Source organism: Lactuca serriola, chromosome 3 (genome assembly GCF_051521515.1).
Source record: "Lactuca serriola cultivar US96UC23 chromosome 3, Lser_US96UC23_V15, whole genome shotgun sequence".
Taxonomy (NCBI): domain Eukaryota; kingdom Viridiplantae; phylum Streptophyta; class Magnoliopsida; order Asterales; family Asteraceae; genus Lactuca; species Lactuca serriola.
In genome coordinates, this window is record NC_136410.1 from 302,034,413 (window position 1) to 302,106,501 (window position 72,089).

Genomic DNA, 72,089 nt, shown 5'->3' on the forward strand with positions numbered 1-72,089 from the left:
CCATAATCTTCTTACCATTACTGCCACTGACTGAAAATTCTACTGTCCCTTATCCGCCTTCTGGATGAATCGAGACCACCCCGGTCCCTACTAATCTATCAATCTCTAGATTACCGGACTCCTACTGGTCGTTATTCCCATCGTAATCTCTCAGTCGCTCCCAGCGACTTCCGGAGAAACTACGGCCACCTAATACTGCTCCATCTACCCTGCCACTCTAGCGCTACAAGTCTTGGGATCCTCAATCCCCAAACTTGACCCTAAGATCCTTACCAGGTCCCACCTGTGCTACTAAAACTCACGGGCCTCACACACGGGTCTCTCCCGACTATACTACCGAGCAACCCTGCTCTCAGGTCTCACCTATACTGCTACTCAAACACGGGCCTTGCCCACGGGTCTCACCCAACTACATCCTGGAGCGTCCTCTCCCAAGGTCTCACCTCTCTAGGGCTATGCAAGCAAGCTCCATGCTACTCTCGTCCACTACCCATCCTTGATCCCTACCTTGATCACTAGGAGGTAAGGGCCTCGCCCAAACTCCGCTAACTAAGAAATACGGGCCCCCACCCACTCTCCGCTAACTAAGGTGCTAGGGACTGCTACGGCTTACTCTTACTCTTACAACACCTTCCATGCTAACTGACCAATGGTGAATGCTACGGCTACCCTGTAGTCTTACAACACCTTCCACCACTGGCTTGCTGACAGAAAAAATGTTGCGGCTCTCCCGCCGCTTTACCATGCTCTACATGTTGTATCCGCCACTGACTATTAAGAGGTAAGCATCCCATGCTAAACGTTCTCAAAATCTTCATTCCGACTCACTCGAGTCCTACGGGCGATCCTCCATCCTGAAATTCCAACCAGTTACTAACTATCTTGATTACATGAACTCTCTGTAGGGAAGTTTCTCAAACTCCCAACCCTGAACTCATCAATCCATCCATCGCTGTGCTACTTCTTTTCCTTCTCAGAGATCGTGTACTCATTCTGGATCTGCGTGCTCTTACCCCTGTACTCTCGGAGGGTTCTCCCCCACTTTGATCCTGCCTACCTTACTGCTCAATGCTTGAGAAGAATTCCCAATCTTCTCTGCTATACCGCAATCAATCTGCTGAGGAACCGAGCTTGCCATAGCTAGGGATCTAACCGATCCATCACTCAATAACACCTTCCTGAACCCAGCAGACCACTACTGAGTTCCACACAAGCATGCTATAGTTACTACATCCTAAGTAACCTGCTTCCATTGGGCACAACCCCTAACTACCATTTTAATATCCAAGGTATGCAGATGGCATATAACTAAATCACAAGCAAGCCGCCCAATTCTAAAATACTTATACCAATAACAATGCAAAACCATAACAATATAATCATAAATAAAGAAAACAGAAAACGGAAGACACAGACCTGATACGTCCAGAGCTGCTCGCGTCTCCATGGTAGTCATCTGAAAAGCCCTGCCTCCTACCGCAGGCGCCTCTGCTCAGCCCTGACGGCCGTCTGTGATCCTCAGTGTTGTAGGGGCAGGTGCTATCACCCGTCCTGCCGGAAGCAAACTAGGACACTGGGCCTTCTTGTGGCCCCGCTGACTGTAGTGAAAACATATCAGGTCTGGTCCCTGTGTGGTGGTAGCAGTACAATCTCTGCTAAAATGACTAGTTCGGCCGCACTTGAAGCAGCCCGAATCTCCACCACTACCACTCCTACACGCTCCCTCGTGCGTCCTGTCGCACCTCCCGCATCGGCCGCGGCTCTGGTAATCTCTAGGTCTCGAATCTGACCCCTTGGGCCTTTTGCCCGAGCCTATGGCTACCTGAACCTCATCCGGCTTCCTCTTCCGGATCTGCTCCAAATCAATCTCCCTCTCTCTAGCTCGAGCGATCATATCCTCCAACGTTTTGCAGCTGGACCTGCACACAAATTGCCTGATGCCATCCCTTAACATCTCATGGTATCGGGTCTTTTTCATCTCCTCATCCGCGACATACTGCGGAACAAGAAGGGCCCTCTCCCTGAACTTGGCGGTGATCTCCACCACAGTCTCAGTAGTCTGCGTCAAATCCTGAAACTCCCGTGCCAACTGCAGCACCTCAATAATCAGTGAAAACTCAGCCCTGAACCTGGACGAGAAATCGCTCCATGTCATCGCGTCCAACGCAGCATCATCACCAATGGCATGACCAATCTATCGCTCTGTCCTTCAGAAAACAGGAGGCGAGTCTGACCTTGTCCCCCTCGGGACACCGACTCGTACGGAATGCGTTGGTGACATCGGCCAACCACATGCTGCTAGCGATGGGGTCCCTAGCCCCCATGATAATTTGGTGCTCCGCAAGCTCTAAACTCTCGAAATGTCAAAGTACGCGCTCCCATCAAATCCATCATCTCGGTACGGAAGGCTCCCAGCCTTTCATCCAAGATCTCCATTATACCCTCCTTGACCGTGCCAAATATCACAGGAGTCTGATCTAGGATACTGCGCGTAACCTCAGCTGATATCAACGCCCTCATCCGCTCCTTGAGCTGCTCGGCTCCTAAACCCGAGCCTGATCCCTCCATTAGTCTGTCACGCAATGTCACCATGCTCAAAACATATCATCATAACTATCAGGATACTCGTCACCGCTAAGGGATCATACACACACACTACAAGTTTCCCAGTCTCGTCTCGGCCTTTCCCGAATCGAGTACGGACCCTCTGCTTTCAATAGTACGGGCCCATACTACCTTCCACATCTATCCATACTTTCCTCAAGAATTGCTTCGACTCCACCAGGTCCCTTTTTCTACTACTACTGCTCCCAGCACTATCTCATCCTAGGCTTACCCTAGGGAACCTCTGACTCCACCCAAACCAGTTATCAGATGCTGAAGGCCTCTTTGTGATGCCAATTATCCATCACCTGAATACCATCACATGTGACGAGGCTCAAATAATCCTTCGAGTAAAAGACTCGTCCCTACAACGGTTAGACTCAAACAAGAGTTGCGCAATAGGGCCAAATCCAGCACTCTGAGATTATTCAACCCTGATCACATGTAACGTGACGTATTCACCTAATGGCTAACGCCCATCACTCAGAATCCCACAATGCACAAAGCAAGCAACATTCAGACAAGGGAAAATCTAACCATAACATACTCAAGCAATCATAATCTCATATCAAGAATCTGTACTAGCATGTAGCATAATCTCATAAACTCAAGCATAACCTAAACAGGCTATCCTACTATTGTCTAACCAGTACTATCATGTAGCTCAAAACCACATATAACAGGCACATAAGGCATCCTCCCTAGATCCTTAGTCCTAATCTAGCATGTTGTTCTACTAACTGATAGTCATAACATAAACTTGTATGGGTATTTTGGGGTACTTACTTGAGTTCGGCTGATTGCATCCACCACACCCTTTTCTCTTATCAAAGTTCTTTTCTTTTTGAATTCTTTTCACTTTTCTAAAACTATTTCATTTCTCAAAACTCTTTTTACAAAACTGACTTTCATTTTGAAAACTTTTATACCAATCCCTTAGTTTGAGTTCAGACACACCTGAAAGTATGTCTGAATCCCTCAAACCAAGGCTTTGATACCAACTTGTAACATCCCAAAATTCGTACCAAAAATTTTCTTGAAGTCATTACCAAAGCCATATTCATAAAAACATATCATACGTCATAACATAAATTCAGAGTGTTAATTCCAAAACTTATTTCATTATCAGAGTAAAACATCCCAGGATGACTAATCAATGGTGTGTGCCATGCGATCACCCCAAGCTCTTCCCTCCGCTACCGGAAGTACCTGAAACCAAAACCGAAAATCGTAAGCACGAAGCTTAGTGAGTTCCCCAACCTACCACATACTATGCATAAACACATACTGCACATACTAGGCCACGCCCGCTATTCCGGGCCTCGCCCGCTACAACGGCCCCGCCGCTCCAGGCCCCGCCTGGCTTCGATCCCCGCTCGGATACAGATCTATTTCTTTTAGGCCTCGCCTGTCTCTGGGCCCCGCCCGCTAACCACATAATACAAAATAGCATATAACACATAACTGAACATACCCTACTATATTCCTGTCTTGGGGCTCGCACCTATCCTGTTACTAGAGAGTCATGGAACCCCGTCCAAGCTCCTACTGAAAGTGAGATACGGGCCCCCGTCCACACTCACTCCATACCTATTTCGGGCCTTGCGCATGCTCTGCTACTAATGAGATATGGGACACTGTCCATACTCTACTATTGGTGAGATATGGGACCTCGCCCACACTCACCTCCCTACCAGGAACATACATGCATCACACAGACAACAAGTATACTCTATCATGCAAACCATCCCTTGGGCACCCGCTCGGCATTAGACCTTCGTCCTAAATATCATACAAGCAAACAGTGCCTTGGGCTAACCCTCGGGTCTTCCTACTCATAACTACATGGGCCGGCGTTGTGGTCGTAGACCCATTCACACAAAGGGAACTCACATGCACTATTGAACTTTTGCTGATAACCCTCTGACTGCTGACCGACAATTTTCTGAACCGCTGCTCCACTAGCTCCCCGAGCTACCAATATCAATATACATAACACTTAGATCCAAACAGAACTCTAGAAGCCAACTAAGTCCACTCTTGTCAAAGTCAAAGTCCTGGTTAAATTCAAACTTCTTGAAAGACTCCACTCGTCGAGTCAACCCGTTGACTCGCCAAGTCCTTATGCTCTGAAACTCTCAAAACACACCTCAACTCGCCGAGTCACCTCGTCGACTCGTCGAGTTCAACGATCTTTGAGTCCCATCCTGTCCGACTCACTGATTCACCACTCAAATCACCGATCTAAGTCTTAACCAGAAAAGGTTGAGGTTCTGCGATCTAACTCGTCGAGTCCAAGAACAGACTCGCCGAGTCCATAGTAATCTTCAACAGACTCGCCGAGTTGTTCTTCCAACTCGTCGAGTTCCTGCCTATCTTCATCCAACTCGCCGAGTCCACCCATGTGACTCGCCGAGTAGCTTCAGTTCTTAATCCATGCAGTGGCTTTTCGAGCCATGCAGGGGCTCCAACTCATAGATCCACTCTTCCAAAGTCTATTCCTCACGTAAAGTTGAAAACTTTACGTGAACCCAAGGAGCTATAGGCTTAAAACACTCTAGGGCTAGGGTTTGGGGCAAACATGCTTTACCAACACACCAAAAACTGATACTTTATGGGTCTCTGGCCAAGACACACCTAGATTTGAAGTAGCTACCTCAGATTTGGACTTCTAACTCAAAAAGGCTCCTTATCATACCAAAATGGCCCCAAAACATCATCCATGAGAAGATCTAGAAGCAACAAAGGCAAGGTGACAGATTGTTACCTTCAAATTGATGTTCACAACCAAAGAGTTGAATCCTCCAGCTCCTTAGTGGTCAAATCCTCCAATTATTCCTCTTGCAAAATCCCCAAACTCACTTTCTTCCTTCTCTCACTAAACTTAGGGTTTGGAATCGTGCATAGCAGCTTCTGGCCGACAAGGGGGACTAAGGAGAGGACATGAGGTCCTTTAAATAGGGTGCAAACCCTAAGATTAGGGATTTTCTCATCCAGACCAGACTCGCCGAGTCCACTCGCCGATTCGCCGAGTCGGTCACTTAACCTGTAACCCTGATCCCGCTCCAACTCGTCGAGTTCTTCCCTGGACTCGACGAGTTGACTCCTCGACTTATAGCTTTTGCTTTCTTTTCTTGTTCTTTCTGATTCTGGGTGTTACACAATCACTTCTACTAATATAGATTCCAAATATAGCATATCATCCAATTCTCCTAGGCTACAAGGCATCACATATCAGGCCGATCCATCATGCAAATCTTGTACGTATCCCTAGCCTCGTCCTAGCATTCAAGCATTCATATAATATATCATATCAACATGTATGGGTATTATGGATATCACTTACATGAGCTCGGACGATTACACGCATCACACCCCCTTTTCTTTATAAAAATCTTTTCAGAAACTTATTTTCTTTAGGAAAAATCTTTTAAGAAACTTATTTTCATTCAAAATATTACAAATTCCTCAGTTTGAGTTCAAACATACCCGAGAGTGTGCCCAAATCCCTCAAACCAAGGCTCTGATACCAACTTGTAGCGTCCTAAAAATTCATAGTAAAATTTTCATTTTTTTTAAAACAATAAGACATAAAAACGTGTTGTTCTAAAACTGATCAAAGTGAACATATTATTTAAGCATCATAGTAAATATTGAAAATTGCCAATGCGAAAAACTCTGGTGGATGCGGTGCAGTCACGCAGTGCCCTTCCTTTCCAAACCGGAAGTACCTGAAACCATAAACATAAACTGTAAGCACAAAGCTTAGTGAGTTCCCCAAAGTACCACATACCACATATAAATAAATATAACAACATTGGCTATGTCGGGTACGTATCAACCCTGAGTCCATAATGACTCTATATAACAGATTGTAGCTGTGTCGGGTTCGTATCAACCCCCAGGTCCATTTCACCCCTCATACATAAGCATACAAACATATAAGCATGAGTCACAAAGAAAAAAAAAGCACATACAGGAATATCAACAAGTGTCACAAAGACAACCATCGTCCTACAAACATAATCTAGTGGGCCGGCATTGGTGCCTTCAACCCATGAGTACAGTGAAGAGACTTACCTCACAGTCTGAAAGAATAGTTCCACCAATCACTGCTCTAAAAGCTATCTCTACGGCTCACCTATACAATTAACAGAAATCCAAATCTCTAAGTATAAATCAAATTACCTAAAATGCCCTTAGGTCAAACGTGGAAAAAATTCTAGACAAAGTCAAAAGTCAACTGAGCCGACCAAGTCAACTCAGTTGAGTGTGCTAGACATACTTAACACGTACGTGGGGCGTACTACGCCTTGACTAGAAGTTGAGGGGCTGACCATGTATGTGCAGCGTACCCTTTGGTACGCCCAACGTACGTGACCATCATCCTCCCAATCCATTAAGAGCTTAATCATGTTAATCTCTTTCATCCAAAATCTAGATCTAACCCTCAAATGATATCCTTAACCATAAAGTTTCCAACTTTAAGTCTTGCATGGCTATTATGTCTTCAACATCCAAAAACCCTAACTTTTTAACCCATTAAGATATCTAAGACCACGCATGGAGGAAAACTAGGGACCAAGGCCACATTTTTATGGTTCCTAATGACTCCATAAGGGATAAAGTTTCCAATTTTATCCATTAGAATGATCCAAACAACCAAGATCTAGTCTTTAAGTCTCAAAGGGACCAAAAGTGCATCTTTTTCAACTTAATCCAGTAAGTCCAAGTCTCCAACCTTTAGATCTGAATCAATATGATGTTTAGATGGATAAAGTTTCCAACTTTATCCATAACAAGTTCACAAACTTTCAAGATCTAAACTTTATGCACTAAAGTGACCAAAAGCTCATAACACCCAAAATTAGCTAGATCTAACAAATACATCATCAAGATTCGAGCTTTTTACCTCTAGAAAAAAGATAAAGGTGAACAAAGTTTTGATCTACAAGCTCCAATGTAACTAACACTACTCCAATGAGATCCTTCTTCTCCAATATGCACCAAAAACACTCCAAAGCACTTAATCACTTTCTTTTTTCTCACAAGGCTCGAACTAGGGTTAGGGTTTCAAGGGAGGGTGTTGGAGAGGTGGAGGCTGAGAATGGAATGGGTTTGGGGGAGTTAAGGAGCTTAAATGGGGCCCAAACTATGAAAATAGGGTTTGGGAATTGTTCGCGTATGCCTAGCATACTCCAGGAATTCCTAGTACGCCCAACGTACAAGTTGAGTACGCCCAGTGTATGTGGCTTAACCCAAAACCGCCATAACTTCAAACGGTCATAACTTCTTTGTTTCAACTCTGATTTCTACGATCCTTATATCCACAAAAAGGTAATGAGAAGCTCTACAGTCCTATCAACTCTTCTTTTTCTTAAAACTTTTCGAACTTAAATCCAAAATTCATAAAAGGCCCGAACTATCACTTTATGGTTATACCCTTAGGCTCCAAAGTACCAACCGAACTCTCAGATAACCTAATATACATTACCCACATCCAAATGGGCCTAAATCTCTCTTTACCCCAAGGCATGAAGCCTTATTATAACTAATCTTCGGACATGGCCCCGAATTATGAAATGTTCGAAACAAGGTGTTACATGAGAAGAAAGACTGGTGCAGAGTCCTAGTAGAGAATGAGATGACCTTATGTCATATAGAGATGATAAGTTATAAAAATTGGGAGTGTGATTTGCCAATGTAAGAAAAGAGTATGTATATGAAATGCATCTTTTAGATATATCAAGTATAGAGTAAGTAAGAAGAAATGAGAAAGTTATAGCAGCTGGCTTGCAAGCAGTTGAGGACTAAGGAAGATGAATACCCAAGAAATTTTCATGATTGAACATTTTGGGTCGTGGGAAAGAAGATAGAGTAATTGTAAATCAGGTGATGAAGTGGTAATATTAAAACGGGATTAGTATGTTGTGCATGTAGTGTATGGGCGCTGCAAACAAATGGTAATTATTGTGATTCAATGGAGCCATCAAGTTGTTTGAGGATCAAGTAGATTAGAGGATAAAGTGATAGCATGGTAAGTTAAGAATAATTTACCATGTAAGAGATAGAAAAGATACTTTTGAACAAGGGAGTATAATTGTAAGCTTAAAACTATTTAAGTATAGTGTGCATGTAGAAGTATGGGCTATGCATACACATTGCACTTATTGTGGTTCAATTGAATCATTAATGTAACATCCATAAAATTTGATCCAATTTGAAACTTTTTAACCAATTAAAAACCATTAATTATTACAAAGTGTTTTCAAAATAGATTCATGTCAGAGCTAATGCGTCCACATCTCTACAAACTAGATTACCCCTAAGCCCACAATATGAGTCTGGCTTGCCCTACAGGCTCACAGCTCATATCTGGATTGCTCCCTCAATCATTGGACTGTAATGAAATGACTAGCCCTCAGTGCGAGTCTGGTATGCTCTCCTGGCCCTCAGCTCGCATCTGGAATGCTTAGGACTCCTCAGTATGAGTCTGGCACACTCTCCCTAGCCCTCAGCTCATATGTGGCATACTCCAAGGTTTGTTGGTCACCGCACGGAGCAGTGCAACCTCAACCCTACCCACATAACATGTCGACATATAATACTAACTATGCATACAGATAATCAGGCCATATCACACGTAGTCCTATAGATCTACCAAACTATTATAACAACTAGCATGCATAACCACTCTCAGACTATCATAACAACTAGCATGCAATACTAACTCATACCCGACATATCAACAACTACTAGGATATCAAATCCAATGGGCCGTCCTTGGTGCCTTAGACCACTTAGTATAGTGAGGAGAACTCACCTTACAAATGTCGACCTGAAGTGATAAGCTCAAACTATCGAATCACAGCCACGAACTCCACTACCTATATTTACCATAAGACCACTTCCATAAATTTCCAATTTACTAAAATACCCCTCCAGAAGTCTAACTGGTCAACCCTTGGTCAAAGTCAAAGTCAACGGTCAAGGTCAACAGTACATGTTGACCCAACTCGTCTAGTGCAGCTTACTGACTTGTCGAGTCTTTCCAAAACTCAAGAAATCCTGAAAACGCTAGTTGACTCACCGAGTTTCCTGACAACTCATCGAGTCCATGCGCATCCACAAGTCGGGAAAACCCTAACTGACTCGTCGAGTCGTCTTGCTGACTCGCCGAGTCCACGCAGAAACTAACCACGGTCAATCTTTTTCATACTCGTCGAGTCGTCTATGCGACTCGTCGAGTTCATGCAGTCCATTTCTTATCCAAGCGTTTTAAGCCACCCCAAAGCTCCATATTGCAGATCTAACCTCCTAGGGCATGGTTTCCACGTAAATTTGCAAACTTTACATGCATCATGGTCCTAAATGCCAAACCAAGCTAAGGGAAAGGTTTAACCCAAGGAGAAAAACCCAAGCTTGCTAAATCAGATAACTTTATGGCTATAGGGACCAAGAGGAGTCCAGATCTGAAGTTAAAACTTCAGATCATGCCCAATACACGAAATGACTCCCAAAAATGTTAAAGATGGCCCTAAACCTAAACATGAAAAGATCTAGCTAAAGATGAGCCAAGGTAACAACTTGTTACCTTCAAAATGATGCCAAGATGAAGTAGAGTCAAATCCACAAGCTCCTTTTTGCTCTAAGATTCTTATACTTCACACCTTCTTCACAAAATGCACAAAAATCACTCTATAAGCCTCAAAAACACTCAAGAACAAGGTTAATATCGATTAGGGTTTCTTCTGGCCACCAAGAGGTGGTAAGGGACTGGAGGTAAGGACTTAAGGTCCTTTAAATAGGGTGCAAACCCTAAAAATAAGGGTTTCATCTTCCAGTTCCTACTCGTCGAGTACGGGTCCTACGACTCATCGAGTAGGTCCAACAATCTATGTGGGCTAACCCACCTCTACACGACGAGTTAGGGAAACCAACTCGTCGAGTAGGTCCATAAACGTGTACATAATGCTTTAAAAATTATACCTGGGAGTTAGGGTGTTACAATTAAGCTACTAGGAATCAAGTGGTTGAATAAGAAAATATATAGAATACTTATGAATCGGGGAATGTAATGGTGAGGTTGAATCTATATAAGTATAGTGTGTATGTAGTGTATGGGCACTACAGACACGTTGCACTTATGGCAATTTAATGGAACCATTAAGTTACTTGAGGATCGAGTGGTGGGACAAGAAGATGAAAATGGTACTTAGAAGAAATTCCCATGTATAGATTGAGACTCAGAAAGAAAGTGAAGTGATTATATGTAATACTTCACTAAGAGTTAGAAGAGAGTTAGAAAAATGGTGAGAGGTTACCTATATAGAGTGAGAATAGCACGGTAGATGCGGATGGGAAATGGTAACTTACCTAGGAGTAGAAGATTAAGAAGTGTGTTGTTACACTTATAAAAAAAATTATGAAAGATGATAAGTACAATGATAAGAGTAAAGAAATGAAAAGAGTTTGGCCATTGCATGAAAAATGCAAAGAATTCGAAAGTACAATGATAGTTTGGGTTAAGAGGTTAAAGAAGGGAATAACCTCAAAAATGAGTCATTAAGTGAGAAATTGACCAAGATAGTAAGAAAATACTTTGAGGATGAAATATCTTTAAGGAGGGTACATTGTAAGAACCCAAAAATTAGAGAGATTTGACTTTTAGTTAAATAATGAACAAAATGGCAAAATGGTCATTTATGAGAATTGTGTAGATTTAAGAAGTTGTGACTTCATGAAAACGGCCAAGATGAGTTTAATTCACTTAGATGAGCTTAGATGAGTAAGTTCAAGAGAAGAAATGCATGAAAACATTAATTTTGGTCAAAAATGTAAAATGGTTAATTTTATGCTTTTTGGGCCAACTTTGTGAATTAATAGATTAAGACCCGCATTAATTCAGTGAGAAGTGACATAATGCAATTGTAGAACTCATCCTCCCCATTTTTGGATATAAGATTTGTGGAAAATGGAGATAAGATGAAGAAAATATGTATATATGCATGAATATGCCTATGACTAAGAAGATGGATCAACAATGCATCAATTGAAGAAAGGAGCCAAGAAGGGTAGTTGGTCCTCGCTAACTAACAAGGTGAATTATTACTCTCTCTCTCTCTCATTCTCTCTCTAGATTATGTTACATATTTAATTATATATTTGTATGTACATTGAATTTGGGGTACTAAGTGAAGAGAAGAAGAAAGATTATGGATCCATAAGGGATCATAAGAGAGCGAGAGAAGTAAGACTGGGAGATAGTATTCGGTAATGATAGTAGGTTTTGTTACCCTTAGAGTATGGCGTGAGATGTGAACGTTGAGTCTAGATGAGAACATGATGTTGAGGCATTAGAGTAGAGAAGAGATAGAGTAGAGAAGAGACAGAGTAGAGAAGAGATGGAGTAGAGAAGATAAGAGACAAAGTAGAGAATGGATAAAGGTAGAGACAAAGATAGAGTATGTGTAGAGTATGAGAAGATCCTGAGAAAAGGATAAGGAGAGTATGAGAAACAGAGTAGATGACATAGAAAGAGATAGATGAGATGGGAAAGAGTAGAAAGGAAGATTAAAGAAAAGAAGAAGAGATAGATGAAAGAAGAAAGAATAGCATGGCATGTTATTCGAGAAAGATCTAGATGATAAAGTATAGGAAAGAGAAGGAAAAGAAATATAAGAAAAATAGAAAGAATAACCCACCAGACACATAGTGTATGATGTTGTAGATATGTTTTATTTTTCGTGGGTTCAGGTAGCAGCAATCGTGGTACCAGAGGAGAAGACAGAGGCACAAGGACATTACTTAGATAGTAGGATGTTATTTATTGTATTTCCTTGTTGTTCATGTAAATAGATAGATTTTTATTGTAAAACCGTGATTTGTCCTGGGAAGTAAAGTGTTTTAATTTTAGTAGAATTTCGCATTTGTTAGATAAATATCTGATATTTCCCTTAGATATTTGTATCGAAAATCTGGGTCATTACATATCGGTTCCAAGTTTCAAAGACAAGTGCAAAGTTCAACACAAAGGATCTAACAATCAAAATATCATAACATAGTTTAATAACCACACATGACGTGTTATTCTTAAAGTCCTTGCTACTCCTATCCTCGTTTCTAAAGTATTCTATCTAAGAAAAAGTAAAAATAAGTTAGGCAATGGAATGCCTAGTGAGAATATCCAAGGTTATTCATTTTGAGTAATAAGATAGCAATCTACTTGCTCAAATCAAACATCCAAAATCAAGAAAACCTCATAAATATATTTAGGGTTCTTATGATGCAAAACAACCGAAAAGGGGTAATATGAAACCAAATTTCTAAATATAATCAAGGTGTAACACTCAATTCCAGGTAAGCATTGCTTTCGAGTTATCAATTAAATTTACAGGATTTAAACCTTGGTCACAATTTGAGCAATTTGTGTCACGGCGTGACCTTGCTTGAGAAGATGCTTATCCCATTTGATTGTCATGACGTAACCACTTGTGGGTCATAACGCGACTGCCCCAACATGCCAAAACCTTAATTTTGGGGATCGTCCCCCTATTTAAGGGAAGTGATGGATAGGGTTTGCTCACCCTTAGCCTCCCTCGCCTCTCTTCGCCCTCTAAAAACTCTAATCTTCCATTATTGATCGTTGAGCTCCATTTTTGGTGATTTAAAGCCTTAAAGAAGATAGAATGCATTTGGTGCATCATTTCAGCTTGCTAGCCACTCCCTCGTCATCTTGAGTTGCATTAGGACTCTTGTAAGTCCTCAACTTCCTGCCTTTTTAGTTCAAGCTTATTAGATCTAGTGTTTGGTTCACTTTTCTCATTATTTATGGAGGTTTTAGTGTTGGGATATCATAAAGTTGGCAACTTTATGAGTTCTCAAACTTCTTTGATACAATTTGTCCTAGATTTGGAATATTAGTGAGTTTTGGGTTTCATGCATGGGAATAGAGCTCATTTTCCATTCATCTTGACCTAGCTTGTGTTTAGGACATGCATGTCTAAAAAGCTATGATGTTTATGATATTCTGATATGGATAAAGCCTTATCGAAGTTTTTGTTGTGTAGCTTAAAGGGTTAAGAGCTTAAGGTATTAGTCTGCCCAGAGCATTCATCACAACATGACACTTTGGTGTCATGACGCGACGAGGGCTAAGCCCGTAATTATTTTTTCTTCAGTATGCCACGACGTGACCAATGGGTGATCCCAACGTGGCAACCAGCTGAATGACTCTTGGATTGTTGACTTTGACTTGACCATTGACTTTTTTTCCAAGTTTGCGTTTAGGTCAAATTCAGGGTTTTAAGCTACAGTTTGACTTTGAGATTTGGTCTCTGTTTGTTGTATAGGTGACATGTAGTACTTGTTATTGGATCTGTGATCAATGTTGTTATATTCTAGACTGCGAGGTGAGTTTTCTCACTATACTTTGTATTGCAGTATGTGACCTTGTGTGTGGGATGTTGGTATACTGTAGTGATCTGTTAGATTTGGTAGATCTGTATGATTACCTGTACTTGCTGGTATTAATTATTATTTTCATATGTCGACATGGTATGGTTGGGTTGAGATGATACTGCTTTGTGTTATAGGCCAACAAACCCGAAAACGGTCCACCTTTATGTTACAGGCTCGGCAGCAGTCCAGCTTTATGATGTATGCTCGAGGGCAGTCCAGTCTTGGGATATAGGCCCAATGTCCATGCATTGTATATATATTGTTCTATGGGGTATTTTAGGGAAACTCACTATAGCACCTGGTTCCCAGTACGTACTCCTTGTAATTAACATTTTTTAAAATAATGCATTTTTGCCTTGGACTCGGCGAGTTGATGGACCAACTCGCCGAGTAGGAGCAGGATAAGACGCGGGGACTGAACTTTGGACTCGACGAGTCGGTTCTCGGACTCGGCGAGTAGACCCTGTTTGGGCAAAAACCCTAATCCGGGTGTTTGCACCCTATTTAAATGCTCTATCTTGGCCTCCTTTGTCCCTAACACTTCCAGAGAGCTGAAGAGCGAAACCCTAGCCCCCATTTTGTTCTTGAGTGTGATTTTTAGCTTTGTGAAGAAGGTTTAGAGCTTAGAAGAAGAAGAAGAAAGAGGTTGTAGTGTGCAAGGAGGGGAGGTAGATCCGGAATCTACACTGCAAGAGGCTTCCATTCAGGTAGAAAAGCCCCTACCTTGATCACTAGTTCTTTAGATTCCCTTTTGTCCCTAAAATGGTGGTTTTCAAGCCCTAAAACACCATACTCCTTGCGTTTGTGCTTAATGATTCGAAAGGACTTCAGATCTAGACATTATGGACGTATTAGAAGTATAAAGTTTCTGTGGTTGGAGTGATTGAGGTCCCCATTGGGTGTATGACCTCATAAAAAGCCTGGATTTGCCTTTTGGAGCTTGTAGGGCCATGCATGCACGTAAAGTTTGCAACTTTACGTGATAGGCATGCCCTAGGAACATAGATCTATGTTTTTGAAGCGTTGCATGTCTCAGATTTGGTCTATATGGGAAATGGGTCAAGGGACTCGGCGAGTCCCAAAGTGGAACACAGCGAGTTCTATGAAGATGGCCTTAGACTCGGTGAGTTGGATGAACAACTCGGCGAGTCCTATGAAGATTGCCTGGTACTCGACAAGTTGTTCTTCAAACTCGGTGAGTCCGATGAAATGTTACTAAGTGAGAGGGGTTTAAGTGTTGGAGGTCCAACCCTTCGTATCTGCACGCGAAATTATCAATTTAGCATGTAGCAATAGTCCCAGAAACCCAAATCCTCAAAAAAAAAAAAAAGATGCTCTGGTAAGGATTTGGAAGCGAGCACGAGATCTGCTTATGGGGACTCGGTGAGTTGTTCTTGGACTCGGCGAGTCAGGTCGCGAGTCGATTCAATCGTCCTAAGTAGTGAGTTAAGCATTACTCAATGAGTGGGAGTGAGAGGGAAGAAGGACTTGTCGATTAGGACCGGGTTAGTAGGAGAAGGACTCAGCGAGTCTACGCCATGACTCGACGAGTCCTGTCAACTGGAAGTTGACTTTGACCAAGGAGTTGACCTTGGACCAGGGGGGTCAGTCATTTGACCTAAGGGTATTTATGAGTGTCTAATCTATGTTCATGATTTATAGCCGGAGGATTACCGGTTCAGCAGTCAGGCGCTCAGCAAGCAGACTTTCAGCAGCTACTTTCGATGTGAGTTACCTTCCTGTAGCAGTGGGTCTACGGCCACAATGTCGACCCACCAGTAGGAGTTGTATGATTAGATGATTGTCTCTGTGATATTCATCTAGGCTTACTACTACCTGTGTTATGTTTATGTGCTAGTATGATATGATGCTATGTGCTAGTGATAGTAGGGGAGATAGTCCCCAGTTTACCGGTCGATATGGCCGAAGGGGTAGTCATGCCTAGCCATGCTAGATAGATTATGTGATATGTGTTATATGGTAGTAGTAGGGGGTGATATAGTCCCCAGCATCTGGTCGAGAGGACCGAAGGGGAGACCAACACCCAGATATGCTAGTTAGTATCCGGTCGAGAGGACCGAAGGGGAGGCCAGCACCCAGATATGCTAGCTAATATCCGGTCGAGAAGACCGAAGGGGTAGGTCGGGCACCCAGATATGCCTGACAATATATGTTTGATATGTGGTTATATGGTATGTGGAACAGTGGGGGAACTCACTAAGCTTCGTGCTTACGGTTTTTAGTTGTTGTTTCAGGTACCTCTTCAGCCAAGGGGAAGGAGCAGGCGCGGTAGTGGCATATCACACACACGCTCTTGTTTTCCCGCACTATGAGACATTCTGGGATTTGTACTCTGATATTATTATGATTTATGTTTTGGTTTACAGACACGAGACGTGTTTTATTAAATGATATGGTCGAATGATATTTTGCTACAAACGTTTGCAAATCACTTGATTAAAAATGAAATTTTTGGCCCGTATTTTGGGGCGTTACAAGTTGGTATCAGAGCCCTGGTTTGAGGGATTCAGACACACCATCGGGGGTGTATGAACTCAAATCGAGGGATTAAGGAATTTCGAAAAAGAAAAAGTTTTATAAAGGATTAAGTAAAGAGTTTTTAAGAAAGAACGAAGTGTGTGATGTGCGCGACCAGCCAAGCTCAAGTAAGTATTCCCCAAAGTACCCATACAAGTTTATGTTATGTTTAACAGTTTCAGTAGAACAGCATGCTAGAATAGGACTAAGGATCTAAGAGTGATGCCTTATGTGCCTGCTTTATGTGCTTCGGCTTATGAGAATTGCATGCTAGTAATGAGTAGACAGTAGTAGGACAGCCTATTTAGGTTATGTCTGGTAGTATGAGCGTAGCATTATATGCTAGTTCAGCTCCTCACAATGAGGACAGATTTGCTTGAGTAGTTTTCCTACGTCCGAATGTTGCTTGTTTTGTGCTTAGTAGGAGTCTAAGTGATGGGAGTTAGTCATTAGGTGAATACGTCACGTCACATATGATCAGGGTTGAATAATCTCAGAGTGATGGATTTGGCCCTATTGCGCAGCTCTTGTTTGAGTCTAACCGTTGTAGGGACGAGTATGTTACTCGAAGGATTATCTGAGCCTCATCACATGTGATGGTATTCAGATAATGGCTAATTGGAATCACAAGGAAGCCTTCAGCAGCTGAGGACCAGTTTGGGTGGAGTCAGAGATTTTCCCTAGGGCAAGCCTAGAATGGGAATAGCAGTGATTAGTAGTAGTGAAAGGGATCTGGTGGAGTCGAGGCAGTCCTTAAAGAAGGTACGGATAGATGTGAAAGGTAGTATGGGCCCATACTATTGAAAGCAGAGGATCCGTACTCGAAATAAGGAAGGCCGAGACAAGACCAGGGAACTTGAAACATATGTGATCCCTTTAGAGGTATCAGTATCACTAATGGTTGCCTGTGTGTATTGCATAATGGTGGTACTACGTCAGAGGCCAGCGGGTGGCAGTTCTAGAGAGGGATCGGGTTCGGGATCAGGATCCGAGCCAATAGATGAGAGGCTACGCGAGTTCATCGCGTCAGAGATTACCAGGGGCATCCTTGAGTCAACCCCCATCATTTTCAGGTCGATCAAGGAAGGGATAGTCGAGCTGATGGAGGACCGCCTCAGGGCATTCAGGAGTGACATGGCATCTGGCCAGTCAGGATCTCGCACACTGTCCTTTAAGGACTTCAAGGGCAGTGGTGCGCTGGATTTTCACAGGGCGAAGGACCCCATAGCTGCCAGGCGATGGATTACAGACATTGAGTATGCACAGTTGACTAGCTTCTTCCCTGAGGGGTCGAAGGTGAGATTTGCAGCATGATGTTTGAGAGACCGAGCTAGAGATTGGTAGGAGTCCGTCGGTGACTCGTTGGGAGCCTCAGCTGTTGAGGCTATGACCTGGTCGGACTTTGTGACCAGGTTCAGGGTAGAGTTTGCGCCGGCTGTCGAGCTTCAGCAGCTGGCCAGAGAGTTTTTAGATATGAGGCAGACGACATAGACTGTGGCGGAGATCACCGCCAAGTTGTGGGAGAGGGCGTTGTTGGTGCCCCAGTACGCGGGTGATGAGGGTATGAGGAGGACCCGCTATCATGACATGCTACGAGCTAATATTCAAGAGCATGTCAGTTTTTCAGCTTGCCCTACCCTAGACTCTATGATTGCCAAGGCAAGGGAGAGGGAGATAGATCTGGAGCACATCCGGAAGAGGAAGGCGGGAGAGGGGCATGTTATGGGGGCTTCGGGGAAGAAGCCCAAGGGACCAGATGTGGGGCCGAAAGGCCAACAGGGGCGGGGCCACTGCAAGAAATGCGGCAAGACGCACGAGGGCGCGTGCAAGTTGGGATCGTCAGGCTGCTATAAGTGCGGCAAGTCAAGGCACTTCAGCAGGGATTGTACCGCTCCTGCACCTGTGATACAGACGTCTGAGTTGCTATGTTTCCATTGCAACCAGATGGGCCACAAGAAGGCCAGTTGCCCCCAGTTGACAACAGCATCAGGGCCAGTGAAGGCACCAGCTCCAGTGGCCCTGCGGATCACTGATGGCCGGCAGGGCAAGGCAGAGGCTCCAGTGGTGAGGAGTCGGGCATTTCAGCTGACTACCGAGGAGGCACGCGCCGTACCCGATGTGGTGACGGGATTGTTCCATGTGAATGGTATCCCAGTTCAGGTGTTGTTTGACTCAGGTGCCACCCGATCGTTTGTTTCTCTTGCGCTTAGCAAGAAGTTTACTGAGTCTTCGGGCATGTTGGATTGCCCTCTAGAGGTAGAGATTGCCGATGATCGATCGGTGCGAGCATTAGCAGTGTTCAGGGATTGTGTTCTAAGGTTGTTTGAGGAGCGCTATTCGATGGATTTGGTTCCCATTCCGTTGCGTGGGAACAAGGTGATCATAGGAATGGATTGGTTGAGCCCTAATGGGGCGATGATAGATTGCGCACAGTAGCTGGTGCGGATTAGGACCCCAAGCGGGGAGAGTTGGTGATCCACGGCAATAGGCCGCAGCGTGGACCCACAGTATGTTCAGCAGCAAGAGCTAGGTGCTACCTTCAGCAGGGTTGCGCGGGATATGTCGCGTATGCTATGGATACCCGGGAAGCGGGTAAGGCGACGGTAAGCGAGGTTCCAGTGGTGCAAGACTACGCTGATGTGTTCCCGGAGGAGCTTCCTGGAATACCTCCGAAGCGACAGGTAGAGTTTAGGATCGACCTAGTCCCTGGTGCGGCTCCGATAGCCAAGGCACCGTACCGGTTGGGTCCTCCCGAGATCCAGGAGTTGTCTACGCAGCTGCAGGAGCTGCTAGACAAGGGATTCATTAGACCAAGCAGTTCACCCTGGGGAGCTCCGATTCTATTTGTGAAGAAGAAGGATGGGTCGCATCGGATGTGTATAGATTATTGGGAGCTGAACAAGGTAACGGTAAAGAACCGTTACCCACTCCCAAGGATTGATGACCTCTTTGACCAGTTATAGGGAGCATCTTGGTTCTCCAAGATCGATTTGCGTTCAGGTTACCACCAAATGAGGGTCAGAGAGGAGGATGTGCAGAGGACCGCGTTTCGGACACGTTATGGCCATGATGAGTTCGTGGTGATGCCGTTTGGGCTCACCAATGCTCCTGCCGCGTTCATGGACCTCATGAACCGCATGTGCAGACCGATGTTGGATCGGTCTGTGATAGTTTTCATTTATGACATCTTGGTTTATTCCAAGACACAGGAGGAGCACGAGGAGCATCTGAGAGAGGTTTTGGAGACCCTGAGGAGGGAGATCTTGTACGCCAAGTTCTCCAAGTGCGAGTTTTGGTTGCACGAGGTGCAATTCCTTGGGCACCTTGTCAACCAGAACGGTATACTGGTTGACCCGACCAAGATAGAGGCTGTGATGAGATGGGAGGTTCCGAAGTCTCCATCTGAGATTCGGAGTTTCCTGGGGTTAGCGGGCTACTATCGTAGATTCATTCAGGACTTCTCCAAGATAGTCGTACCCCTGACACGGTTGACTAAGAAAGTCGTGGTCTTTCGATGGGGGCCTGAGCAGCAGGCGGCGTTCGCGGTTCTGAGACAGAGATTGTGCGAGGCGCCAATATTAGCCCTGCCGGTGGGCGTAGAGGATGTTGTGGTATATTGTGACGTGTCCATTTCGGGGTTGCGCACGGTACTGATGCAGAGAGGGCACGTCATTACCTACGCTTCGAGGCAGCTGAAGCCTCGCGAGGCGAACTACCCGACGCATGATTTAGAGTTGGGGCGGTGGTCTTCTCCCTCAAGATTTGGCGACATTACCTCTACGGGGTTCGGTGTACCATTTACACGGACCACAAGAGTTTGAGGTACCTCATGGATCAGCCGAATTTGAACATGAGGCAGCGTCGGTGGCTTGATGTGGTGAAGGATTATGATTGTGAGATCCTTTACCACCCGGGGAAGGCCAATGTGGTGGCCGATGCGCTTAGCCGCAAGGCGACGCAAATCAGGGATATTTGCATGCGGATGACAATGGTGACTCCGCTTTTGGAGCGGATTCGGGAGACCCAGCAGGAGGCCCTGAAGGAGGAACATCGGAAGAGTGAGCGCATACTGGGTCAGGTTTCCTCCTTCAACTATGACAGCAGGGGATTATTGACATTACACCTCAGGGTGTGGGTGCCATACCTCGGAGGCATGTGCCAGATCTTGATGGAGGAGGCGCACAAATTCTGATTCTCCATTCATCCTGGGGCGACGAAGATGTATAGGGATCTTCGTCTGGACTATTGGTGGCCATGCATGAAGCGGGATGTGGCTTGGTATGTCAAGCGGTGCTTGACCTGCAGGAAGGTCAAGGCCGAGCATCAGAGACCGCACGGCAAGATGCAGCCGTTATATATCCCGTTGTGGAAATGGGAAGATATTACGATGGATTTTATCACGAAGCTTCCCAGGACCGTGCGAGGAGTGGATTCTATATGGGTCATCGTGGATCGATTGACCAAGAGCGCCCATTTTATCCCGATTCAGGAGAGCATCTCGGCCGAGAAGTTGGTCGACATCTATATCAGGGAGATAGTGGCGCGACACAGGGTGCCAGTATCAGTGATTTCAGACAGAGATGTGCGTTTTACTTCCAGGTTATGTAAGAAGTTTCATGATGAGTTGGCCACTCGTCTACATTTTAGCATTGCCTTTCACCCGCAGACGGATGGTTAGAGTGAGCGGACCATCCAGACTCTTGAGGATATGTTGCGGGCTTGCGTGCTAGATTTCGGTGGTAGTTGGGATACCTATCTTCCTTTAGCTGAGTTCTCATACAACAACAGCTACCACGCGAGTATTGACCGTCCTCCCTTCGAGATGTTGTACGGACGGAGATGTAGGACCCCGATATGTTGGGGAGAGGTTGGCCAGAGAGTCATGGAAAGCACCGAAGTGGTGCTCCAGACGACAGAGAAGATTCAGCAGGTCCGGAGCAGGCTTCAGACTGCTCAGAGTCGGCAGAAAAGTTATGCCGACAAGCGCCGTTCAGACTTGGAATTCCAAGTCGGGGATATGGTTCTTCTGAAGGTGTCTCCATGGAAAGGCGTCATCCGATTCAGAAAGCGAGGAAAGTTAGGCCCAAGGTACATCGGGCCATTCAGGGTTGTAGCCCGGGTAGGCAAGGTAGCGTATAGGTTGGACCTGCCAGCCGAACTCAGCCAGATCCACAGCACTCTCCACGTCTCTCAGTTGCGGAAGTGTTTGGTGGATGACTCGGCAGTGGTGCCTTTGGAGGATATTCAGGTCGATGACAGCCTGAATTACATCGAGCGGCCTGTGGCAATCCTTGACAGGAAGTCGAAGGGTCTGAGGAACAAAAGGTTGGAACTCGTGAAGGTGCAATGGCAGCACCGGAAGGGATCGGAGTGGACTTGGGAGCCGGTGGAAGAGATGATGGAGCACTACCCGAGCTGTTTCAGGATCAAGCAGCAGATTTCGAGGACGAAGTCTAAGATAAGTGGGGGAGATTTGTAGCACCTGGTTCTCGGTACGTACTCCTTGTAATTAACATTTTTTAAAATAATGCATTTTTGCCTTGGACTCGGCGAGTTGATGGACCAACTCGCCGAGTAGGAGCAGAATAAGACGCGGGGACTGAACTTTGGACTCGGCGAGTCGGTTCTCGGACTCGGTGAGTAGACCCTGTTTGGGCAAAAACCCTAATTCGGGTATTTGCACCCTATTTAAACGCTCTATCTTGGCCTCCTTTGTCCATAACACTTCCAGAGAGCTGAAGAGCGAAACCCTAGCCCCCATTTTGTTCTTGAGTGTGATTTTTGGCTTTGTGAAGAAGGTTTGGAGCTTAAAAGAAGAAGAAAGAGGTTGTAGTGTGCAAGGAGGGGAGGAAGATCCGGAATCTACACTGCAAGAGGCTTCCATTCAGGTAGAAAAGCCCCTACCTTGATCATTAGTTCTTTAGATTCCCTTTTGTCCCTAAAATGGTGGTTTTCAAGCCCTAAAACACCATACTCCTTGTGTTTGTGCTTAATGATCCGAAAGGACTTCAGATCTAGACATTATGGACGTATTAGAAGTATAAATTTTCTGTGGTTGGAGTGATTGAGGTCCCCATTGGGTGTATGACCTCATAAAAAGCCTGGATTTGCCTTTGGGAGCTTGTAGGGCCATGCATGCACGTAAAGTTTGCAACTTTACGTGATAAGCATGCCCTAGGAACATAGATCTATGGTTTTGAAGCGTTGCATGTCTCAGATTTGGTCTATATGGGAAATGGGTCAAGGGACTCGGCGAGTCCCAAAGTGGAACACGGCGAGTTCTATGAAGATGGCCTTAGACTCGGTGAGTTGGATGAACAACTCGGCGAGTCCTATGAAGATTGCCTGGTACTTGACGAGTTGTTCTTCAAACTCGGCGAGTCCGATGAACTATTACTAAGTGAGAGGGGTTCAAGTGTTGGAGGTCCAACCCTTCGTATCTGCACGCGAAATTATCAATTTAGCATGTAGCAATAGTCCCAGAAACCCAAATCCTCAAAAAAAAGATGCTCTGGTGAGGATTTGGAAGCGAGCACGAGATCTGCTTGTGGGGACTCAGTGAGTTGTTCTTGGACTCGGCGAGTCAGGTCGCGAGTCGGTTCAATCGTCCTAAGTAGTGAGTTAAGCGTGACTCAATGAGTGGGAGTGAGAGGGAAGAAGGACTTGTCGAGTAGGACCGGGTTAGTAGGAGAAGGACTCGGCGAGTCTACGCCATGACTCGACGAGTCCTGTCAACTGGAAGTTGACTTTGACCAAGGAGTTGACCTTGGACCAGGGGAGGGTCAGTCATTTGACCTAAGGGTATTTATGAGTGTCTAATCTATGTTCATGATTTATAGCCGGAGGATTACCGGTTCAGCAGTCAGGCGCTCAGCAAGCAGACTTTCAGCAGCTACTTTCTAGGTGAGTTACCTTCCAATAGCAGTGGGTCTACGGCCACAATGTCGGCCCACCAGTAGGAGTTGTATGATTAGATGATTGTCTCTGTGATATTCATCTAGGCTTACTACTACCTGTGTTATGTTTATGTGCTAGTATGATATGATGCTATGTGCTAGTGATAGTAGGGGAGATAGTCCCCGGTTTACCGATCGATAGGGCCGAAGGGGCATTCATGCCCAGCCATGCTAGATAGATTATGTGATATGTGTTATATGGTAGTAGTAGTAGTAGTAGGGGGTGAAATAGTCCCCAGCATCCGGTCGAGAGGACCGAAGGGGAGACCAGCACCCAGATATGCTAGTTAGTATCCGGTCGAGAGGACCGAAGGGGAGGCCAGCACCCAGATATGCTAGCTAATATCCGGTCGAGAGGACCGAAGGGGTAGGTCGGGCACCTAGATATGCCTGACAATATATGTTTGATATGTGGTTATATGGTATGTGGTACAGTGGGGGAACTCACTAAGCTTCGTGCTTACGGTTTTTAGTTATTGTTTCAGGTACCTCTTCAGCCAAGGGGAAGGAGCTGGCGCGGTAGCGGCATATCACACACACACTCTTGTTTTTCCGCACTATGAGACATTCTGGATTTGTACTCTGATATTATTATGATTTACGTTTTGGTTTACAGACACGAGACGTGTTTTATTAAATGATATGGCCGAATGATATTTTTCTACAAACGTTTGCAGATCACTTGATTAAAAATGAAATTTTTGGCCTGTATTTTAGGGCGTTACACTCACTAGGCTTTGGCTTATAGTTATTGATTTCAATGTTTTCAGGTACAATAGATGATCGAGGCAAGGCGAAGGCATGATCATACACATGAAAAGGTTTGGAAAAAAATGATCTTTTGGGGTCAGAGAAGTACATGGCTTGTGTTAATTACACTTTTAGATTCACACGGCATGTATGCATCCTACACACAACCCAAACATGCTAATTGTTTTCGTTAGCCTATTATTCTTTCGTATGGATGCTTTTGGTCCTTTGTTTATCAACTTGTACCAACTTTTATGGACAATTAACATGTCTACTATGCATTAAGGACTTAATCATTCCATTCTCTTTATCCATTAAGTCCATTTAAAACTAATCCAAATGTTTAATTTTTTACTCAAATCTCCATTAGAGAGTCATGAATCTTTTTGCACAAGTGTTCATATTTGGCTAAGTGAATCATTGTGAAATAAATTAGAACCATGTGAAGCACAATGAAATAGACTAGAAAACAAACCTAAACTGAAACTACTCAATAAAATCAGATTTAGGGTTTGTCACCCAAACACTAATTCAAATCTAAGCAGTTTTAGGGGAGAGAATTACCTTGAAATCACTAGAAAACTTCCAGTCTAATTTTGATTTGACCCAAAACTCCTTGAATCCAAGCTTAATGGATGAATTCCTTCAAAACCGCCATTATTCTCTCCTTTAGCTCCCAAATACGTGATGAAGAAGAAATAGGAAGGAGGATGGAGACTTGAGGTCTTAATACAAGTCTCTCTTATTCTAAATTAGCCACCAAGCTTCTAGTTTTTGCAATTTGGCCATAATTTTTCTTGCAACTAGACTTTTGTTATTTATACATTTTGTCCTTCTCCACCATTTTATGACATTACTAGTCCCAAGTTCCACTTAAGTGAGTCAACTCTTGGTTAAACTATAATTTTTCCACTTTATCAAATTTCAGCCTGATTTATTAGATATGTTAATTTTGACTTTTAACTTCTCTAATTTATATATTTACTAATGATATGATTTCAATTTTATTATTTATTTATTTATTAAAGTTTTGGTTATCTTTATTTACTTAATTAAAGTGAAATTTTCTAGCCATAAAAATAGGATATTACAGATTTTGGTCAATAGAACCCTAGAGAGAATATTGTTCTTTCTATTAATTTTGGAGCATTTGAAAGTGAATGTTTGGAAATTTGGGTTATCTAAACACCCTTTGAGTTGATTTGGGTCATCACTGCCACCCTAGACAGACAGGTTGCTACCTTCGTATGTCAAACTCAAGTATTTTGATGTGTACTCAGATTAAATACCTTAGCTTGGGTTAGAGGTTAGTTTGGACATTTAAAAGACCATAGATTTTGTGGATTTGGTGAACTCTGTTATGATATTTGAATTGTTACAACCTCGACGATTCTAAAACTACAGCTTTTAGAGTAGCAATTGGGACTATTATCTCCGCTTTTAAACTTTGAACTTTTTCATGGTAATTGAAAATTATGTTTAAAGCGTTAATCCAAATTACCTTGGCCATGGGTGATTCACAATAGGGGTGAAACTCCTTCCGTAGACCATAGACCATGAACAAGATAACGTCGAAGATGATTTTCACTCACCCAATCTTTAGGGTCTAATTCTGAAATTTCGGAGCACAAACTCTTGACTTTCAAAAAAAAATCTCCTATTGAATATTTTCATTAGGTAGTAGCAACAAGTTCATTTTCAAGGTACTATAGCCTAGGCCTGTCGAAAAAAACCGAAACTCATTCTACGCACCCGACCCGTTCCGAATTCGGGTAGAGCGGGTAACGGGTATGAACATCCGGGTAATAGGTTAACCTGATAATAGTATAGGTCGGGTTTAAGGTATGAATATTTATTTTCGGGTATACCCGAATACCCAAATTCGTTTTTTAAATAATACTAATATGTATATTATATACATGACTCGGGTGGTAGTAGGCACGCTTAAAAAAAACTTTCAATATCTTCTTATGATCGATGCATATGACGCAAAGCTAAACCTCAAAGACGCAAAGCTAAACAGACGACACAATCGTTAAACCCTCATAGACTCCAGTTTCTTATTCCGATCCTCAAACACGCAATTCTCAACCTCCATCTTCATTAATCGTTATACCAGTCTCCTTGATCGATCAAAATCCCAAGTCTCCTGCCTTTTTCAATTTTGTTTGAGTATGCAATCACAATCACAAGTTAAAAATTATGCATCCTCTTTGATTTCTTTGTTGTGTTTTTGTTAATCACAGGTTAAAATATGTTGGTTTTGATTCACACTTTGTTTAGCGTAGGCATAACTCTACAGAAAATTATGTTGGTTTTGATTTCTTTGTTGTCTAGCTTGTTGAATCTGTTTAGAAAAAACAAAAATATAAGTTGACTTGCTGCAAAAAAATCAAAAAAATAGATGTTTGATGTATAAAGTTGTCAAATGTTTGATGTATAAGTGTTTGATGTATAAAGTTGTCAAATGTTTGATGTATATGTTCTGGAATTAAGTTTACAAAAAATGGAATGGAATTGAATTCCTTTGTATAGATGTTTGTTGTATAAAGCTGTCAAATGATTTAGAATTTAGATATTGACAATGACAGAAGTGTTATTTGTTACTTTCTTGTCCATGAAGAGATTTAGAAATTGACATATTACATGTTTGTTTTTTTATAACTTTTTTTGTTGTTTTCTTTTTGTTAACTGTTTTTGTTTATATTTTCTTAACTTTTTTGTATATACTTTTAGATGTCTGAAACGAATGAGTATATTGAAGATGAGATGATTAACCTTGAAAGCCCAACCAGTGATTCAGTTTCGGTAGTAAATGAGACACAACCAAAAAAGTACAAACCAAGATCCAAAGCTTGGGATGAATTCGAAAGATTTATGGACAAAGAGGGTGTTGAAAGATCGAAATGTACGCATTGTGGTTCTGGGCGATACAAGTGTGGAGGGAAATGGTATGGTATCAAAAATCTTTGAACTCGTTTAAACAAATGTGTGCCTTACTTAGCTAAAGTAAATGTCGGTCAAACACAAATAGCTTTTGGTGATGAAAACAAATTAACATCTTGGAAATTTGATCAAAAAGAGAGTAGGAAGGCTTTGGCACACATGTTAGTAGTTGATGAACTTCCATTTAGTTTTGTGGAAGGTGCGATCTTTAAATATTACAATAGTGTTACTCAACCAATGTTTAAAATTCCATGTAGAAGTACAAGTACAACAGATACCTACCAATTGTTTCAAGAAGAAAAAGAAAAACTTCGAAGTTTTATTAAAAAAAACATTGGTAGGATTTGTTTGACCACCAATACTTGGACTTCTACACAGCAATCAAGTTATATGTGTCTCACCTCCCAAAAAAAAACAACAACAACAACAAGTGTTGAGTTTTTGTCCTCAAGAGAGTCATCGTGGGGTTGATATTGGATTAGTGGTTGAGAAATGTTTAATAAATTGGGGAATAAAAAAAATTTTCATAATTTCCGTTAACAACGCAAGTGTTAATGGTGTGGCAATTGAGTTTTAAAAAAAAATCTTTCAAGATGTCAACGAGTGTCTCTTAAATGGGAAATGGACACACATGAGATGTGTTGCCCACATTTTAAACTTGGTGGAGCAAGATGGTATTAAAAAGGTTGATAAGCCGGTTGAGATAATTAGATGGGTGGTAAAGTGGATTAGGCAATCACCTTCAAGAATTGACAAATTCACCAAGTTTGCTAAGCTTGTTAATTCGGGTACAACGAAACACTTGGTAAGAGATGTTCCAAAAAGATGGAACTCTACTTATCGTATGTTGAATATTGCTCAAGCTTATGAAAAAACTTTTGAGAGATACGATCTAGAGGAATATTAGTTTCGTTCCGACATTGAAAACGCGGGTTTATCGATTCCTTCACCGAGCAATTGGCAACATGTTAGGCATTTGTGTCATTTTTTAAAACCATTTTGTGATGTTACTGAAAGGATTTCCGGGACACTATACGTGACATCAAACACGTGTGCATTGAAGGTATTTATTCCATTCGTACACTTTTGGATGATGTTATTTCCGATGCTAGCCTTTGTGATATTGCATTGGCAATGAGAGTAAAGTTTGATAAGTATTTTGGCGACGTAGAATAAATGAATTTATTGCTCTACTTTGCTTTGATTTTTGACCCGATGAACGAAGTAAAGTATTTGGTTATACTACTTGAGGATCGTTATGGAAAAGAAAAGATGGAGGAGAAAAAAGAAATATATTATGGATTCTATGTATGAGTTATATAATGATTACATTAGAATTCATTCTCCAAGTACTGCCGGGTCTAGTAATTCATCGTCGAGTTTAGGGAAACGCCAAAATCCGGATGCTACGACACCAAAACCACCATTGAGAAATAAAATAAGAGAAAAGATGAAAACAAACATAGTTGAATCAATTGGCGAGTCAGAAAAGTATTTGAAAGAAAGTTTTGAAGAAGATTCGTCAATGTTTAACATTTTAGAGTGGTGGAAAGTGAATAGTCTAAGATTTCCGATTCTATCCTTGATGGCTAAAGATTTGTTTGCCATTCACGTCTCAATTGTGGCTTCAGAATCTGTTTTTAGCACTAGCGGGAGAGTTTTGGATCCGTATTGGAGTTCTTTGACTCCTAAGATTGGCTTCAGGATGGTATAAGTGACAACATCGATTTTCAACAAGATTGAGAAAACCTACAAGAAATTGATAAAGATAGCTGTTTATCTTAAATATTTTTTAATATTTTGGCATGTTATGTTTTGTCATTTTAATGCTTAGACTATTTGTATAGGATTGGGAGAAGTTGATACGTCTAATTAGAGTTCGAATTGGATATGGAAATGAATATGGCAACATGAAGATGCAAGACTTTTTTTTGTTATGTTTAGACTTTTATGTTTTGAGTTGGGTTATGACTTATTAATTTTATTCTTTTGTTATGATTAAACTTTTATTATTTCGTTGGGTTGTGTTTAGACTTTTTTTTGTTGTGTTTAGACTTTAATTATTTAGACTTTTTTTGTTGTGTTTAGACCTATTATTCCATGCTAATCATATTTATGGCTTTTTCTTTTCTTTTTTTATCAAAATTTGGAATGGAATTAAAAAATTACATAACATGTTATAATGACTTGTATTATTATTATTATATATGTACTTGTTAATTGTATGGAGTATTTTCCTACCCAATTCTTTATTAAACCAACCAACATGTAAAAAAATTATCAAGAAGTGACACTTAAGAAATTTCCGGGTATACCTGATAATTACCCGACCCGACCTCAAACCCGAATACCCGAAACCTGAAAACCCGAATTACAATATAGGTCGGGTATCAGGTATTATTTTCTTAAGGAAATACTCGTTCTATCCAACCTGTTCTACCCGAAACCTGAAAAATTTACCCGATCGACACCCCTAAGCCGAGGGGTATTCTTCTTAGTATATAGCCTTTCACCGGTTAGCTTGTCTACTGTGGCACAAGAAAAGGGCACCTCAATCGTTCATCTTTGTTTGGTAGTAAAATCAAACCTCGGTTTGATACCTTGCAACAATTTATGGTAAATGAAGAAGACAGGATATCAAGCAAAAGAGGATATTATTCGTCAGTAGAATGGCAAAAGAAACAAACGTGAATAAGTGTTGCTTAACAAGCTAATGGAAGCTACTATTTATAGTAAAGAAAAATTCTCTAAAAGTAATCAACTGAACTTGACTCTGAGAAGCTATCAAAGCTCCTACAGTAGTTTTTATGGATGGAACGAGAGTTAGGTTAAAAGGAAATGCGTGGAAGGGTTTAAACTTGCTCCAAGTATTAGTCAGCTGTTTACAATATGCTAAATCGTTATATTCAAAAAGAAAAATATATGCATGATTAGAGTAATAGTAACTTTTGTAAGGCAAACATTGTTATTAGCTAGAAACCATCGATGCATATGAAGGAAGGTTCAAGGGGTCGGTGTTTCCTGTACGGACTTTATATCTTTGAAGTACTCATGCTCCAGTGCAGCCTTTGCTGAAATTCTTCTGTTGGGGTCCATGTACAGCATTTTCTGAAACAAAATGCCAATAAAATAGAGCTTTTAATTATATGGAAAAAAAAAACAATACAAAATAGAGAATAAATAAAAATGAAAATATTGTGTACCTAACCTAACCCTAGCCCTAGTTAAACCAAATGAGAATTCATTGACTGACGAACATAGTAACTAGTGTGAACTTACACGCAGGAGATCCAGGCCTGATTTATCAAGATTCGGAACTATGGTTGCAAGGTCCTGAAAGTAATCAATGCTCGGTCAGTTCTTTTGCGGCTGATGTCAATTGTAATTTTTTGTTCTTATCCAAAAGATGGAACCAAGGACTTACTCTCGACCTCTAGTCTAGAAAAAAGACGTAAATGTCTCCCTCATCTTCATCATAAAAAATAGGCCTAGAATTCGTGTGGTCGTATATAGTCGTGTCCCATCGTAGGTAACGCAGTGCGTTTGTTATACAGGACAGGATTAGATCAGACTGCACAAGCTTTGTAAGGCTATTTTTTATGAGGAGGATCAGGAGGGCATTCACGTCTTTTGCACTGACGAAAGATCGAGAGCGAGGCTCGGTCCCACCTTGTTCCATCTTTTTTGGTGGGACAAAAAATTACAATTTTTGTCCGTTAGCGGTCCAAACACAGTACAACTCGTATTGTCATTTGTAAGAGAAACAAACAGTAAAAAGTAATTACCTTTGGTTGCCACTTTGGAAAAGTGGACTTAAAGTCAGGCAGAGAAGCGACTCCAGGCCATGTAAATTCTGTTGGAGTTCCCATTATTCTATATATATGAAGAAAAAAAAATATTACTATATATTATATGTTAATGGAAAAATTAATAAATATTAGGAATTTATTACTTGAAAATCTTGAACAACTGGTCAATCTCAGAGTCTCCACGAAAGAGAGGAAGTCGAGTCACCATCTCAGCAAATATACAACCAACAGCCCAAACATCAAGAGGAGTAGAATACTGCTCACATCCAAGAAGAAGTTCTGGTGCCCTATACCACAATGTCACCACCTAAAAAGAAAAAAAATATATTTTTTTTTTAGTTGATGCAAAATAAAACGAGTTAATAGTATAAATTATTGAGACAATTTAAGTTACCTCATGTGTCAATGTGGTGACAGGAACAGCAAAGGCCCTTGCCAATCCAAAGTCTGCAAGCTTGACAACATTTTTAGTGAGATCTATCAACAGGTTCTGAGGCTTTAAGTCTCTATGGAGAATTCGACGAGAATGACAATATGCAAGGCCACTTAGTATTTGATAAACGAACATCTGAAAGTATAAAAAGATAACAAAAAGTTATCAAATGCAAGAATATGAGGCTTTAAATATCTAATGTAGTCTGATGGAATCATAGCGGTTGGAATGGAATGTTTCATTCCTATGTGTTTGTTTTGCAATCTGACATGGAACAGACCATGATGATGATTCCTTTCATTTAGTTAATTTTCATTCCATTCCTACAAGCCAACCAAACATGATCATGGAATGTAATGACTCATTCCATTCCATTCCATCCAACCAAAGTACCAAACAGACTTGGGTCTCTTTGGTATGATGGAATGGAATCACAAAAAGATATTTACTCACTTTTACAAGATCCTTTGAGAACTCAGGACAAGATTCCATGTGTTTCATCAAGTCTAAGTCTAGATACTCAAAAACCATATACAAGCTTTTCTCAGTATGCACCACATCATATAACCTGTCACCAAACAGTTATCATTCAATATATAATCTAATTGAAGCACATATACCAAAACAATGCATGATGTATACTTGTATAGCATCTCCAAAAGATTGCTTAGTCCTCAATATAAACAAGTAAAATATTCAAAATGAGAACAGATGAAGAAAGGAACAAAAAGTAAGAGGTAAATAATGTACGAAAGACACAGATAGATAACAAACAACTCCAAATTACCTTGATCATAAGCCTCCACACTCTTTAAGATATTAGTGTTAAAGACAAAAAAATGGCAATGTGCTTCAATTGATTTGTTTATAATAGCATTTTATTTTTATTTCTACATAATATAGCATCCAAACATAATGCCCTAATAACAAAAAAGATGGGTTACAATGCTATAATCGGGTGGATTTTTTAAACTACAATATCTTAATAAGAAATAATTAACAGTACAATGTTGTAATTAAAAGAAACAAAAGTGCCATGCTAAATTACACAAATAAATGAAAGTATGTTGTTATTTCTTGCATTTAACCATATGTAATTAAGTAAAACTAACAGAAACATTGGTCCTCAATCTATATAATCAGGTAAACTATAATTAAATTCATAAAGAGTGTTGTAAAATTGAAATTTACCTGACAATATTTTCATGATTCATCTCTTTCAACAGGGAGATTTCTCTTATAGCTGTGCTAGGCACTCCCTCATCTGGTTTCTCCAAAGGAATCTTTTTCAAAGCAATAGTTTTATTGGTCATTTTGTCAAGAGCCTTGTAGACCACACCATATGTTCCTTCACCAATCTTTTCAATTTTTTCATACTGCAGGTGTAGAAAATAACAAATTTAGTAGAAGAAAATTTTACTTTAAAGATCCTGAAATGTATTTTACTCATACCTGCTCCATTATGTCAACTGGAAACGAACTCCTTGTTCATGAAATGGTCTGCATCAGTGCAACACACGCAAAGAAGACTAAATTCAGAGCTGAAATCATACATAGACGCAAGGAATATGATATAACTATGTCAGAGTGCCCTAATTAATCAAGGGATAAACACCTTAGACCCCAGAGCAATTTAATTTTAATAACTCTTTCTAACATTTGGTGTTGTTTTGGGGATTGGAATTGGAACTAACTAAACTTGTTGAGTTCATAAATTGGACTTGCTCTGCTGAATTCTGATTCCAATTTGTTGAATTAGTGTCAAAAAAAACCCTTACATAACAAACATGATAAATCTGTAAAATTAAGGACTCTTTTAACTAAAATTATCAATTAAATTGGTGGAATTATGTGAGTGTAGGAAACTACCTAGAATCTAATCACTTACATATATGACAATCAAGTTAAACCGAAGTCAAGCATCATAGACAACAATTTGCATATGTACATCGTACCTACAGCTTTTGCTGCTAGGATTATTGAAGCAAAGTAAAACGTAATGTGGTCTCTATTAGAAGAATCAGTTAAAACTAGATTGCAATTCATGATCATGCATGTTATTGAAGAAGCAAATCCCGAGCACCTACATACTATACTACAATCTCGAAAATCCAGCATCATAAAAGTTTCAAAAACCTCATCAATTACAGCATAAAGCTCTTCAGCAATGAAATCTAAGTGTATCACACGTCAATTGCAGTTCTAAAAGCAGTTCTCTATATTCATTAGCACAGCATTCAAAAAATGAAGCGATCCTTGTAGAAATAAAGTACTCGTACAAACATCTTCCTCAATCACTTGCTTCAATCAACAGTACCAGTAAAAAATCTCTCAATTAAACGATCTCGAAGTTACAGAAATAGAACACGTAAAATCAACATAACTAAAACTACTCTATAATCAAGTGAAACGCGTTATAAACTAACACTTTTGCTAGCATTTTGAACGTAAGATGAAACGAGATGTGAATTCGGTCAATGCAAGTTCTGTACCTAATGTTTTAGCTAAAAAATTATCTAGAAACAGAATGATGATGAACTTAGATTGAAGTAAAACATGGAAACCCTAATTTGCAGAAACTAAAGTGAGAATCGGTGTAGCATACTGACCTGTGGGGAAGAACGAAAGCTTTTTGCAGGGAGGGAAGAGAAGTTACATTTATAGAGGTGTGATATGATTATTAATCTAAGAAGAAGGGCAAAATGGTAAAATGGAAAAGTAAGTCAATTTGAGATGAATACCTATTGCCTATTGGTCATCAAGGAGCCTAGAAAGGTGCTCATGGTCCAAACCAGGTCAAAGACACCTAAAGAAATGCGTGATCCGAGCGTTCATTTTCGTACGAGAGAAAAAAAAATAAGGTAATTTATTTAGAGAAATAAGAAAAATTATTTTTTTTCTATTTATCTTTCTAATCCTATCAAATGGTGGAGAATACTATATTTTGATAAAATTTAATTATATTTTAAGACGTTCGTCTTCATTTCAATGGGTAGAAAGATAACATCTCATATCTCATAACTAATAAGGTTGAACGGTATCGTAGAGGGGACACCGGCGGTGTCCGACGTGATGTTCTTTCACCGCCGGTGAACACCATGTTGGATTAAGTGTCTAAGCTCATAACTATAATTAGTATGTATTTGACCCGATAGTAGCATGGTCTATTTAGGTTGTCTTCACCAGAGCAATTTAACAGGATGGATATTTGAGAAAGAGGTTATTTTTTATTTATTAATATATTATAAGTATAATATATTAATTGAGAAATCATATTATTTAACTGGTATTGATCAATAATTAATTTAGTGATCAAAATAGATTAATTAAATTAACGGAGACTAATTATGTAAATCAGTTTTGGCTAATGATCCATGATTGATTAGTAATGGACTAAGCTTATGTTAGAGTCCATGAAGTGTTAGTCCTAATGAGTTATTGGATTAAAAGCATAAGTGAATAAATTAAGGTTTACAAGTGACCCTTGAAATTCTACACTAAATAAGTAACCCCTAAGCCCTAAAATCGGATACAAGTGTATTCTAAGAAGAAACTATCCGATTTTGGTGCCTCCAAACCCTCTCTCATTGTCCTCCTTTGTTCTTGGTATTTGTGACTTATTTGAGGCATCACATTTGAGGCGTTAAGCTCTTGTAAGGCCAAGTTCTACAAGCTACAACAAAGAGGTAATAATCTTACTTGTTTTTATGTTTCAATTATCAAAGTTGTATGCTAGTTAAGCTTCATGCTTTGGGAAAATGAAAATTACATGTATAACTTGAGAAAACTTAGATCCAAAGTAGTTAGGGTTGTATGTGCATCATAGGGATGTTATAGTGCTCAAAACCCATCACACCACACCGTGAAGGGGATTTCATCGTCGGTGAAGCACCGTCGGTGGTCCTTTACCGATAGCAAATGAATGATTTTTGTGGCGATTTTAAGAATGGAACGTTGTCAAACGGTCGACAACGGCTAGTTTTGGCATATTTCATTTTTTTTTCTTTTTTAATCTACTATATATACAAATCATATTTTCAAAAAATCACCACACTATACACTCTCAACAACAATTTATTTTTGTGAAAATGTTTTCTTCCAACAATCCAAACTCTTCCAAACCAAAATGTTAACAATGCCTACGCACTTTTCGTCTACGATCCGTCATCACCACCACCTTACCGGCCACAAATGAATGGTGTTCCTAGCTATTATTCATAATCCCAAATGCCCCCAACAATTCCATTTCCAATCTCAAACTCAATTTTCATCCCAACCGTCACTCACACCTTCAACCGAACATGAAGAACACGAAGAACAGCATCAACAACAAAAGAAAGGGAAGGTTGGTCCAAGAAGATGGACATAAAAAGAAGAAGTTGAGTTAGCAAAGGCATGGGTTGACATATCTGAAGATGGTGGCACGGGAAAGGGTCAAAATTGTGATCAGTTTTGGTTACGTATCACGGAGCACTTGTGTAGGGGAATGGGTCGAAGTCCAGATTATCGAACCTCCAACCAATATAACTCCAAATGGAATCTTTTGAACAAATTCGTCACACATTGGAATGGAATTTACACAAACTTTGAGAAGCAATGGGCTAGCGGAGAAAGTGAAGCGAGTTTGTTGAAAAAAACACACGATACATTCCAAGATCATATGCAAAAGTCTTCTAAGTTTATTCATGTGTGGGAAGTTGTCAAAAGAAGCATTAGGTGGTGTAACGACCCAATTTTTCAAAGAATTTTTTTTCATTTTTGAATAGTCAAATACATTTCCATGATTTAAGAAATCTAATCATAATTGTTTCCAAAACATATGTCAAATACAACTTTTATTCCATACATCAAAGTGTCCATAAAAACGCCTGGGAGAGAGTGCACGTCGCGCCATCACGCCTTGCCTTTGCACTTGGGATCTGAAGTACCTGAAACAAATCCACAACCTGTAAACTAAATGCTTAGTGAGTTTCCCATAGCATACCACACACAATACACATATCACATATCCGGTTAGCTATAAAAGCTACATATAACACATAAGCCATGCATACATAAACCTGTAAGGATGCCATGGGCTCCCCCCAGGGTCTTACACCTTCGTGTCATGGGCTACCCCACATGGTCTTTACCTAGGAATGTCATGGGCTACCCCACATGATCTTACATCCAATGTCATGGGCTACCCCACAAGGTCTTTACCTAGGAATGCCATAGGCTACCCCCACATGGTCTTACATCCAATGCCACAGGCTCCCCCCCCTCGGGGTCTTCCATGCAATAACACACAATCACATAGCATATCAAATCACATAAATGACTAACACATATACCATAATCACATAATGAGCCGACCTTGGTACCTTAGACCCATGGGTATGGTGAGAAGACTCACCTCTGTCTACTGAATGCGAAAGCTGCTCTCATAACAGTCTGTAACCTTCCGTGTTGAATTATAATATTAATCAATGTTAGGACTTTACTTAATCAAAAGGGAACCCAACCCCAAGTCCTTCCACAAAGGCCCAGTTATCCTTTCTTTGTTAATGGGCCCAAAGTCCATGTCCAAAATCATTAATGGGCCTCTTGGCCCAATAAGACCCTACCATAACACCAATGGCCCAATACATATAAAATCACCCACTTTTCTCAGAATACAACCAAGTCCAATAACCAAATGAGGCCCAACAGTTTAAAGGCCCAAAACAGATCCAAGCCCATCTATGATGCGTACGCACAACGTATTGGGGCTCTGGGACTTACGCGCAGCGTACACTGGGTTACGCCCAGCGCACTAACAGATTAAGCACTTTTTCCATTAAGTGCTTAATACTCGATTCTTTTACGTCCAAAAGTCAGAGCTATGCTTATTAAGACGGCCTAGGGCATAAAGTTGGCAACTTTATGCCTTTACATGCCTGATCATATGCTCCCAACACCCCCATTAATACCTTTCTAAGGTTCTTAACCCATGCCTGAGGTCAAAACACCCACCAAGACTCCATTTTTATGATGCAAAAGGACCAAGGGACCTCAGATTTGTCATTTCCATCCTCTGGAGTTGCTTAACTCACAAGAGGAGGTCCAAAATCAACCAAAGGGACAAAACTAGAAAACCCTAGCTAGATCTAGTGATTAAGATGGAAATGTCCAAGCTTTATACCTCCAGAAGCTCCTCAAGGTCGACTATATGCATATTCTTGAAGCCAAATGACACTCCAAGCTTCCTTGACAACTTATCTTTCTTGAATGAACTCTAAAATGGCCATAAAAATCCACTCCTTGAGCTTAACAACCTCTCACACAATATCTCAGTTGTAGGTGGACGAAATGAGGCTAAAGAGACTGACAGGGTTTGGTCCAAGAGGCTAAAAGGTGTTTAAATAGGGTTCAAGTCCGAGATTTAGGGTTTTGGCCCTTTGTTGCGTACGCCCGATGTACCCTTACGTACGCCCCGCGTACGCAAGGCTCCTTCGCGATCCTTCTCCCATAGTACGCTAAGCGTACCCTTAGGTACGCCCAGCGTACAAGAGGGACCATTTTTGTCAATTAATTCATTTTTAAGGGTTTCAAAGGTGTACCTGATTTGGAGTGTTACAGGTGGAGGGAACTTGCGACACATGAAGAAATTGCAAATCCGCCAAAAAGAAGTCAGACATCTTCATATTCGAGCTCACAACAAGTCTCATCAGATGGTCACGTAGACATTAATCTTAAGGATGATAAGGACAACATTGAAGAAATACACCCGCCTCCTCGTCCAATGGGAAGGGACAAAACAAAAGCTCGAGCAAAAGGAAAAGGAAAAGCGACTTCTTCAGGTTCTTCAGTCGGAACCGAGCGGACAGTTAGATCGGAAGAAATGATGACACAAATGGCACAATTGTATTCAACTTTGGAGAGGCATACGCAAGGCTCCTTCGCGATCCTTCTCCCATAATATGCTAAGTCTACCCTTAGGTACGCCCAGCATACGAGAGGGACCATTTTTGCCAATGAACTCAATTTTAAGGGTTTCAAAGGTGTACCTGATTTGGAGTGTTACAGGTGGAGGGAACTTGCAACACATGAAGAAATTGCAAATCCGCCAAAAAGAAGTCATACATCTTCATATTCGAGCTCGCAACAAGTCTCATTAGATGGTCACGTAGGCATTAATCTTAAGGATGATAATGATGACGTTGAAGAAATACGCCCGCCTCCTCGTCCAATGGGAAGGGACAAAACAAAAGCTCGAGCAAAAGGAAAAAGGAAAGCGACTTCTTTAAATTCTTCAGTCAGAACCGAGCGGTCAGCCAGATCAGAAGAAATGATGACACAAATGGCACCATTTAATTCAACTTTGGAGAGGCATATGGCTGAAACCGTCCGACTCACCGAGTATACATTGTTAATGCAAGACGTGGGGCACCTCGACCCCGAAGATCAAGAAGCGACAAGAATTATAAAAGCACTGATTCGGGAAAAATATAATCTGAAACGCAAATAAAAATTCGATGCTTTGTATTTTTTTCTAGGTTTTCAAATTTTAACGTCATGTTTTATTTTTAATTTTTAGGTTTTCAATGTTTTTTTAATTTTCATGTTTTTTTTAATTTTTAGGATTTTTAAATTGTAATTTTTAAGTTTATGTTATTTTAAATTTTAGTATGGTTTTAAAAAAAATTAATCTTTTTTTTAAATGAAATTAAAAATAAAAAAATAAATAAATAAATAAATAAAACCCTCATAGGCACGTCACCACACTTCATTGGTAAAATGTGTGAAAATTGTAAAAGTCTACATGACGCCCTTTTACCATTGGTAAAAAAACATGACACCCTTTAGCCTAAAAGAATAGTTTTGCTTCTATACATGTCAATTGTCATTCTCCTAAAGTTCCGAATTTAATGTCTTTCAAGTGTTAATATATTAGAGATCTTCTAAAAGTTTATATTTAATGCAATTCTTTAATATTAAACCTTTTAATTTTATTGAATTACCATTATATCTTCCGTTCATACCATATCTACCTCGAGTTATATTTTACAATTTGTTTTATGATTTATATAATCCCTGCATATTATGCATATAATTAGTTCACATATAATATCAAATTTCAAATATTAAGCATATTTACGACATAAATATATGTTTATCTTCCTTTTTTAAATCATGGTTCTATTTTCTGTGTAATATATCATGTAAATGCGGATATTTTGATTTCCATTACATTTTTTATCCCGTTAAATAAAAAACTTTTATTTCTACGATAATGTAAATCAGCAAACACTGAATCTTTTAATTGATAATTTGTTGAAAATAATTATTTAATAATTATGAGCTTTTACTATAAATATTTAAATATTTTTGTAACTGGGTTATAGTTAGGAATAAAAGTGGGAGGATATTTAATTTCTCTTTTTTTTAATTATATATATAATAGTTATAAATTAATAAAATATCTAAAAGGTTCATACACAACAATTTTTTCATACAAAATAATTTGTGTTTTAAAATATTATCTTGTACAACTCTATAAAACATAAATGGTTATGTATGAAGAAAGATGGTTGTGTACGAATTACCTCCTTATCTAAAATAGCCACTGATTTTGTATATAGCAATGGTAAATTATATGCGGGATGGTGAAAGATGATTGCCAACTAACATTTTATATGCAAAGAATATTATTATTTATTTCTTTCATTTTTATTTATTTTTTTATTGTTGGAGGCCTTCCACATAAGTTGTCTCATATCCTATGGTGAGAGTTTGCCAACTTGTCAATCATTCTACCTCCTTCTTACCCCATTTGTATTGGACTAGGTATTGTTGTTGTTGATCGATAAATTAAATAAATTGACTGAAAAATTACCAATGCTATATAAAAAATTGTTAAAAGATTGTTGATCGATAAATTAATGACCCGGGTGCTCTTTGGGTTAAAATTGTTAAATTTTGTTATGACGATGGTGGTGGTTTTTTGGATGAGCAAAGATTAGGTAATGGAGGAGGGGTTTGGCAAAAATTTGTCGGCTCTGTTAACCAACTTCATGAGAGTGGTATTGTCCCTTTTAACTTTTTGCATAAGGTTGTTGGAGATGGGGTACATACTAGGTTTTGGAATGATGTTTGGTGCTCAAATATTCCTCTTATGGTGTGGTTCGGAAGACTTTTTGCTTTGTCTAATAATCAAGATGCTCGGGTTAGTGATTTTTGGTCTTCAGTGGGTTAGACTTTCCACTTGAGGCGGGGGATTAGAGGAGGGGTTGAATCAACTCAATTTGATGAACTTGTGGAGTTTTTGTCTCCTATTCGTTTAGGGGTGTTTCCTAATAAGTGGACTTGGGATTTAGATCCTTAGGGTATTTTACTGTTAATTCAACAAGGAAATGGGTTGATGATATGAGATTGCCTCTGGGTAGTTTTCCTGCTAGATGGAACCGATATGTTCCAGTTAAAATAAATATTTTTCTATTGCGGGTTATTTCGGATCGTATCCCGGTTAAAGTTAGACAGGTGGAAAGGAGGGTGGAGTTAGATTCCTTGTTGTGCTTGGTGTGTCATAATCCACAAGAAAGTGTGAATCATTTGTTCTTGTTTTGTTCGGTTGCAGTGCAGATCTGGAGACGGGTAATGCATTGGCTAGATTTGGATATTTTGGATTTTTCTTCTATCAGTGTTATGTTGGAGTGGATGGATGTTATACCTATTGTTTGTATGGACCAAGTGATTGTTGAGTCGGTGTTTATGGTCGTTATATGGGTGCTTTAGAAGTATCGTAATGTTTTACTTTTTAGTAGTTTTAAGCCTAGAAAATATAGACTTTTTGACTTTATTGTGGAAATTTCTTTTTGTTTGTTTACCTCTCAGAATTCTAAGGCTAGGATCAGTTACATGATGTGGATGTAAAATCCAATTCAGATGTAATTTGTTACTTTCTCTAGCTTCTTGCTAGAGGTTTTGATTTTTGTTTTTTATAAAATGTATTGTTCTAAAAAAATGTTATATAAAAAATAAAAATAAAAAAAAAAGAATATTTTGGGATGTGAACTGCAAACTAATCCTCTTTAATAAATGAATGTTTTTTTGCCACATGTCATCTTCTCCTTCATTTTGACACTTGTCATTTTGTGAGAATTTTAGAAATTTTATTTTCCACTTGTCATTTTTTAGGGATTTCTATTTTCTTAAAATAAAATCCTATAAAATTGTAATGAGTTTTATAAGGAAATAAAATCATCCTATTAATTTGGTAATAGATTTTCATAAATACTTCAAATGATTTAATTTCTTTTGCAAATTTTCAAAAGATTACGTTTTGTTATATAAAGTATTACATTATAAAATATTTCATATTTATATTAAATTTTTATTTTTAATAAACCCGTGTAATACACGGGTCTCACAACTAGTCCTTGTATATACATATTTTTCTTCATTTTAATATTATTTTTTTTGGTGAGAACTTTCCATTTTTACATCATTTAAAACTCATTTTGTTGTGGAAATGTTTTTTAAAGATTTTTACCATATTTTTTAAATTTTTTTTGCATATTAGATCTAAGAAATTAAATTTTTCGCATATATGATCCAAAGAAAATTTTTGAATTTTTTTTTCTATTTTTGCAGATTAAAATTACAATATAAAGCTCTTTTTGTTATGGAAATGGCCTTTGAAGATTTATCACAAAAAAAAGGTCTATTTTTTTTTTTGCAGGTAAAACCTGCATTTATCACTATATGATTCCAATGGACTTTATGGAAGTGATGAACATTAAATAGTGATTCTCATGGAATCTACTATCGAAATGGAATGAAATGGTTTTCTAATGGGGTGTTTGAGATTGTTTTGTGAGCTTTAAAAATGTTTATTGACTTATATTAGTGGTAAAAATGAGTTTTTTTAAAAAATGTTTAGCTTAGCTTTGTGATGACAAAAATCAATAAGTCCACAAGTTAAAAAGCCCTTTTTTTAGTTATTATGGTTAAAAATCTAAAAAGAGTTTCAAAAAGTCATGTTTTTCATATCTCACTTTTAAGGCTTTTTAAAGTGAATGAAAAAGTATTTTAGAAAGTATTTTTTTGAGATTGTCAAACATTTTTTTTTTATTATTTATTTATTGGCTTTCAAAAAGCTAATAAGACAATAAGGTGTTTTGAAAAACAATATCAAACAAGCATAAGTTGTCATATATGTGTTTTGGATCCAATCAAATGAAACACATTGGAAAATGAAACTATAAATGTTTGGGAAGACGAAATGGACTAATCATTGAACTGAGCCCATAATCACCTTAAGTGTGTCTAAATGTCTCATAATCACCATAAGTGTGTTTACATGTCTTGATTTCATGTTTCGAGGTTCCAGTCGTGATCTCGCATCATGATAACTGAAGGTGAGAAAAACGATCTCGTTAAAAACTTCCTTCAATGAATCATACTCTCCTTTTGTCATTATGATTTGATGTTTAATAGGGACGTGATGATCCTTAATGCCAATCACAATGCAAATCAAATTCTCTTGACAAAAAACACACACACACAAAAAGTCTCTAATGAGCAAGTCAATGGTGATGGCAAAAGTCAATGGTTGTTAGGGCTTAGAGTCACGAATAATTAAAGACAAATAGTTGCGATTGACCCAATTTCTTGATGGTAGATCAATTTCGTTAATAGTAAACCTTAAACTATTATGAAACGATGACTAAAAAAAGCTCACTTAGACTAAAGTATACAAACTTTGGTGATAAAAAAAAAAAGCCTCGGAATATGAAAAGACTTCAAGAGTGTTGATCAGTTTTCATTAAGCCAGAAACTAACACCACCTCTTATTCATCAAAAGACTAAGCATAATATATATGTAAAAAACTGATTTGAAAGAAGACTTCAAGAGCATTGATAGTTGTTTATAAGGCTGGAGGGAGTGGTGCCACCGAAACCGCACTCCCTCTCCCGCCACATCAGCGTCATGTCACTTTTTACCACTCAAGTGTGGTTTCTTGCCACACTTTTCATTTCTTTTATTTTTTTGTTTTTTTTAAGTATTTTAATTTAATAAAACTTCTTTTTTTTAACTAATTTAATTTAATATACCTTCTATTTTAATAAAAAAAACATAATTCTTCATTACTTGAAAATAAAAAAAACAGTACATTGCGTTACCAAAAAAAAACCACACACATGACATTTAAATAACCCTAGAAACTTAAAAAACATAAATAAAATAACTAAAGGAAACTACATAAAGTCGTTCTCCGAGAACTCGTCTTCGGGGTCATCCGGTGGATCCAAATTAAGGTTAATATTTTGAACCTCGTAAATGTGTTCCACCAAGTCATTGCGAAGATTGTGAAATGTTTCAGTGCAACGTATCTCTGCTCTTCTGTTTATATACTCTTCGCCACCAATTTCTATTGGCTGTGTCTCTGGTATGATTTCTTCCTCGTCAAACGCACATATCGCTCTTCATTCGTCTTCAATAATCATGTTATGCAATATAATACATGTATACATGATTTCTTGAAGTTTTTCCTCGCCCAAATAAGCTGCTGGTTTTTTCAATATGAACCACCGTTTCTTCAGAGCTCCAAAAGCACGCTCAACATCCTTCCTAGCTCTTTCTTGAGCTCTCTTGAATTTCTTTCGTCTAGAACCATGTGGAGCTGAAAACGACTTAACAAACACAGCATACTCAGGATAGATTCCATCGACCAGATAATAACCATACTTATATGGCGTTCCACGCACTTGAAAAGAAGAATCTTGTGCGGATCCATCGTATATGTTGTTAAATATTGGTGAACGGTTAAGAACGTTGATGTCGTTAATCGAACCAGGAGAACCAAAAAAAAGCATGCCAAATCCACATATCTTGTGATGCAACTGCTTCAAGTATCATCGTTGGGTGACCATGATCACCTCGGGTAAATTGCCAATGATATGTTGTAAGGCAATTTTCCCATGCCCAATGGAGACAATCTAAGCTTCCTAGCATTCCAGGAAACCCATGCACACTAGCATGATGAGCTTGCAATTGCAAGATGTCATTACGTGTAGGCTTACGTAAATATTTTGGACCATAAAACTAAATGACAGTTTTGCAGAAAAAATGGAGACTGTCTCGTGCTATCCTAGCAGACATCCTAAAACTTTCGTCTAACGCATCATGCGGAATGCCATATGCTAACTGACGAAGTGCGACCGTGCATTTTTGTAACGGAGTGAAACCGGGTGTACCTCTAGCATCGTAGCGTTGTTGGAAAAAACTGCACTCCCTCGTTACATCTTCAACTATACGTTCGAATAAACATTTGAGCATTCTGAAGCGCCTACGAAAATAATACCCTTGGTAAGTGGCATTCTCTGCAAAATAGTCTTGCACCAAACGTTGGTTGGCTTCTTCACGATTTCTGTAAATGTATCTTCGTGTTCTCTGTTGAGAACTTGCAGCTGCGTTGTTACATACAACATTGTATGTTTGTTCCGCCATTTGAACACACGCAATAGCGGTATCAAAAATAGTCTGAAATTCTTCAGAAGATGAAGAAGATGACATTTTTTGGAGAGTGGTGATTTAAAAAAAAAAAAAAAAAAATTGAGAGAGAGAAGATTGTGTTGTGAAAAAAAATTAAGTTTGATATATATATATATATATATATATATATATATATATATATATATATATATATAGAGGAAGGAAAGAAAAAGCAAAAGGGAAAAAAAATTAAAAAAAAAATAAACGAAATTGCATTCAACGGTCAGATTTTTGACCAGCCAATCACATTTCGCGGTCTTCAAAGGCCGCACCGCGGTCTCAATGGCAGGAAACCGCACCCTGGGGGCGGTGTTCCCTGCTGAGGTGGCACCCATGTGCGGTCCCAAACTGCACCACACCGTGCCTGAGTCAAAAATCGACTTGACCTCTTATTCATCAAAAGTCTGACATGATTTTAGTATGTCACTTCAAGGAAAAAGTTGGGGTACAATCGAGCATTAAATGCAAGATACCTTCTGTATAATTTATTGCAGACAAAGAGCACAGATGAACATTAAAAACATACAAAAGAGTTGATTGTATAATTTTTTGTGCTTATCATGCTCAATGATCTTCTCTTCATCATAAATAACTCGTCACACTCGTGAATAGCTTCTCATGCTTGTGTGTTGAGTATGGGTCTATATATACATTTTTCAAAGAACTGTGTAGCAATTGTGTTTTCGTTTTTTGTGAGAGCTATTTCTTATAAGTGAGGATTTAACATTAGATCATACCAAATTAATCTTTTTTATGCGCATTAGAGTATTTATCCACTTATTTAAGGAATCTAATGGAACTGTATTTCATCCACTTGTCAACCAAACACACCATGGAATGGAAGCTCGAATTCCAATCCCATCCCATTTGCCAAAACCAAAATCATATGAATAAAAACTTGGAGCCACATTTATCTTTTGATTTAAAATGCGTTGTAAAATATTAGGTTCAAGAAACATTAATGTCAACTAGTTATGGTCAACCTCATTTGTCAACTTCCATTGCTTGAGCAACTTTAGCTTTCGCCAATGGTGTCATTCTTGTCTTCAACTTCTTCTTCCCTACTGTAAATCCACCACTACCCTTCTTTTTCTTGCTTGCACTTCCATCAACCTGATAACAAGTACATTAAATGAGTTAACAAAACTCATAATTACACAGGTCAAGATTGATAAAAGCAATATACTTACATGTCAAACACTGCTTGAAAGCTTTCAAAAACTTCAAAAAGAAATATATAACTCAAACTACACTTTAATGTTCCTAATTTCTAAACCTGTGATTACCAACTGTTATAACTTATAACAAAAATCACTACTGAAACATATTATGCAAGAAATAATCAGCATATGTTTATGATAAACGAAATAGTTGATAAAAAGTGGCTATTTGATATGTAAACAAGATTAGGTAATCCTAGACTAATCAAAACTCCAAGGTGGAAAGGGTTTTTTTGCATTTTTTTCAAGTTTGTGATAAAAAATTTAATAGAACGATTCAAAATGTCGATAACCCAATGAAGTTTCATCACTTAAACAATACCATTAAATAAAAAAAAATAATCAAAAGAGATGGTGTATAAACAATGGAAATCACTTACTTTCATCTTGTTCTTCTTAGCTTGTAGCTTCTTCGCCTTCTTTTCTTTCTCTTGCTGCTCTCCTAATTCACAAAAACAGACGAGAGAAACAATTAGATCCCAATACCCCAAACAAAACAACAACTAGAAACTCCGCAAAATTTAAGTCGTTTTGAGAAATGGCTTACTCCGAAGCTCAAATTCATGCTGCTTTTTTCTAAGAGATAAGTTGTTTTTCTTCGACATCCCTGATGAACTGTTTTCCGGTTCCTAGTGTGGTTAACTGATTGTTTTTCCGATCGTCAGTTACGGAGATTGAGAATCGACTGCGCTAAAACCCTAACCCTAGCGGATGAATCAAATTGGGGGATTATAAACCGATATCCTCAGGTTTTAAAACCTTCAACTAATTTATATTGCAGAAACTAAAAGATCACTTTTTGGCCCTTATAGTTTTTATCCTTGTTTTATTGAGACCTTCTTTTCTCTGTATATTACACATTACCACCATCTCTTTTGGATTCGGGTATTTAGAACCATAAATGTGAAAAACCGTTTTAGTTCGACTTGAGTTTGATTTGAAAAATGGCTTGTATTCAAAGTAAAAGCAAAAATATATGATTGTTCCTCATTTTATGCTTGAACCAAAAAAAGTGTGTTCGGATGTGTATTATTTATGCTATTTGAAGTTAGTATGAAGATAATCAATTGTTCGATTGTTTGACAAATTGTTTATTATTAATAGAATTGTCCATAAAATGATAAAAAGTATTGGTCGTGTATCAACTTTAGTCCTTAAAGTACAAAATATGTTAAACTATACCTGAAATCTATGAAATTTTCGTAATAATTTTGTCATTGTCATTTGTTATAAAAGGTTAAACATGTTTCGTTTGAAACTTTGACGCTTGATCAAGTTCTTGTTATGTTGAATGAAATGGGGTATAATCCTCCTATTACTCTTATCAATGCATTTAGAAAGACCATTTAACCATCTATGTGGTGTTTCTTATTTGGAGTGTTTATTTGATGTCTAACGGGAAGAAATTATGTGTTATATAGGGCGAAACTTCAGCTATATACGCTTTTATGTCACACCCCCGAACCAAAACGGCGGAAATGTTCAGGGGTTGGGTGACTTCATCTTGTAATATCATCACAATGTATATAATTGAATCAAGACAAACATTATCATCACACATACAATAACACAACATACTACATACTGGGTTTACATCATTGTAATCGTTCACAAAAGTTACATCCCCAAAATAATAAGTGTATGATGGAAACAAAATGCAACATAATCCACAAGTTCCTGAAGACCGACCTGCTTAACGATTCCCTGAGAATATAAGTTATTTTGAAAATGTCAACATTTATAATGTTGGCGAGTTCATAAGCATGTTTGTATGAAAATCTTTGTATTACTTTGTAAACATCAGAAAATCCGATATTTTCTGTAAAAATGGTTTGGAAGTTTTGTGTCAAATCTTGTATTAAAGCATGTGTGTTTCTATTTTGAAAATGTATAAAGAGAGTATTCCATAAAATCCTATATTTTCTATTGTAAGTAGAAGGTAGTGTATGATGTATGTTTCCCAGAAAATCCGATATTTTCTGCTTGTAAAAGTGTTGTGGTCTAAAAACCCTAAGACCGAGTAACAATGTATGTATGATTTTGTATCACCAGAAATGTATATGTATTCCGTAAATTTACAGTGGAGTTAATCTCTATGTGAGTCGTTATAACCATGTTTGATATGACTGATCTGCTTGTCATGACGTTTTTCAGGCGTCGACTTGTTTAAGGTAAAACATTTGTCACCCTAGACTGGCCTAGTCTAGCTGTAGCGAACAGCTCAGGTGCGGGGCTGTCAACCCTGTATAGATCTATACACAAACTCTCATTCTCCCTCTAGGAGACTCTGGTAATAACTACAGGGCTTAAGGTTGTACACTAGGTAGGTACGAATAAAAGAACGTCTCACAAGAAACTTAACTAAATTTACACGAACAGTGTATCTGTAACGACCCAAAAATCAAAGGTAAAAATTTCATTTTTTTAATATAGCTAAAACATTGATACCATTTAATCTAAAAATTCAAATCATCATTAAGTAAAACATTTATCAGAGTTCATCCCAAAATCATTTGTTGCGGAAATCATAGGTGTGTGCACTGCAACCAATCTAAGGCCTTCCTGTCCAAAAACGATGATACCTGAAACCATAAAGAAAACCTGGAAGCACGAAGCTTAGTGAGTTTCCCAGAGCATACCATACACAAAAACCACATATCACATATCATGTTGCTATAAAAGCTACCTGTATCACATTTCCTGCTAGCTATAGAAGCTACATATAACACATAAGCCATGCATACCAAAACCTGTAAGGATGCCATAGGCTCCCCCCGGGGTCTTACACCATTGTGACATGGGCTACCCCACATGGTCTTAACTTGAGAATGTCATGGGCTACCCCACATGGTCTTATATCTAATTGTCACGGGCTCCCCCCGGGGTCTTCCAGCAAGTATCACAAAGACAACTAGCATAACACATATCACATAAACATATCATATATCACAAAAATATATACACATAACACAAACAAAACTGTAAGGATGTCGTGGGCTCCCCCCAGGGTCTTACACCATTGTGTCATGGGCTACCCTACATGGTCTTTACTTAGGAATGCCATGGGCTACCCCACATGGTCTTACATCCAATGCCACGGGCTCCCCCCGGGGTCTTCCATGCAATAACACACAATCGCATAACATATCAAATCACAGAATGACTAACACATATACCATAATCACATAATGGGCTGCCCTTGGTGTGACATCCCCAAAATCACGGCCAGAAAAGACCGGTTTGTTTATGCTTTGTTTAAAAATCAGAGTTACATTTTAAATGAAATTGTTGCGGAATTTGTCCCAAAACAAAAATATGATAAAGATTTATCAAAAGCATTTCCATAGAAATGTATTTCATTAAAAGACTCGGGATGTCATGTTCGTACAGATCAAAAGCATAAACAGTACAATATAAGCCTTACTACATTATTTCATATCTACAGGCCTATATCCATAATCCCTCGTCCAAAACATCACACCTATGCTCATGCGCCACTACCTGTAATATATAAAACTGAGTGGGTCAGGCTTGGGAGCCTGGTGAGCACATAGGGTTTTCAACCCACAATAAATAAGTTTATTAATTTCATCGATCAACAATAACCCGATTACCCGTTCCCGTTATCCTCACTTTACGTCCCTAAACACCTATCATAAGGGACCTAGCCTAAGGATCATCATCGGGATGGACACTACTGCTAAGGGGATTCCTCAGCAATAAATGTCCTAAAGGCAACCATGTGGGGGATGGAGTACACCGGTGAACATATCGTTCACAAACACCTATCGGTTGCGAGCCTGCTAGTGTTCCACTGGACTGTCTAGAAGAGTCCGTGGTCGTTATCCATACTCCGCTAGATGATAGAATCAACAACATCAACATCGAGGCCTCTCATCATTTTATCACACATCACCTATTGCATCTACCCATGTTTTACCCCAACATTTTCGTAGATATAAAATACATATACAGTTTAAATCATTGAAAACATGTATAACAACGTTCATCTAGCATAGATAGCAAGTATTTAGATAATATGCACACATAGCACGTAATTTATATAAAATACTTCATATCTATGTGTAAGTTGAAAGTAACTATGCACTCACTTGTTAAGGTGATGATTCCAAAATCGGGCAGCGCTTGCTTCTAACGATTCTATTTTCCTTCGACGAAACCTAGCATTATTATCGCTAAATTTTAGTCTAATATTTACCGTGACCAACTATTAGTCTTAGTATTATTATTATTATATAAGCGTTAAACAATATTTTCCAACCACTACGTACAGACAGGGGCCAGACATAAAACACCGGAGGGCAGGACCATTTTGGCATATAGCACTTCTGAAATCCAACAACCCTATGCGGCCCTTTAAACCAGATTCCCCGTACCGCGAGTAGTTAAAAAAAATAATATAACGACACTTATATAAGTTATAATAATAGCTCAAATATTTATTATAAGTTCATAATAACAATATTAATTTTAAATATAAGCTATATTAAAATAAGGTAAGCATAACTTACTTACAAGGGGGTTTTAGCTAGGAGTCGGGCTCTGCAGGGGCAGAACTTCGTCGTTGAATCTTTCTAAGAAAGATTCGTGCAGCACTTCAGCGCTCACCTTACTATACTAAGCTACAGAAAGAGAAGTCGAATCACGAGGGACCGAAATGCTCGGGGGATAAGGAGAGAAAGACTCTTGAATCAAGAGAATGGTGCAAGAAATATGAGAGCCCAAGGCTCTTATTTATACTAATTGAATTTTCAAAAACTATCCTCCATAATTACTTAATGACCTTTTAGTTATATAAACAACTAAACACCCCTCTATAATACTATTATAAATGGATTTAATGATATTTGTACTAAACTAATGTCGAAAGAACTCAACATTAGTCTTATAATGACCGCATCGTCGATACCTTTCTAATGATATATACATATGTATATATATGTGTACGTATACATGATTTATACTTTATTTTAATACGTAAATATGCTATTATAATTTGTAACTCGTTCATACGAACTCCGTTTTTGACGTTCTTTATATCCACGCGTAGGTGAAGACGTACTCTACAACTTTCGTTTAGACTCCGTCGGCTAATTTTGACTTTATTTTTAAAGTTATATTTTTAACAAGCCGGGACAGGATTGGTCTGTTTAAAATCTCATAACTTCTTCATACGAAGTCAGATTTGGGCGTTCTTTTTATCGATGTTCTTAGTTTAACATATTCTATGACTTTCGTTTAGATCACTAAGGCTAAATCTCGCTCTATCGTAAATTCACTATTCACGCTTCCCGGTATCGTGCCGGTTCTGTCGTGAAACTTCGACGGGTCATAACTTCTTCGTTATAACTCGGATTTCAGCGTTCCTTATATGCACGGAAACCTTGAGACATATTCTACAACTTTATGTAGAGATATCGGGATTATCTCACACTTTAATTTTTGACGCTCATTTTTATTCTTTATTAATTATACATTTATAATTAAATAATAAACACATATAATACACATAATACTCAAATATTTCATCTTTATTACTTTAAAAAGAGTTACAAGAGTTGACCTAGACTATTACATTGACAAAAATGCTTAGCCCTGAAACCTGGGCGTTACAATTCTCTCCCCTTAGGATGATTCCATCCCGGAATCATGCATCAGCAAACAGATGTGGATAGCGACTCATCATGTCATCCTCTGTTTCCCAAGTGAGATTCGGCCCATTCGAATGTTTCCATCGGACTAGCACCAAGTCAACCATCTTGCGTCGTAACTTCTTAGTCTTACGGTCAACAATTGCCTCAGGCTCTTCGATCAACCTTTTATTTTCATCCATCCTTAACTCTGAGATTGGAATTATGTCGGGAACATCTCCCGTGAATTTCCTCAAATAACACACATGGAAGGTGTTATGAATACCATTGAGTTCTTCGGGCAATTCCAGCTTGTAAGCTTGGTTCCCTATCTTCTGAAGAACTTTGAACGGTCCAATAAACCTTGGACTCAACTTTCCTCGTTTCCCAAATCGTATAAGTCCCTTCCACGGTGAGACTTTAAGCAAAACGGAATCCCCAACTTCGAAAGTTATCGGTCGTCTTTTCTTGTCAGCATAGCTCTTCTGACGATCCTGGGCTGCTAACATCCTTTCCCTAATCACCTTCAACTTCTCAGCAGTCTCATGGACTATCTCGGGGCCCATAAACTGCTTCTCTCCGGCTTCAAGCCAACAAGACGGCGTACGACACTTCTACCCATACAAGGCTTGATAAGGAGCCATCTTGATGCTCGAGTGAAAACTATTGTTGTAGGAAAATTCTACCAGAGGTAAGTGCTCGTCCCAATTCCCTTGGAATTCGAGGGTACATGCTCTCAGCATATCTTCCAGCGTCTGAATCGTTCTTTTGCTTTGACCATCAGTTTGCGGATGATAAGCAGTACTCAAACACAACTTTGTACCTAACTCCTCTTGTAGACTCCTCCAAAACCTTGACGTGAAACGACTATCACGATCTGATACAATCGTAAGAGGGACACCGTGAAGTCTTACAATTTCCTTCACGTAAGCATTTGCGAGCTTATCCATAGACCACTTCTCGTTGGCTGCTATGAAGTGTGCACTCTTGGTGAAACGATCCACGACTACCCAAATCATGTCGTGACCGTTCTTCGTCCTGGGCAGTTTAGTCACAAAATCCATGGTGATGTCTTCCCATTTACCCATGGGTACAGGTAAAGGTTCCAAACTCCCATACGGTTTATGATGTTGTGCCTTAACCCTTGCACATGTTACGCACTCGGCCACATACTTCGCAACATCGAGCTTCATCGTCGGCCACCAGTAGTAGGGTTTTAGGTCCCTATACATTTTAGTGCTACCGGGATGAATCGAGTACATGGTCTTGTGTGCTTCTTCCATCAGAAGATCTCTTATTCCTCCCGTCTTAGGTACCCAAATTCGATCTTGGAATACCTTCAGTCCTCGACTGTTTGTACCAAACACTAACGTTCTTCCTTTCGGTCATTTTTCTCTAAAGCTTCTTCTTGAGCTTTCCTGATACTTTCCACAATCGTCGAGACGACTTCAATTCTTAACGCTCTTGGCCTTTTCCTTTCCAGATTGACTTTCCGACTGAGAGCATCAGCAACAATATTTGCTTTACCTGGGTGGTAAAGTATCTCACAGTCGTAGTCCTTGAGAAGTTCTAGCCAGCGTCGTTGCCTGATGTTCAACTCCTTCTGATTAAAGAGATACTGGAGACTCTTATGATCAGTGAAGAGCTTGCACTTCGTGTCGTAGAGGTAATGCCTCCATATCTTTAAGGCAAAAACTACCGCTGCCAACTCCAGATCATGAGTGGGGTAGTTCTTTTCGTGCTCTTTCAATTGTCGAGATACGTATGCTATCACCTTTTCTCTTTGGGTCAGAACACAACCCAACCCGACTCCAGAAGCGTCACTATAAACCGCGAAATCTTCGACTCCATCGGGTAGAGAAAGTATCGGTGCTTCACATAACTTCTTCTTTAGCTTCTCGAATGCCTCATCGTGTTTCTCACTCCACGTATATGTAGCTCCTTTATGAGTCAAAGCTGTTAATGGAGCAGCTATCGAAGAAAAGCCTTGGATAAATCGTCGATAATATCCGGCTAATCCTAGAAAGCTTCGAATCTCCGTGGGACTCTTTGGACGTTCCCACTTCATTACAGCCTCGATCTTTGCGGGGTCAACCATTATTCCCTCCTGGTTAACAACATGACCCAAGAATTGGACTTCTCGTATCCAAAAGTCGCATTTGGAGAACTTTGCAAAAAGCTTCTCCTTCTTCAACACTTCTAATACTTCCCGTAGATGCTTGCCATGCTCCTCTTGGCTTTTCGAGTAGATGAGAATGTCGTCGATGAACACTATCACGGATTTATCGAGGAATGGTTTACAAACCCTATTCATCAAATCCATGAATGTTGCGGGAGCATTGGTTAGCCCGAATGACATAACCAAGAACTCGTAGTGTCCATATCTCGTTCTGAATGCAGTCTTCTCAATATCCCGCTTTCTCACCTTTAGCTGATGATATCCTGACCTAAGATCGATCTTTGAGAAGTAGCTGGAACCTTGCAGCTGATCGAATAGGTCATCAATCCTCGGCAATGGATACTTGTTCTTCACCGTTGCCTTATTCAGCTCTCGGTAGTCTATACACATTCTCATACTTCCGTCCTTCTTCTTCACGAATAACACCGGAGCTCCCCAGGGTGATGAACTAGGTCGAATAAAACTGTTGTCCAACAGCTCCTGAAGTTGCGTCATGAGCTCCTTCATCTCCATCGGTGCTAATCGGTAAGGTGCCTTTGCTATCGGTGTTGTTCCTGGTAACAAGTCTATACGAAACTTCACTTGCCTATCAGGTGGTAATCCGGGAAGATCTTCGGGAAAGACTTCCGGATAATCACACACAACCGGTATATTCTGCACCTCTTTCTTCTCCTTCTTGGCATCAATTACGAATGCCAAGTATGATGCACATCCTTTGGACAAACATTTCCTGGCTTTCATCAGGGAGATGATTCCAGAATTCACTCTGCGTTTGTCCCCATACACCATAAATGATTCTTTTCCGGGTGGGTTTACCTTTACTATCTTCTTTCGGCATTGAATCTCAGCATCGTTGGCGCTAAGCCAATCCATACCCAAAACGATGTCGAAACCGTTTAACTCTATGGGTAATAGCTCTTCGTGGAATTCGTTTCCGTTTAGGTTAATGACGATGTTCCTAATACGATTACTAACAGGTACGAATTTGCCACTGGCAACTTCTACAATCAGGGCATTATCTAGTTTTTCTACAGGCAATGCTAATTTCCCACCAAATTTATGCAACACAAAGGAGTAGTTGGCTCCGGAATCAAATAGTATATTTGCAGGCAAACCATTTACAAGAAAGGTACCTGAAGCGACGTCTGCTGCCTCCTTTGCAGCCTCGAGCGTCATCTGGAAGGCTCTCGCTTTTGGCTTCGGTGGTATGTTGGGTCTTCCTGTCTCCTTCTTCTTCGGGCAGTCCTTCAAAATGTGCCCTTCTTCATTGCACCCATAACAGGCTTTCTGGTTGAGGGTGCATTCATTGGCATAGTGCCCAGGCTTTCCGCACTTGTAACAAGTGACCCCTCCGTCACACTTCCCAGAGTGCTTCTTCTTGCACTTGTCACACCACTTCGCTTCTGATCCTCCTCCCCTCGAACCAGACTTCGAGAATCTACTCTTCTTGTTGGACTTCGAGGATCCATTGAACTTCCGTTTCTCACCAACCTCAGCCCTCTCCAGACCTCTTTCCTTTTGTTGGGTCTCCACGTTCTTAGCTGCTCGAACAGCTGATTTCAGAATGGTTGCCATCTTGATTGTTGGGCCAAAGTCAGCCGGCAGTCCGTTTGCGAATTTCTCAATTTTGGAAAGTTCGGTTGGCACTAGGTATGGAAACAACTTCATCTTTTCCGTAAATGCAGCAGCATAGTCATCGATGCTCATTCTCCCCTTCTTCAAATTTTGGAACTCATTGTTCAGATCAATCAGGTCTATCTCTGAACAGTACTGCGCCTTCAGTTGTTCTAAGAACTCATCCCATGACATTTTCAGAGCTTCTCCCCGTGACATTGTATCTGCCAATAGCTTCCACCAGCTCAAGACTCCAGTTTTCAATTGTCTCACAGCGAAGACAGTCTTCTGCTTCTCGCTGCAGTCGCAGCTCTCAAACACCATCTCCATCTCGGAGATCCAGTCCATAATCTCAACAGGCTTTGGGCTTCCTGAGAGACTTGGTGGTTTCGCACCCAAGAAATTTGTGTACATCCGCCCATCCTTGTTTTTTCTCCCTTCTGGGCCATCCTTTTGCTCACCTTGAGTCCCTACTTGACTCACTTGGCGGCTATAGTTCCCTTCCTCAGATGGCTCGGGAACTGGCTCCGTCGGTTCAACATGTATGGTAGGTTCGTCCCTATTTTCGTGGAGCATCCGTCTCATTTCTTCCCTTTGTTCAGCTAGCATAGCCTGAATCATGGCTTGAACTCCAGCCATGGTGACTGGCTCAGGTGCAACTTCTTTAACAACAGGTATTTGCTGAACCACTGGGGGTTGGTTCCTACCTCCATTTGCGTCCACGTTTCCGCTACGGGTCCTTGCCATCTTGATCTATACACCGAATAAGGTGAATTTAGATCTTTATTTAGGATAGACGTTTTAAATCGTCCTTATCACTCCGAAACGTTTACATGCTAGTTCTAATATCGTAGTCGTACGTTTAGAATCCTAAACACATAAGGTTTCCAGATCCGGTCGGCAACAGACCATAGATCCGAACAATTAACAGCATATTATGCACAAAGCATTTAGCACATAAAAGCATTTTAGGCACAATTCCTAAAATAAGCTAGTGCTCACACCTCACAATCATCGCTTAGCATTCTAAGTTTAAGTCTAGAAATCCTACAAATTCCTAGTTCGCTTAAACTAATGCTCTGATACCAACTGTGACATCCCCAAAATCACGGCCAGAAAAGACCGGTTTGTTTATGCTTTGTTTAAAAATCAGAGTTACATTTTAAATGAAATTGTTGTGGAATTTGTCCCAAAACAAAAATATGATAAAGATTTATCAAAAGCATTTCCATAGAAATGTATTTCATTAAAAGACTCGGGATGTCATGTTCGTACAGATCAAAAGCATAAACAGTACAATATAAGCCTTACTACATTATTTCATATCTACAGGCCTATATCCGTAATCCCTCGTCCAAAACATCACACCTATGCTCATGCGCCACTACCTGTAATACATAAAACTGAGTGGGTCAGGCTTGGGAGCCTGGTGAGCACATAGGGTTTTCAACCCACAATAAATAAGTTTATTAATTTCATCGATCAACAATAACCCGATTACCCGTTCCCGTTATCCTCACTTTACGTCCCTAAACACCTATCATAAGGGACCTAGCCTAAGGATCATCATCGGGACGGACACTACTGCTAAGGGGATTCCTCAGCAATAAATGTCCTAAAGGCAACCATGTGGGGGATGGAGTACACTGGTGAACATATCGTTCACAAACACCTATCGGTTGCGAGTCTGCTAGTGTTCCACTGGACTGTCTAGAAGAGTCCGTGGTCGTTATCCATACTCCGCTAGATGATAGAATCAACAACATCAACATCGAGGCCTCTCATCATTTTATCACACATCACCTATTGCATCTACCCATGTTTTACCCCAACATTTTCGTAGATATAAAATACATATACAGTTTAAATCATTGAAAACATGTATAACAACGTTCATCTAGCATAGATAGCAAGTATTTAGATAATATGCACACATAGCACGTAATTTATATAAAATACTTCATATCTATGTGTAAGTTGAAAGTAACTATGCACTCACTTGTTAAGGTGATGATTCCAAAATCGGGCAGCGCTTGCTTCTAACGATTCTATTTTCCTTCGACGAAACCTAGCATTATTATCGCTAAATTTTAGTCTAATATTTACCGTGACCAACTATTAGTCTTAGTATTATTATTATTATATAAGCGTTAAACAATATTTTCCAACCACTATGCACAGACAGGGGCCAGACATAAAACACCGGAGGGCAGGACCATTTTGGCATATAGCACTTCTGAAATCCAACAACCCTATGCGACCCTTTAAACCAGATTCCCCGTACCGCGAGTAGTTAAAAAAAATATTATAACGACACTTATATAAGTTATAATAATAGCTCAAATATTTATTATAAGTTCATAATAACAATACTAATTTTAAATATAAGCTATATTAAAATAAGGTAAGCATAACTTACTTACAAGGGGGTTTTAGCTAGGAGTCGGGCTCTGCTGGGGCAGAACTTCGTTGCTGAATCTTTCTAAGAAAGATTCGTGTAGCGCTTCAGCGCTCACCTTACTATACTAAGCTACAGAAAGAGAAGTCGAATCACGAGGGACCGAAATGCTCGGGGGATAAGGAGAGAAAGACTCTTGAATCAAGAGAATGGTGTAAGAAATATGAGAGCCCAAGGCTCTTATTTATACTAATTGAATTTTCAAAAACTACCCTCCATAATTACTTAATGACCTTTTAGTTATATAAACAACTAAACACCCCTCTATAATACTATTATAAATGGATTTAATGATATTTGTACTAAACTAATGTCGAAAGAACTCAACATTAGTCTTATAATGACCGCATCGTCAATACCTTTCTAATGATATATACATATGTATATATATATATATATATATATATATATATATATATATATGTGTGTGTGTGTACGTATACATGATTTATACTTTATTTTAATACGTAAATATGCTATTATAATTTGTAACTCGTTCATACGAACTCCGTTTTTGACGTTCTTTATATCCACGCGTAGGTGAAGACGTACTCTACAACTTTCATTTAGACTCCGTCGGCTAATTTTGACTTTATTTTTAAAGTTATATTTTTAACAAGCCGGGACAGGATTGGTCTGTTTAAAATCTCATAACTTCTTCATACGAAGTCAGATTTGGGCGTTCTTTTTATCGATGTTCTTAGTTTAACATATTCTATGACTTTCGTTTAGATCACTAAGGCTAAATCTCGCTCTATCGTAAATTCACTATTCACGCTTCCCGGTATCGTGCCGGTTCTGTCGTGAAACTTCGACGGGTCATAACTTATTCGTTATAACTCGGATTTCGGCGTTCCTTATATGCACGGAAACCTTGAGACATATTCTACAACTTTATGTAGAGATATCGGGATTATCTCACACTTTAATTTTTGACGCTCATTTTTATTCTTTATTAATTATACATTTATAATTAAATAATAAACACATATAATAAACATAATACTCAAATATTTCATCTTTATTACTTCAAAAAGAGTTACAAGAGTTGACCTAGACTATTACATTGAAAAAAATGCTTAGCCCTGAAACCTGGGCGTTACACTTGGTGCCTTAGACACATGGGTATGGTGCGAAGACTCACCTTGAATGTAGAAGCTTCTTGAAGAAATCCTTTGTTGCTGCCTCGCCAACTTCCCGAGTTGCCTCTACCAAACAATATACCCAATTAGCAATTGGGTCCCAAACCATAATCCTTAATCCATGCATGGGGGTAAAAATGACTATTCTACCCCTAGCCCAGTATGATCCAAAATTAGGCCCAATTCCAAAACAAAAGCCCAACACTAGGTAGGCTTTCCAAGCCCACTCGTGGCCCATTAATGGCCCAATTTGCCAAATTGGGCCCAAATCTTCTAATATGCTTTACCCTAAGCCCGAACATCTCCTTGGTACACATTATCTGACTTATGCTGGCCCACTAAGGCCCAAAGAACCAAAATCCCTTGCATAGCCCTAACCGAGGCCCAAAATAGCCCAAACCCATATCTGATGAGTACACTAGGCTGTAACATCCAAAAATTTTACGTCAAATTTAAAAAATTTCAATCACAAATTGTAACGACCGAAAAATACAACCCAAAAATTTTTGCTTTAATATTACTAAAAAACACAACATTAAATGTTATATAATAAAACCATGAATCGTATGTCTCAAAATGCCATAGTAAATGTATAAATTCAAAACTGAAGTCAATATCATATCAAAATATCTGAATAAAACTCCCATGATAAAACTGCAACTGTGGTGTGTGCCATGCCATCAACCTGAGCTCTTCCCTTTGCTAGCGGAAGTACCTGAAACCAAAACTGAAACTGTAAGCACAAAGCTTAGTGAGCTCCCCCAAACTACCACAGACCATATAATAACACATAAAGCACATATTGGGCCTTGCCCACTGCCTCGGACCTAGATCCAGAAACTGCATCGGACCGAAGTCCAGAAACTACATCGGACTGATGTTCGGAAACTGACCTGGACCTTGCCCTCTGCATCGGACCGAAATCCGGAAACTGCATCAGACCGAAGTCCGGAAACTGACTGAACATAGCATAGCATAATCATAACACATATACTGTATACTGTATCAGACCGAAGTCCGGAATACATAACACAAAGACATGCTTGAATCACAAAAACATCAAGCACACTAACTACTGTACCGGACCAAAGTCTGGAACTACTGTTAACTAAACGGGTCGGCATTGTGGCCGTAGACCCGTTCCTACTAGAAGGAAACTCACCTCGTAACATTGGCTGCTAAGATGCTAATTCTGAAACTGGCTGACTGCTACTCCAGAACTCCTCGGCTACAATCCCATAAACACTAAATCAGATACTGATAACTGCTCTCAGGGTAAAATGACTATTTTACCCCTGGTCAAAGTCAACTTCCTGGTCAAAGTCAAATTTCAGTTGACCGGACTCGCCGAGTCCCTAACACCTTTTCTAATCTTTTACTCGCTTCAACTCGTCGAGTTTTGCAAAGACTCGACGAGTTCTTCTTCGATACAAACATCGAGTCCATCTTTCATCTGACTCGCCGAGTTGTATGAACACTCGTCGAGTCCTCCTTCATCTTATTAATGTGTCCAGTCTACGACTCGTCGAGTTGTATGAACAACTCGTCGAGTATGTTCTTGAGGCAAGAAGATTGCCTTGGACTCGCTGAGTTAGGGCGTAGAGTTGTCGAGTCCCTCCATTTCTAGATCTGAGCTCTAACTCACCGAGTCTATTTCCCACTCACTGATTCCACCACTCAAATGGGGAAAAATTGGGACTCGCGACTCGACTCTTCAAGTCTAAAGAACAACTCGTCGAGTCCTATGCATGTCATTACTATACAGTCGATTTTGCTCGATTCCAGTGCATCCAATTCATAGATCTGGGTTCCTAGGACTGTTTTCACACGTAAAGTTTCAAACTTTACGTGCTTGCATGCTCATAAGAAGCTCAAATACCCAATAATGAGCTAAAAGAGGAGATCTGGGTTTGGAAAGGGAATTTAGCTCAATAAAGTTGGCAACCTTGAGCTTAAGGAGTTCTGAAATGCTTAGATCTGAAGCCCATTCATCTTAACTACTCTTAAATTGACATCAAAGTCTAGAAATGGCTCAAAAACAAAACTAGCAAGCTTTTAAGGAGATCTACATGATAATAAGCAAAGATTCGAGCTTTATACCTCAATGGGAACTGGAATGGCACAAGAAACTCGGATCTTCTTTTCTCTTCTTGAAAACCCCTCTCCTCTCTTCTTCTTATAACTCCAAAATGCACCAAAATCCTTCACAAGATGAGAAATACTCCAAGAATGCTTAAAGGAAAGCTAGGGTTTATTAAGGGATGTTATGAGGGTGATGGAGGCTAATTTTGGGCGCATAAAGTTGTTTAAATAGGGTGTAAACCCTTGAAATTAGGGTTTCATCCAGACTGGCAGACTCGCCGAGTCCAAGAATATGGACTCGTCGAGTAGCCAACTTAAACCATGTGCAAATCTCGTCTCTACTCGACGAGTCGGGCTATTGATTCGTCGAGTACCCCTTAAGAAATGAAAATTACTTTATTTAAATCACATACCATAAATGGGCATTACACAAATAAAACCAAATATTATTTGTTTACAAAAATATTTTCAAATCATTATTCATCAGAGTGTCCCAATAAATAGATCAAAAGGATGAGGAACGGTACGGTCACGCCTTCGCCTTGCCATGATCTCCTGAAGTACCTGAAACAATAAACTGAAAACTGTAAGCCCAAGAACTTAGTGAGCTACCCCCAAAAGACCAACGCCACGCTGATAATACCATATCAGTAACAGACAATCAATAACATGCATACTGGGCCATCGGCCTGACTGGACCGCCCTGTAGGGCCTTCAGTCTATCTGATCTTATCCCGAGCCTTCGGCATGACTGGACCGCCACGTGGGCCTACCGTCTCCCTGGACCGCTCATAGGGTATATTGGCCTTCAGCATAAAACAAGGCTGCCTCAACCCGACCGACAAGCAAATAACCATGTGCGCATAACTATCATATACTGGCATATACAAACATCAAACATATGTATATCTCACCGATCATCAATCATAGAAATCTCTTGTAACTAGAGTACCGACCTATCAGGTCCCTAACATACCAATCCCTACAGATCATAAGAGCATAATATATTGTCTATCCTGATTCCGATCTAACATATCATAATCACATGTAGCACATCATAATAATAACAACTTAAGGGCCGACCTTGGTGTCGTAGACCCTATGGATATAGTGAGGATAACTCACCTTGTAGATGTCGAATTGGTAGATGAACTCCAACTCTCATATCACTATCAAAAGCTCCACCACCTATTACCATAATATAATTATACCCATAAGTTCCCAACCTTTCAAGGTATCCCAAGAACCAACTAATCAGACCCTGGTCCAACTCAAAGTCTGCAGTCAAGGTCAATAGTCCTTGTTGACCCTACTCGTCGAGTCCCCCCGGCTACTCGTCGAGTTCCTTGAAGTACTTGTCCACTCACCAAGTCACAGAGTGACCCGTCGAGTTCCTTTGGTTTACGATCGAACTCTATGGCCACTCGTCGATTTTTCCTTCTTGCAACTCGACGGTTATACACGCATACATAATTTGGGGAAAACTTAACCGACTCGCCGAGTTGTTCATACACTCGTTGAGTCATAAGGAAATCTTCATAGGACTCTCCATTTTGTTCATCCAACTCGTCGAGTCCAGCAATATCTTCATATGACTCGTCGAGTCGTCTTTGCGACTCGCCGAGTTCCTTTAGTCCATAACCCATACAGACTCTTTTTAAGCCATGCTGTGGCTCCAAATTACATATCCAAGCTTCTAAGGCATTCATTTCACGTAAAGTTGCAAACTTTATGTGCATGCATGGCTACAAAGGCCCTACATGTCAAATCCAAGCTTACAATGTGGTTTCATACTCAAGGAAGGTTTCATACATGGCCAAGTTCATAGCTTTCTGACTTCATAACCCACATTATTATCTCAATATGCCATAAAATCCCTAATCCTCAACCAAATGAGGTCTAGGAGGAAAATGAAGTAAAGATGGCGACTTGATACCTTCAAGTGATGCCTACTGAGTTAGATTTCTGATTCCCACACCTTCCTCGCTCCTAATCTCTTGTCCTCCAAGCTCTTCCTTTCAAAAAAACTCCTCTCTAAAGCTCAAGATACACAAGGATGAACACCACACAAATTAGGGTTTCTCAATGGACTACAAAGAGGCTAAAGGGGCTTATGCTTCTTTAAATAGGGTGTAAAACCCTGAGATTTAGGGTTTTATCTGTCAGCTCCTACTCATCGAGTCCCTTTATGGACTCTCCGAGTAGGCCACTAAATACGCGATCCCACCTCGCTGCTACTCGACGAGTAGGGTAACAAACTCGACGAGTAGGTCTCAGAACAACATAACTTTCATTTAAACCCATACCTGAGAATCGGGGCGTTACAATTCTCCCCTACTTGAATTAGACTTCACCCTCGAAGTTTGTTGGAGCAAACAATGTCGAGTAATGCTCGCGTATCTCCGCCTCTGGCTCCCATGTCCACTCGGATCCCCTCCTATGTTCCCACTGCACCTTTACCAAAGGTATTTCTTTGTTCCGCAAGATCTTCATCTTCCTCTACAAGATGGCCACATGCCTCTCCACGTAATTCAGGCACTCGTCGACCTGAATATCGTCCAATGATATTATCGCCTCCTGGTCCATAACGCACTTTCGCAATTGCGAAACATGGAACGTGATGTGAATTTGGCTGAGCTCCTCTGGTAGCTCTAGCCTATACGCCACTTTGCTAACTCTGGCAATGATCCTGAATGACCCAATATAACGGGGACCCAATTTTCCCCTCTTACTGAAACGGATCACACCCTTCCAGGGCGAGACCTTCAGAAGTACCATGTCACCCACCTGAAACTCCAAATCTGATCGGTGTCTATCAGCGTAACTCTTTTGCCGGCTCTAAGCGGGCTGCAGCTGCTGCCTGATCTGCTGGATCTTTTTGGTAGTCTACAAGACTACCTCCGTTCGACCCATCACTCTGTGTCCAACCTCACCCCCAACAGATTGGGGTTCTACATCTCCTACCATACAACAACTCAAAAGGCGGGGCGCCAATACTGGAATGATAGTTGTTGTTGTAGGCAAACTCTGCAAGCAACAGGTTGGAATCCCAACTCCCACCGAAATCAATGACGCACGCCCTTAACATATCTTCGAGGGTCCGAATGGTTCGCTCACTCTGTCCATCGGTGTGCGGATGGAATGTTGTACTAAAGGGAAACTGCGTACCCACTTCCTCATGGAACTTCTTGTTGGATAAGGTGTCTAAGTCCATAACTTATTTGGTATATACTTGACCCGACCCGGCATGGTCCATTTGGGTTGCACTTCACCCGAACAATTTATATGGATAATCTTAATGAGAATAGTATGATTATGATTTATTAATATATTATAAGTTATAATATATTAATATGAAGTCATGTTATTTAATTAGTTTTAGTCTTAAATTAATTATGAATTAATTTAGTGATTAAAAGGAAGACTAATTAAACATGGGCTATTGCATTTTATATAATATGGGCTTAAACTCATTAGGAATGGGCTAAGCATGCATGGGGGTCCATGGATGATCCATGGAGCTTTTAACTCATGGATCCTTGGAAAGGAAAAGACATGGGTTATTAGGGTTTACCCTAATCCTCCACACTATATAAAGATGCACATATTGCAAGAATTGGCAACTAGTTGTGTGAGAACTAAGGGTAGCCGATTTCTACATAAGCATATTACTCTCTCAAAGTTTTCCAAGTGTTTGTGGTGATTTGTGATTCCATTTGAGGCATTCACACTATTGGTGCTTGGCTCTCAAACTCCAAACAATCAACCATCATCAAAAGGTATGTATTTCTACTAGTACTTTTATGATTCATAATCCTTATGCTATGCTAGTTAGGAAGAAACCTTGGAAATTATTATTTGCATATATTTTAGAAGAAAACATAGATCCAAGGTTTATTAGGGTTGCATGCACACTTAGGAAGTGTTAGATTGCTCAAAACCCAACAGTGGTATCAGAGCCTAGGCTTGTTTTCTTGAATACTTGATGCAAATTGCTGAAAAACGAAGATTTTATGCTGTCTGCACAGCATACTCACCGAGTCCATGAAGGGACTCGACGAGTCCAAGACAAAATTCATCCAACTCAGCGAGTTGGTTCATGCACTCGACGAGTTGGACCCCCAGACAACATATCTTCGAGTTTTGGTGCTGGAATTGGTCTAGAATCATTACCTTAAACTGTTTTGGACTCATAAAACCTGTTTTTGATGTGGTAATGATGATGGTGGACCAATTTCAAAGTTATAATCAAATTTCAAGTTTATATGTGTTCATATGATTCTTGAAATTGTTGATGTGGATGTTCATGTTCATATGAGTTTTGTTAGATCATAGGAATTATTTGCAAATTGTTTGTTAGTTAATTCTTGATCTTAATGTGTTTTAATGGAATTCTTAATTTGTCCTCAAGTTATGGAATTCCAAGAGTTTTTCTTTTAAATGTTTTTTAAGAAGTTGTAGGTTACATTTTCTTGAAGAGTTTTTCCCATAAATGTTTTATGGACTCCATAACTTGTCCTCAAGTTATGGATTTCCAAGAGACTCTTCATTAAAAGCTTTAAAACACTTAATTAAAACTCATAAGTTATGAATATCCAAAAGTTTATGAATTGTTCAAAACTTGCCTCAAGTTTTGGAATTTGTAAAGTCTCACACAAACTTTAATTCCATACCCTAGAAGTTTTAAAAAGTTAAAATTCTACCCTTATACTATTATAAGATTTATGGTTAATTATTATATATATATGTATAAGAACAAGTCGTTTTACCGTTAGTAGGCCTCATTCACGAAGCCGGTATATAAGGTGGGTATAAGGTTGTTGCCTATAAAATGGCAACTTAATGGGTGTCCACTCTCACCCACCGCTTGCTTGATCGGTGGTGGGTCGTTAGCCGAACGGGTAGGACAATGACTTTAAATTCTCATTAAAAGTATAATGATTATTATAAAGTAACTAAATGTTTTATTTAATTCCCAATCTTAGTTACTTTAGGAAAAATGTGAATTTGGTGCTAGCCCATGGAATTCACACTTTGTACCTTACCAAGTCGTTGGTGGAGCGTGTGTGGTTAACCGACATACTAACTTGGACTAGTAAGGATCACGAAGGGTGACTTAATGTTTGTCATAGATCAATGGAGCGTGTGTGGTTAACCGGCACATTGATTAGGTGATAATATTAAGGGTACCAAGTGAATTGGTATGGTTATTCACACCTTGTTTTGTGATCCTCGGCATCCCAGTCACAAAATTTGAGAGGGCACACTCGAGATTGAAACATGCCATTGAAAAGTTCAATGAATCTCAAAAGATCTAGGAATTTCAAATCCAATTAAAACCTAATAAATTATTTCGTTTTTCATGGTGGAAATTGGTGAATCGTCATTCGCCTACCTTCAAATATTTTATAGCTTGGATTACGGCATCCCTCTTCCAAATTATAAAATATTGTGTTGGGTCCTAGCCTTAATATTTCATATTGGGTGTTATATTAAGGACTTTGAATCAACTAACTTGATTTTCTCTCATTATAGATGTCTGGTTCAGACAACTGTGATCTTCCCAAATCTCTTGAAGATGGTGTCCCTCAACATCATGCTTCACTTCCTCCACCTCCTCCAATTATTCTCCCTCACCCACAAGTTCTTGAAAAGTTTAAAGTCACTCAATCCCTATTGGAAAGCGTAGTCTATGTGTGCTCACATCTTGGAGATAAAGTCACATATTGACAAGCCGGGAGAGTTGGGTGTCAAAGTCCCGTGAAAGTTGGATGTTCAATCACTTTCTTAGTAACATAGTGAGTCTCTTTGGGACTACTATGTGACGTACTATGACATGACCCTTAATGATGTTATCTATTTGCTTGGTGTTGTGGAATCAACAATGATTTGGAACACCAGTAAAGCAAATTTGATTAAAAGAACAACTTCCCAAGTCTTAAATGGACATTGACAATGGTAGCATTGGATATCTAGAAAAGGATTTCTCTTCCCAATGGAAAGGGATCGGCCATAGTCAACTCGGTTGACCAAATGGTAAAGAGAAAGGCTAAGTCTAAGATAGTCTCATGTGCCATTACCAAAGGGTCCATGTGTTTTGTTGCCAAAGGAAGGGGCATTGGTTGCGAAGCTGCCCTATTTACCTGAAAGGTCATGAGGTTGATCAAGTCAAGAGGTTTGACTCTACTTCGGGTAAAGTCCATTGTCTAACTCTATTAAGTTCCTATTTGGAGATTCTTATTACATAATGTGAATGGGTCACATGCTGATGTTTTTAAGAATCAAAGAAAAGATAGGAAGCTTAAAGTAAGTATATGTTGATTCTGATTGCAAAGGTGGGTTTCGATCGCATGGTTCGGCAATCAGAATTTTGAGCTGTTGCTTAAGAGTTATAATATATTGCTTATGAATAGATAAAAACAAGGTTTTCATGTGGATTGTAAGGATAAGTTTTTCCGCAAAGTTTTAAAATAAAAGAAAAAAAGGGTTTTAATTTTATTTATTTATTTTAAAAATATCCTTACAATGGCATCTGTGGAAAATTGTTGCTTATATGTTTCTAGTAATAGCAATATTGGAAAGTGGATTTGATTCTTTCATTTGTGGTAGTATCTAAATTTACCAAATGAAGAAAGTTTTTCATCACCCAAGTTTCAATTGGACAGAAACTTGGAATCATACAAGTTGTATTGTATGATGAATGAGAATTTTCATCTTTGAAAATTAAGACTAATTCTTTGATCACATGTATATGTGGGTCAATTGAAGGACTAAGGAATTAGGTACACTGGGTGTGTGCTGGTCAAGGTCCACCACAAAGATTGATTTGTCATGATTTACTAAAGATTAGTAAATATGATTATACTTATGAGGTTAAGTATAATTCTGTAACATTGGAAAGGTTACAATGTATGACAAAACAAATGAGAAGAATCAAATTAGGCAGAAAGATAAAAGTTTCTCAAATCTGAAAGGATGGGAGAGTACTTTAGTATCGTATTTCATGATCATCTTAATGATTATGAAACCATATCACAAATTCATACTCTAAGGACGTCTTAGTGCATTGTTATGGCTAAGAAGAGAGGTCATGAATTGTTGGATTGGTTAAGATCGAGAAGATGAGTCATACTTCGTTCCAAAACAATTCTTAGAGTCATACTCCAAGATTGTAACATTGAGTGACATAAAGTAAGGTTTAAAACACTTATCAAATGTAGTGTAAAATGTTTCTACCCTTGTACATTTGAGATTGGTAAGTTGTGATGTCTTGGATGAGACAAAGACCAACTAAGACCAATTGTGTGAAGTCTTAGTCTTGATAAGAGTCCGCACCATCCCTTGAATATTTGTTTTGTCAAAGAATGGTTCTTGACTGGGGAAACTTATATATCAAGGGGACAGTGGGAGCCTTAAAGATCCTGAAAGAGTTTCAAGATTTAATCAAGAATAAAACCTGTAACTTATCACTAGCACACTACTTAAGGTTTGCAACCTATCGTGTTGACATAATTCTTATTTCTGTACCTACTTCAAATAAGTTGAATTTGCATGTGAGTTATCAGAGTTCAACTTGGAGGCATTGGTGGGCCTTGTGCTACCAAGGTGACAAGAAACTAAGATTGAACAAGTTTAATCCATGTAAGGCTAAATTTGTCACTAACTGATATGTGCATAATTAGTTCATATTAAGTATACATTTTTACTCATTTATTAGCTAAATTATTGCATATTATGGACAAAAGGTACTTAAAAGTGTTAAATTATGTTTTTCAGTCCAAAGATGAAGCTTGGAAGCGGGAGAAACAGTTAGAAGATCAAGAATGGAATAAAGAAGAAAAACACTAAAAGTGGCATCTACTCGGCGAGTCATATCGGCTACTCGGCGAGTTCAATCGAAGAATCGAGAAGATAATGACTCGGGATCCCAGAGAGTTATCGCAATACGGGGAATGTGAGATGGACTCGACGAGTCGATTCGGATATTTAAAGATAATTCCACAGATCGATAGAGGGGAGTTCTGGGACGATTCAGAAGTATATTGCTACGATTGAGAAGCCAGAAAAACCCTAGAAGATGACGGAAGGAGCTAGAATTCAATTCCGGAGAGTAATTAAGGCAAAATTTCATCATTCCACTTATTCTTTTGTTTTGTCATCATGATTAAGCAACTTGACTTTGTTTGTTTGCTGTTATTTACTTTAATTATGAGCTAAAACCTTTAGACTTCTGTTTGGGGATACAAAGTTGACAATATGGTTTGATTGATTGGTAGGATTAATTCCAAGTTGATGAATTTTTGTTATTTTAGCTTGCTAAAGAACCTTGTGTGTGAATGATAATTGATTTTCTGTTAATAGGAAGGTAATTAATTAGCATGAACATCTATTGATTATTGACCTCATATGCTATGTGATCACTATGCTATATGTCTAGGATTAATGAATATGAAACTAGAATTAATAAGAAAATTGAGTAAATTCATGTGCAAGCTTGTAAGATGACCATCAAACAAGGAGTTAATCAATAGAATAAATTAGTTAACTATTGCAAGTCTAACTTAATCCGAATAATTAATCTAGTGAATATAATTAAATTAGACAATTGGCCACTGTTTAAGTTAGTTTATTTGCTAAGGATTAGGGTAGTGAACATGAATCTAATCACTTGAATCGGTAACCAACGAAAGAATTAATCCATTGCACCATTACCTTGAAATCAACCATAGAGTTAACCGAGTTGAACTAAACAGAAGTTCCTTTCCAATTATTGAATCTAGTTAAGTCGTTATTTTCTAGTCTTAAATTAGTAATAGTTAGTAAGTTTCTAGTCTTGTAAAACTAGAGAAAACCCTTACTTCTTAATTAACTTAGATTAAATTAGTTTTTAGTTTAATTTGCCGTTCCCTGTGTTCGATACCCTGCTTATTTAGCTATACCACAATTGATAGGTTCACTGCCTTTTGTGTGTTATTTGATAATTAAAAGTAGGTTTAAAACTAAGTGAGTTTACACACATCAAGTTTTTGGCGCCGTTGCCGGGGAGCGGTTCTAAAATTAATATTAAATTCTAGTTTAATCGATCCTTTGTGTGGGATTTATCTCACACAAAGTTATTTACAAAGCAAATTAGTAAGTAGATTTAGTTTTATTAAAATTCCGTTTTTAGAATAACTAGAAATTTTTTTGTCAGTTTTTGCTTTGAACTCGCCGAGTGCATTCGTGACGACTCGGCGAGTACATCGCTGTTTCAGCTTTATTTTTTTATTCCGTTTTTGTTCCTTTTATGCGTTTCGTTTCTTTTGTTTTGTTTGTTTACAGTTGTTTCATGACCCAAGGATTTGATACACCTCTGGTCCCTCCTTTGGAAGACCCGGAATCTGCACTAAGAAAAAGCAAAGGAAAAGCCGTTGGAGAAACCGCAACTTCAAAGAACTCACCACTCAAGAATTTAAAATCCATTTTCAGCAAGAAGAAGAGCAGCAAATCAGGAGCATCCAGTGCCTCGTTAACAATTGAAGAACCAATTCAAGAAGATATCGAGTACGAGACCGAGGAAGAAGAAGAGCATACTTACGAGCACGAAACCGATTCCGAAGAAGAGTTAGCTATCACAATGGCTAACATTGACGAAGTCCCCATGGGGGAGTGGAAGAAAAGGATGCGTGATGACACCGGGCCGGGACTTGTGCAACCCGCAATTCCCGCGACTGCCACTTTCGAACTAAAAGGCCATATTCTCGCCCAACTCAAGAAGATTCCTTTTTACGGGAAGGATCACGAAGACGCTTACAAGCACTTGGACGAAGTGAATGATGTGGCCGACTACTTCAACGTGCCTAATGTTCCACGCGAGACCCAGCTTCTTCGCATGCTTCCTGTCACATTTAAAGGAGCTGCAAAAGATTGGTTAAAGTCACTTCCTCCCGAATCGGTCACCACATGGGCCAAGATGAAAGAAGAGTTCATAGACCATTTCTGCCCACCCTCCAAGATAGCCAAGCTAAAGAAAGCCATTGCCAATTTCGAGCAACAACCCGGAGAATCTCTTTATGAAGCTTGGGAAAGATACAAGAGCCTACTTAGAAATTGCCCACACCACGACCTTAACAGCCAACAAGAGGTCTCCATTTTTTATGATGGAGTCAATGTCACCACAAGGCAATTGCTTGATTCTCAAGGCCCGCTCACAAAGAAGGCGCCCCCGGTAATCAAAGAATTAATTGAAGAATTCTCTAATCACTCTAGAGAATACCACAATCCGAGAAACGAAGTAAGTCGTGGGGTAGTGAACGCGGCAAATGATAGCATGGCGGTGGTAATAGCTAAGCTTGATAGTCTAGATCGAAGAATGACAAAAATGGATCAAGCAATCCATGCTATTAGGGTAGGATGCGAAAATTGTAGAGGGCCCCATCTCACAAAGGATTGTGATTTGGATGAGAATGGAAATAAGAAAGCTCATGTCTTTTATTCAAGTGGTGATCGATATGATGAAAATTGGCGGAAACCTAAGAAGGATTGGCTACCATACGAGGAGTATAAGAAGGCAAAGGAGGAGAAATACAAGCAGAAGGAGAGGGGACTATACCAAAAGGAAGAACCGGTAGAAAAGAAAGCCGATTTAGAAGAGTTATTCACTAGATTCATAGCCGCGTCCGAAAAAAGACACAGTGATCACGATGCTGCCATACACGAGACCAGAAGCATGCTTAGGAATCAGCAAGC

General features: G+C 39.5%; 4 protein-coding genes across 4 annotated transcripts; all 4 read right to left on the reverse strand.

Moving 5' to 3' along the window:
- Positions 1-30,077: 30,077 nt before the first annotated feature.
- On the reverse strand, positions 30,078-34,240 carry LOC145094113 (cell division control protein 2 homolog A-like). Its single transcript, XM_079032394.1, has 9 exons — positions 34,106-34,240; positions 32,949-32,996; positions 32,688-32,872; positions 31,950-32,064; positions 31,458-31,631; positions 31,207-31,370; positions 31,040-31,127; positions 30,534-30,587; positions 30,078-30,362 (listed from the first exon to the last, which is right to left on the reverse strand). The coding sequence occupies exons 2-9, from the start codon at positions 32,955-32,957 to the stop codon at positions 30,258-30,260; spliced, it is 894 nt and encodes a 297-aa protein (XP_078888520.1). The 5' UTR covers positions 32,958-32,996; positions 34,106-34,240; the 3' UTR covers positions 30,078-30,257.
- Positions 34,241-43,718: 9,478 nt separating this feature from the next.
- On the reverse strand, positions 43,719-44,336 carry LOC145096320 (uncharacterized). Its single transcript, XM_079034068.1, has 2 exons — positions 43,993-44,336; positions 43,719-43,944 (listed from the first exon to the last, which is right to left on the reverse strand). Exons 1-2 carry the CDS (start codon positions 44,334-44,336, stop codon positions 43,719-43,721), a joined length of 570 nt encoding a protein of 189 aa, XP_078890194.1.
- Positions 44,337-44,565: 229 nt separating this feature from the next.
- On the reverse strand, positions 44,566-45,036 carry LOC145096321 (uncharacterized). Its single transcript, XM_079034069.1, has one exon. It carries the CDS (start codon positions 45,034-45,036, stop codon positions 44,566-44,568), a length of 471 nt encoding a protein of 156 aa, XP_078890195.1.
- An 866-nt stretch (positions 45,037-45,902) lies between these two features.
- Positions 45,903-46,976, reverse strand: LOC145094114 (uncharacterized). Its single transcript, XM_079032395.1, has 3 exons — positions 46,783-46,976; positions 46,616-46,677; positions 45,903-46,128 (listed from the first exon to the last, which is right to left on the reverse strand). Exons 1-3 carry the CDS (start codon positions 46,838-46,840, stop codon positions 46,000-46,002), a joined length of 249 nt encoding a protein of 82 aa, XP_078888521.1. The 5' UTR covers positions 46,841-46,976; the 3' UTR covers positions 45,903-45,999.
- Between the last annotated feature and the right edge of the window lie 25,113 nt (positions 46,977-72,089).

Excerpts from the sequence above, each read along its gene's own strand:
- LOC145094113 (XM_079032394.1), bottom strand. Across the intron at positions 31,632-31,949 it reads TCTCAAAGGATCTTGTAAAA|ATGTTCGTTTATCAAATACT; the intron begins GTGAGTAAATAT and ends TTATACTTTCAG. Across the intron at positions 30,588-31,039 it reads TTCCAAAGTGGCAACCAAAG|GACCTTGCAACCATAGTTCC; the intron begins GTAATTACTTTT and ends GATTACTTTCAG.
- LOC145096320 (XM_079034068.1), bottom strand. The coding sequence starts at position 44,336 with ATGCTTTTTTTTGGTTCTCCTGGTTCGATTAACGACATCAACGTTCTT. Across the intron at positions 43,945-43,992 it reads GAAAAACTTCAAGAAATCAT|AGCGATATGTGCGTTTGACG; the intron begins GTATACATGTAT and ends AGACGAATGAAG.
- LOC145096321 (XM_079034069.1), bottom strand. The coding sequence starts at position 45,036 with ATGTCATCTTCTTCATCTTCTGAAGAATTTCAGACTATTTTTGATACC.
- LOC145094114 (XM_079032395.1), bottom strand. The coding sequence starts at position 46,840 with ATGTCGAAGAAAAACAACTTATCTCTTAGAAAAAAGCAGCATGAATTT. Across the intron at positions 46,678-46,782 it reads GCATGAATTTGAGCTTCGGA|GAGAGCAGCAAGAGAAAGAA; the intron begins GTAAGCCATTTC and ends TTTGTGAATTAG. Across the intron at positions 46,129-46,615 it reads CTAAGAAGAACAAGATGAAA|GTTGATGGAAGTGCAAGCAA; the intron begins GTAAGTGATTTC and ends ACTTGTTATCAG.